This window comes from Crotalus tigris, unplaced genomic scaffold (assembly GCF_016545835.1).
Source record: "Crotalus tigris isolate CLP2741 ecotype Arizona unplaced genomic scaffold, ASM1654583v1 scf7180000023738.1706062, whole genome shotgun sequence".
NCBI classification, from domain to species: domain Eukaryota; kingdom Metazoa; phylum Chordata; class Lepidosauria; order Squamata; family Viperidae; genus Crotalus; species Crotalus tigris.
This window is the reverse complement of record NW_024100150.1, coordinates 983,003-1,055,091: the sequence shown is the minus strand read 5'-3', so window position 1 is coordinate 1,055,091 and position 72,089 is coordinate 983,003. Positions and strand designations below refer to the sequence as shown.

Sequence of the window (72,089 nt, the reverse complement as noted above, 5' to 3'; positions counted from 1 at the left end):
CCGCCACCCTGCTGTGTGTTTGTGGTCAAGATGCATTTGAAATTGCTGAAAATTTAGTAGCCCCTGCACCTCTTGAATCTGTTACCTACACAGATTTAAAGAAATTACTAAAAGAACATTTTCAGCCCAAGTTGTCTGTTATTGCTTGGAGACATACTTTTGAACAGAGGGATCAACAGGCTGGTGAATCAGCTAAAGAGTACATTGCTGCATTGAAAAGGGCAGCTAAGCCTTGCGAGTTTAAAGACTTAGAGGAAAGGCTGAGAGACAGATTTGTATGTGGGCTGAGGAACAGAGATGTGCAGCAAAGACTTTTTGCTAAAGAGGACATATCATTCCAAGATGCCTTGAGAGAGGTTACTGCAGAAGAGGCAGCAAGTGGGGCAATCAAGAATATGAGGCCTATCAGAAGTACTCCAGAAGCTGTTTCTGTGCACCATGAAGGAGTCAAAGGAAGCTTGGAAGAGGAACCTGATGAAGAAGTAGATCATCTCTACCCAACCAAAGAAGGAAAGCAGAAGGAAGGCAAAGAAAAGTCTTCAGCTGTACCCAAGTGCTTCGGGTGTGGAGGTCGCCACAAGAGGACCGACTGCAAGTTCCGTTCTGCAATCTGTAGAGCATGTGGGAAGCAAGGCCACATAGCAGCTGTGTGTCTGGGCTGTCAGAAGGTACAACCCCAAGAAGAATTGCGCCTGAAAGGTACCAGGGTCCCCAGCCAAAACAGGGTGGGTTTCTGTGCTTCACGAAGAAGCATTTATAGGACAGGCACACACAAGCCACTCAAAAAGAAACTGTCACTTAAGGTGAAGTTGCAAGGAGTTCCATTGGTCATGGAACTAGACACTGGGTCTGCACTTTCAATCATTTCCATTCACACATTCAGAAAGATTTGTTCTGGTAGTGGTTTCCAGGCCAAGCTGAAGCCTTCTAATATAGTGCTAACAGACTTTCAAAACTCCAGTGTGTGTTAAGGGGGAGGCCACCCTTAATGTACAGTATAAGGATTTTGAAGGTCCATTAGATGTATTGATAGTGAGGGGTGAGCGCATGAGTCTCATAGGACTTGATTGGTTTGAGGCCTTGGGAATACAAGTTACAGGGCTCAATAGCTTGCAAACAGTAGATCTACAGGAAGTCTGCAAAAAATTTGCAGATGTTTTCAGCCCACAGCTGGGCACATACAAAGGACCCCCAGTTTCTTTAAAGTTGGACCCCACTGTCACTCCTATCAGAGTAAAAGTAAGAAGGGTACCTTTTGCTTTAAAAGGGAAAATTGATGCTGAATTGGACAAATTGATTCAGCAAGGAATCTTAGAACCTGTTGACTCCAGTCCTTGGGAAACTCCCATAGTCACGCCTCTTAAGGCTAATGGGGACATTCGCATCTGTGCAGACTACAAATGCACTCTAAATAAGGCATTGCAACAACATGCCTATCCTGTACCTGTAGTCAGCCATATTCTGGCTTCCCTCAAGGGTGGGTGGGTGGGCGTGTTTTTGCAAAGCTTGACTTAGCACAGGCTTATCAAGAGTTACCTGTTGATGAAGCTGCTGATGTAGCACAGACCATTGTAACTCACAGGGGGGCATTCAAAGTCAAAAGACTAAAATTTGGAGTAAATGTGGCTTCTGGAATTTTCCAAAGTGTAATGGAAAATACCTTGAGGGGTATACCAGGGGTTTGCCCTTATTTTGATTATGTCTTAATTGCTGGGGATTCCACTCAAAATTTAGCTGAGAGATTGAGGGCTGTCCTGCTGCGGTTCTGGAAAACAGGACTCAAGCTTAAAAAGGACAAATGTAAAATTGGGGTGCCTTCTACAGATTTTCTGGGATTCAAAATTGATGCCAATGGGATTCATCCTGCTGAGTCCAAGTTAAATGCTATCATGCAAGCTCCTAGACCTAAGTCCAAAGCGGAACTACAAGCTTTTCTGGGCCTTTTGAATTTTTATAATTCATTCATTCCTAACAAGGCTAATATAGCTGAACCACTTCATAGGCTTCTGGACAAGCAGGCAGTGTGGCAGTGGTCACAAGCACACGAAGCAAGTTTCAATGAGGTTAAGGCCTTACTCACATCCAACAATGTGCTTGCACATTTTAATGAAACTCTCCCTGTGTGCATCGCTTGTGATGCTTCTCCTTATGGAGTGGGAGTAGTACTCAGCCACCTTAGACCAGATGGAACTCAGGTTCCTGTTGCGTATTACTCCAGAACCTTGTCTTCTGCTGAACGGAACTACGCCCAGATTGACAGGGAGGCCTTAGCTGTTGTTGCTGGAATTAAAAAATTCCATGATTTTTTATATGGCAGACATTTCACGGTCTACACTGACCATAAGCCTTTGTTGGGGCTGTTTACCACAAACAAACAAACTCCACACATCATATCCCCCAAGATGCTGAAATGGTCAATCTTTCTGTCAGCCTATGACTTTTCTTTGATTCACAAACCTGGGAAAGAAATGGGTCATGCTGATGGCCTCAATAGATTACCCTTACAAGAAGTAGAGGCTGATCCTGCCCCTGCCATAAACATCCTTTCCATTCAGGCGCTGCCTGAGTCACCTCTAAATGCCAGGGATATGGCTGCTGAATCAGCCACAGATCTCACACTCTCTCGTGTCTTATCCTGGGTTTTGTCTGGATGGCCAGAGAGTTGTCCAGGCACTGAGTTTCAGAGTTTCTGGCTGAAAAGGAACGAGTTATCCACTTTTCAGGGTTGTCTGCTGTGGGGCAGCAGAGTTGTCATTCCTACCTCAATGAGGTCTAGGGTCTTAGGTTACCTTCCCAAGGGTCATCCTGGCATTGTACAAATGAAGGCACTTGCGCGCAGCCATTTGTGGTGGTCTGGGTTAGACAAGGAAATTGAGGCTAAGGTGCATGCATGCCACCTTTGTCAGTGCTCACACCCAGAAATGCCCCAGGCTCCTGTGCATAGATGGGAGGAAACACAGTCTCCATGTCTAGGGTGCACATCGATTACGCTGGGCCCTTTCAGGGTCAATTCTTCTTGGTCCTGGTTGATAGCTATTCAAAATGGCTTGAGGTTGTACCTGTCTCTTCCACCACCAGTGCAAAGACCATTCAAGTACTGAGGGGGATTTTTGCTGCACATGGGCTCCCGGATGTTTTGGTGTCTGACAATGGCCCTCAAATCATTTCTTCCAATTCCAAGCTTTCTTACAGGCCAACACGATGCGTCATGCCACTTCTGCGTCTTTCCACCCTTCCACCAACGGTATGGCTGAACGGATGGTCCGCATCACCAAGGATGCTTTAAAGAAACTGACCTATGGGGACTGGCATCACAGGTTGGCTGATTTTCTCCTTGCTTACCGCACCACATCTTCAACTTCTACAGGGAGAAGCCCAGCTGAACTTCGCTGGGGGCGCAAACTGACTACTAAACTTGACCGGTTGCATCTGGACAGACTGCCTCCTAAGTTTACATAACCCAGGGCACCGAGGCAATTGCTAGTGTGTGCCCCAGTTTGGACCCATAACTACGGGCCTGGTCACTTGTGGGTTCCTGCTGTAGTATGTAAGGTTACAGGTCCCTTGTCATATGAGGTCTCCTTGGATGACAGTCGTATCCTGCGACGGCATATCAACCAGCTGCGTACAAGACTCGACTCACTTTCCGAGATTCCTGGGTCTTTTCCGGGGGGGAGGGGGACCTATATGGGCAAAGGGAAGGGTGTTGGCAGCAGCCAGGCACTGACAGAGAGGCCACAGACGGCCTATCACAAGATTCCGCGAGTGTTCCGAACAGAAATTCAGGGGAACCAGCTAGCACACAGGCTCCAGTGCCTACTCCAGCCAGGGAGTCACCCCGGGGGCATAATCATTACCCATTCACTCCATTCAGCACTCCAGTCAGGGAGAATAACCGGGAGCATCCTAATAATTCAAATATTGCAAGAGAGCTGGCACACAATCAACATAGTTGGCCCAACACTGCCACTGTCCCCAGAAAAGGACATTCACACAGGAAGGTGGTCGGAGGGCCAAATCCAAATTCTGACACTTCTGATACAACGGAGGGGGCAACTGAGTTTTGGGACAGTACTGAAATCACAGATAGTCCTACTATGGAACTGGGGAGTGGATGAAGACAGCCTCACGATAGGTCCAGTGTGGGCCTGAGAGGCTCTTCAGAGTTGCCCAACAGTGGCAGCCTTCTAGAGGGGCCAGAAAGCCTGCAACTAGGCAGGTCAACCAGGTTATGGAGAGAACAAAGTCCTGGTCTGACGAGCCCGGTGGGCAAGCAAGCAGGCCAGGCAAAGGGGCATGGTCCATGGGGACCACCAGGGTCTGAGGAAGGGGGCGAAACCATATCATCCTCTGGACAAGATGTACTTGAGAATTATCAGGGCCGACGAAGATCACAGAGAGCTAAGAGATCTCCCAAATATCTTGAAGATTTTGTAACTCTGCTGGCAAAACAGAAGCAGTAAGAGTGTGTTTCTGTGGAAGCTGGAAAGAGGGACACTGGGGAATTAATCCCCAGAATTATAGCATGGCACCATTGGAGCAGGGTTGACACACCACGCTCGTGTTGAGGTCGCGTGTATCTATTCATGTAGTTGTAGTCTTAGCTGGGGGGGGAGGGGTGTTGTGTCCTGAGCCTGCAAAGGCAGGCTCGGGATATTGCAATGGTCCCAGGCAGTTGCAAGCTGCCCGGGACCAGACTGGCTGGCGCCAGCGCTCACACGCATGCGCGAGGCGCGCAGCATGCCTAAATGTTGCTTTTTGGCCTGGGAATTGTCTTTAAGAGAGGCTGAGAGGTTTGCTCACCTCAGTGTTGTAACAGGGGCTACTGAAGACTAATAAAGAGTTCCTGAAACCACAGAATGCTTCGTGAAGTCATTGCCATTAACCGAGGACTCAACAGTTTTCATTTTCTCTTTTACTTTTGAAAGAACCTCCTATTATGCACTCTTGAGAAAGTTTATTGAAACTACAGCTGTACAGTCAGAATCATCAGTAGTATTTTTTTAAGTAATAAAAAATTAGTTACAATATAAAATTCTACCTGTATTCATTCATTTATTTAGATTTTGATCCTACTAGTTCCTAATGTCTTTCAGTAATATGCAATAAAAGGATAAACCCAATTAAAAATATAAATCCTGCATTTTAATTTAAATAAATTATAATGGTAAAAATAGAAAGCCCATGAAATGCACATTAAAAAAAAATTAGGTCTATTTGCTGGTATATTTTAAACCACTTTAGCAGCTTCAGAAACTTGAGCTAATTATAGGATGACCTTAAAAGAAGGGGAAGATATAGAAATAATTCTTCTGTGTAACATGGAACTAAGCATTAGAGTACCTTGAGCAGCATTTAATCTCTTTTCCCAAAAATAAAAGCATTCATATTATTTCAAAAATGGCATTCTGCATTAGAATCTTTCTTATAGCATTTTTTACTTCATGATTCCTTAAAGAATAGATCAGAGGATTTAAAATTGGTGTAAGAACACTGTATAAAAGAGAAATGATCAGGTCTTTATCAGAAGAACCACTGGCAGAAGCAAACATATAGTTAGACAATACTGGTATATAGAACATTGCCACAATAGTCAGGTGAGATGCACAGGTGGAGAAGGCTTTCCAACAGTTCTGCCATGACTGGACTTTAAGGAAGAGAAAGGAAAGGATGTAAAAATAGGAAAGAAGAGTGAAAGAGAAAGAACAAAAAGCAATTGAACCAGTAACAAGATTTAGCAGGACATAACTAAGTCTTGTACTACTGCAAGCTAATGTCAGGAGGGTTTGATGTCACAAAAAACATGCGGGATGAGATTGGGGCCACAGAAAACAAGTTGAGAGGTCACAGTTGTATGCATCAAGGCATAAAAAAATCCAGTGGCCCATGTGACTCCAGCTAGGGTAATACAAGCCCATTTATTCATGATGAGAGTATAACGCAATGGATTGCAGATAGCCACATAGCGGTCACATGCCATGATGCCCAGAAGCACAGCCTCATTACAGCCCAGGAAGTGGAAGAAGTGCAGTTGAGTGAGGCAGCCAATAAAAGAAATAGACTGGTGCTTTCTAAGGAATCTCCTTAGCATTTTTGGTACAGTCACTGTTGAGTAGCATATATCCAAACAAGAAAGATTTCCCAGAAAAAAATACATGGGGGTGTGAAGCCGAGGTTCAGCCAGAATGACTGTCAGAATGGCCCCATTTCCCAATAAACAGGCTATATAGAGCAGCAAGAAAAATATGAAGAGAACCTGTTGTAGCCTATGGTCCCCTGTTAGACCAAGGAGAATAAATTCAGATACTTCTGTCCAGTTCTTCATGTCTGTCAATAAGAAAAAAAGTGAGTGTTTTGAGAGAATCTCACAGTGCTGTGCAAATGACAACAAAAAAGCCACTTTTAATACATGCATTCAATCATGAATCTTGTAATTAAATTCAATCCATACAAATACTTCATGCATTTATTCAATATATTATCATTAGATTTTATTTTTCAAGACTTGTAAAACTATTTGGTGTCTTTACACCAGTTTGGATGTTGACAAACAAAATTGGAGACATGATGAAGGAGCAAAATAGTTGGAAATATTAGCAAATTTTTCATTATTTAGAAAAAACTTGTAAATTCTGAAAAATTAAACTCAACATAATAGAAATGATGAATCTATTCACATAATGGCAAATAAGGAAGGGTAAGGATGGATGATATGTTGGCTTTTTTCCATATCTTTTCTTGTGTGTTAAAGGGACATAAGTTATAAGGTTTCAGTCTATCGAGATGTGTTCATTCTCGGAACACATCACATTCTTTGATCAAATCAAAGAAAGCCCAAAGTGATAAAGACAAAGAGAGAGAAAAAGAAAACAATAGCATGGCAAGATAAAAAATAATAGAATTTTATTCCCAATGCAGAAATAAGCAACAAAATATAACAAATTTTCCAACTGAAGTGAAAACCATTGCAGAAAAAACAGAGAACAGCTATTGATATTTGAATAAATCAGGATTGTTATTTTATTAATACTGTTTAGCAACTTATCTACATCTATACTATAATAGAGAGGACTTAGCTGAATTTATTAACATTTACTAGTACAAATATGCTTCTGCAGAATATAGAGTTAATGTAAAATTGCTTTCATCTCTGAAGAAGAGAAATACAACTCTGATTTTTTTGCCATGAGTCCAAAGTTTCAGAATATGAGTTAAATTCAGCATACATTGAACTATTTTCTCCAAGTATAGGCTATGAGTGTTCATGACAATTCATTTTATTTCCTTTTATCAAAGTATTGTGCTTTATTTTTCAGGGCAACAAATGCTGCTATGTGAAATATTTGCTTCAAAGGTCATTCATTTCCAATATACTGACCCAGAGTTACTGGCAACATTTATGACTGGAGAATATTCACTAATTCTGGATTGTAATTGTGCTCAAATGCTTCCCTATAAACTATTGGATAGTTAATGGAATTTATTTGAGTCTTGGAAGTTATATAAACTCAGTTATTGCATAGAATATTGTCCAAACCCAGGAAGCCTACTACAGTTTCATAATGTCAGATAAAATTTTTTATTTAAAGTTTCCACTGCTCAATTTCAAGTCTTACTCTGAACCATTCTATTCACCCTGCTGGAAGCTCACACATTACTAATTATAGTTCTAAAAACTATTCTATGGATGATTACATGAAACTGGCCAGCACTGAGGAGATGAGCAATAGGCTGCCATTTGTTCAATATTTGAAGTTGATTCCATGCCTTCATACAGATTAATTGCATACTATATAGTACAGGAAACTGAAATGAATTAGGCAATGCATGTTTTAATCTCATTTTTTTTAATTCTCTCAAGAGGTAGATAAAGCATGAATCTTTTTTTTATTTTTATAGAAGTGTCTCCATCTGGGAAAATATAAAGTTTCCTTTTCCTTTTCTTCTGAAATGTTGTTTAGGCATATCTTCAGGTACATCATACTAAGTTTGTATAGTTTCCATTGCATTTCCATAATGGAAGGAATGTATAGATCAAATTGAGATCCTTGAAAAAATGCTAATATCTAACATTTGTTAGGTAAGTATCTAATATCTATCAGATATTAAGGCAGTTTTTACCTTATAGAAATTTCCTACTCAATTAAGTAAGAATGATTGTTGAAGAGTTGCCTAAGAGCTAGAAAATGAAGTAGGTACATTTAGACAGGATACAGAAAGCCAAACCTCACATCAGAATATGTCCTGAATGATTTGTGTGTTGCATTGTGTGCTTGGTATATAAAATATGGTTTGCTACCATTGGGGAAAAGTTAGAAATTAATGAAGTAGTGTGCTTATGTGGGAATAAATATTTTCAGTTAAGGCTGTAAGCAATTTGTTCATCTAATTAGCAACAAAGAAGGATATTTTGTTTGGTTTGATTTGGTCTGATTTGGTTTGGTTTGGTTTGGTTAAGGCTTAGAAATATTTTCCCCAAAGGATTATTTCAAAACAGGGGAACCTGCAATAATTTGTATGTTGTGTGGTTTCTATTTGTTAGTTGTAAAATGTTAGTTGTAAAATGTAAAAACAATACATTTTACTATTACCACATGACGATACCTCGATGTTATCATTGTGAATCTACTGCAGGGCTTGTCCATGGCTATTATACATGCCAGAAGAGAAATTTTGATGAAAACAAAGGCAAAAAAGAGTATTTTTTGTAAATCAGATAAACACATTTTTATCACTAATGTACTAGGCCTGAATAGTGTGCACCTTGTAGCATATTGTGCTTCTGGTCATTTGATTAAGGACAACATTTCTCAACTTTTGTTTCATTCCAAACTCCATGAAAATATACTGATCATTTCTGATATTCTGGCACTTTCAAGGCAGAGTTGAGGAAGCTTGGATGACAAGACACTTATGATTTCAAAATCAGATAGCACTGCTGTATTTATAAACCTTCCTAGTTGTATGCATATTTTCAAATGCACTTTACTGTGTTTTTTTTTAAAAAATGTATTTATAGTTTTAACTGCTTTAATTGCATTCTAATTGTTTATTAAATAAATAAATATAAAATAAATAATAAATAAACAAATAAATAAATACTAAATAAATAAATGTAATAACATCTATACTAAATTACATGGATTCATTACTCACCATAAACACACAGAAATAAAGTTAACAAAGACTTATATTTGGCAACAAAGTTTAAATATGTAACAGATTTTGGCTATTTATTTAAAAAGCAAGAATCTTTCTTTTTCTTTTTTTGGAATTGCTGATTTTATAAGAAGTGGTTTTAAATAGACAGAAAATGGCTTCAAAGCGTCTTGGAATCCCTGTGGTTCCTAAAGGTTCAATCTCCTCTCCGGTAACTCAGACAACTAAGCCTAAGTCACCCCCACCCTCTCCTCTACCACTGGCATTTACACTTAAAGATATACAAGATGCTTTGAAAAAAACAGCACAAGAGATTAAAACTGAGGTGGCAGAGCTTTTTGAGAATAAGAAGAGCGAGATGAGGGAAGCCATTGTGCTTGCATTCCAAGGGCTAGCCGCCTATATTGGACGTATAGATGACAGGGTAGATGAAGTTGTGGAAAATACTGCGAAATTAGAAAACAGACTTGGTAAAGTTGAAGATAAGATTGATACAACACAGGATGAAGTTATCATGTCACAATAGAGAGACATGAAATTTGCTTTGCGAATAAGAGGATTGAAGGAGAATTCATGAGAGGATCTGAGAGAGGAGGTGGCAAGAGATATTGCTCCTATTTTGGGATGTGAACCTGAGGAAATATTGAGTGAGATTGATAGAATATTTAGAGTCAATTCATGGATTGTGAGGCAGAGAAATTTACCTAGAGATGTGGTTATTTATTTTTCTAGGAGATCACTTTGTAATGAAATTATACAGGCTTTTTATAAGCAGAGATTTCAAATTTCATATTTTTTAGAGAATGTTTGTTGTGGGTATGTGTATGTATGTAGATGAATGGTGGCCCTGTTATGTATAAATTTTATTATTGTATTTAGGGCGTATGAATGTGGATTTGTTTTTATTTTTATGTATATTAATTGAGTGTGAATGTGTATTGAGTGTTTGGGGTATGAGAATGGTGGAGTTGGGGGCGGAGCCTTGTGCCCCATCTGCTGAGTGCAATAGCAAAAGTGGGGGGTGCAGGACTTAAACTTGGGCTTGGTCTGTATGGAAAGCTAGTCCGGTCAGGAAGGGAGAAGGTTGGTGAGGGTGGGGGTACTCCGGGGAGGGGAGAAGGTTGGAGCATCCCGGTTATGACTGGGATGGGCAGATATGGCAGGAGCCGAGGGACAGGCCATCTTTGGGGAACGAGGACTTGCTATATTAGAGCGATTCCTTGTTCTGGCCCCTCAAAAGGCCCAACCTGTAGTACTGGTGACAGGGGAGTACAGGGCCCTAGTTGTAGGCTGCTGTTGCTTAATGCCAGGTCCATTGTCAACAAAGCCCCCCTTGTCCCTGATTTAATATTGGACAGCGGGGCGGACCTGGCATGTATAACCGAAACCTGGATGGGCCCTGAGTGGGGTGTTTCCCTCTCAGAGATGTGCCTGGAATGTTTGTGGTGCTTCATCAGCCTCGACATCAGGGCAGGGGTGGGGGAGTGGCAGTCATCGCTCGGAGGTCCTTGAGTCCTTGTGGGATTCCTGCCCCAGAGGTTGTTGGGTGTGAGTCCCTCCTATTGAAGTTGGGTTCACGGGTTCAGTTGGGCTTGCTGCTGACGTACCTACCTCCCAGCTGCATTGCAACAGCCCTGCCTGCATTGCTGGAGTCAGTAGCCGGGTTGGTGGTGGAGTTCCCCAGACTTATGGTACTGGGGGACTTTAACCTGCCATCACTCAGCGATCGCTCAGAGGCGGCACAAGAGTTCATGGCTTCCATGGCAACCATGGACCTGACCCAGGTAATCCAGGATCCGACTCATAGGGGTGGTCACACACTCGACCTTGTGTTTCTCTCAGGGCAATGGAGACATGATCTGGAATTAAGGGGAATAGAGATCTCGCCCTTGTCATGGACAGATCATTTCCTATTGAGGCTGGACTTCAGAGCATCACTCCCCCATCGCAGGGAGAGGGAGCCGACTAAGTGGTTCCGCCCCAGGCACCTAATGGACCCAGATCAGTTCTAGGAGGAGCTTGGGGAAATACCTGACTCCCTTCTCCACAACTTGTCCGGGTCCCTGGTTGCGGCCTGGAATGAGGCAGCATCCGGGGCCCTGGATCGAATTGCGCCTTTGCGACCTCTCTGTGGTGGTGGTCCCCGGAGGGCGCCTTGGTTTACTGAGGAGCTCCGGGAGATGAAGCGCCACAAGAGATGTCTAGAGCGACATTGGAGGGCCAGTAACTCTGAATCTGACTGATCACTATTAAGAGCCTATCTTAGGACTTATTTAGTGGTGATAAGGGTAGCAAAGCGTGTTCACTTTTCCACACTTATTGTGTCCGCAGAATCCCGCCCGGCCTCCTTGTTTAGGGTGACCTGCTCCCTTCTTAAAGTGGAGGAGGCAGAGGAACCCTTGCAGGGGAGAGCTGAGGAGTTTGTTCATTTTCTTTCGGACAAAATTGCTCAGATTCAGAGAGACCTGGACTCCGACTGGGCAGTGCCAGCCGAGTTGCCAGGGGCTGGTCTTAGTCATATTATCTGGAGCGAGTTTGACCCCTGATGAAGTGGACAAGGTCGTGAGGGCAATGAATGCCGCCACCTGTTTATTGGACCCGTGCCCTTCCTGGCTGGTTTCTGCCAGTAGGGAGGTGACACGAGGCTGGCTCCAGGCGATAATCAACGCCTCCTTGATGGGGGGGTCTTTCCCACAACCTTTAAAGGAAGCGGTGGTGAGGCCCCTCCTCAAGAAGCCTTCCCTGGACCCAGCTGTTTTGAAGAACTTTCATCCTGTCTCCAAACTCCCCTTTGTGGAGAAGGTTGTAGAGAAGGTGGTGGCATCCCAACTCTTGTGATCCTTGGATGAAACTAATTATCTGGACCCTTTTCAATCTGGTTTCAGGCCCGGTTACACCACTGAGACTGCTTTGGTCGCACTGACCGATGACCTCTGGCGAGCCCGGGATAGGGGTCATTCCTCTATCCTGGTGCTTCTTGACCTCTCAGCGGCTTTCGATACCATTGACCATGGTATCCTTCTGCATCGTCTTGGAGAGGTGGGGGTGGGCGGCACTGTATTGCGGTGGTTCTCCTCCTACCTCTCTGACAGTCGCAGTTGGTGTTGGCGGGTGGACAGAGATCGACCCCTAGGTGCCACGATCATGGGGTGCCTCAGGGCTCGGTCCTGTCCCCCCTCCTTTTTAACATCTATATGAAACCGCTGGGTGAGATCATTCACAACACGGGGTGAGGTATCATCAGTATGCAGATGATACCCAATTGTATATCTCCACCCCGTGTCCTTTCAGTGAAGCAGTCGACGTGATGTGCCGGTGCCTGGAAGATGTGAGGGTCTGGATGGGGGTGAACAGGCTGAGACTCAACCCTGACAAGACCGAGTGGCTCTGGGTCTTGCCTCCCAAAGGCCAACTGGATGGCCCATCATTAGTCCTGGGGGGACCAAATTTACCTCCCTTAGTGCAGGCACACAACTTGGGTGTCCTCCTGGACTCACAGCTAAATTTGGAACAACATCTATCGGCTGTGGCCAGGGGGACCTTTGCACAGGTTCGCCTAGTGCACCAGTTGCGGCCTTATTTGGACTGGGAGGCTTTACTCACAGTCACTCATGCCCTTGTCACCTCAAGACTGGATTACTTTGGGGCTTCCAGTGGTTCCAGCGATGACGATGGCGGCGTTTTACAAAGCTGCCCATTCCCGGTCCATGTAAAAGCCGCGGGACTTTGACAATCAGCTGTCCTGCGACTTGAATCTCCTCCCTGGGCAAAAGGAAGGAGGAGAGCTCTCAGATAGAGGTAAGAGCTCCCCTGGATCCCTATAATTTTGGGGATTGGAGGGTAGAGCTCCCTTGGAGCCTGAGCATCTCCATGTTCCAGGGAGCCTTCGTCCCGAAGTTCTGGGATGAAGCAAGCTGCTGCTTCCACATCTGCTTTTTTTAGCTGCTTGTGAGTACTTAAAAGCAGATGGAGCAGACCAGGAGAAATTGTGCTTAAGTTTGATGGTGTCTTTAACTCCAGCAAGTATCCTCTTCTTTTTTTTTTATTGTTCACTTTCCCTTTTGAAGAAAGGGAAAGTGAAAGGCAAAATGGCGATTGTCTTTCTTGTTTGATTTGCATCATAAAGCTAAAATCTGGATACAGATTAATGCTTTAAATATAGAAGCAAGAATTTTTTTTTAATTCTTTTTCTTTCTTTTTTCTCTGTAATTTTTTTTAAAGAATATTCAAAAGAACTGTGACTTTTTTTTTTCAAACAAGAATCTTTCTTCTTAGAACTTAAGAAAATGGCTTCAAAACACTTGCCTCCTCCTCTTAAAGCCACTATCTCTTCCCCAATGACCCAGCCTGTTTCTCAGAAACCAAAATCATCTCCACCCTCTCCTCCTCCTGCAATTTCTCTTAAAGATTTACAAGAAGCTTTAAAAAAACATGCTTTGGACATTAAGGAGGAAGTAAAAGATCTTATAATTGCAGAGAGGGATGTCACAGAGGAACTATTGGAGACAAAAAATAAGCAAATAAGGGAAGACATACTTTTTGCTTTCCAGGGCCTTGCTCTGCATATAGAGAGAATTGACGACAGAATTGAGGAGATTACTGAAAATGCAACAAGAATGGAATCTAGGATGGAGGAGGTAGAGAATAAGATAGAAATTACACAGGATGAACAAATCATTTCACAATATAGAGAGATGGAATATGCATTGCATATCAGGGGGTTGAGAGAGAACCTTCAGGAGGACTTAAAGATGCTTATTGTGAAAGATATTGCTCTTAATCTGGGCTGGAGGCCTGAAATAATTGGGAATGAGATAGAAAAATTTTTTAGAGTCAACTCATGGGTTGCTAGATAGAGAAACTTACCAAGAGACGTGGTCATCTATTTCTCCAGAAGATTTACTCGTAATGAAATTATACAGGCTTTTTATAAACAAAAGTTTCAAATTGCAGATCAAGATATGATAATTTTAAAAGAAATAGCTCCCAAAATTTTAAGAGGCAGAAAAGATTTTGCTTTTCTTTCTGATGAGTTAAAGCATCATCAAATTCAGTTTAGATGGGAGATCCCAAGAGGAATAATAGTGAATTATGAAGGGATACGCCACAGATTAACTACAGTCTCGAAGGCAAGAGATTTTTATCACTCTATCTTAAAGGCAAGATCATCCTCACCCCCACAAACAAGGATAATGGAAGAGCCTGTTATGGCAGGAGCCTCATCAATGATGGTCATGGAACAAGCTGTACAGAATCTTGAGATAAAAGAGCAAAGGATTACACGAGCTGCCCATAAATGTAAAGAAAAAGAGCAGCAGCAGAAGAGTGGTGATAAAGTTGAAGGCATGGTTATCACAGAGCCTGTGGGAGGGGCAAGACCAAAAAGATCATCGACAGTGGATCTGCAGGCCATGCTCCAGAGGCTTCAGGCCAGTGGAGATGGCCAGGTTCCTGACCTGGAATGTTAATGGCTTAAATGTGCCACGGAAACGAAGAAAGGTCTTTCACTATTTGAAACAACATAACAATGATTTGATATGTTTGCAAGAGACCCATATAACTTTAAAGGACTCCAAACTTTTGATGAATCCTCGTTTGGGTTCACATTTTATTGCTCCAGCTCCAGGGAAAAAAGGGGGAGTGGTAATTTACATGAAGAAAAAATTTTCATCTAAATTAATTGAAACTGACTCTGAAGGAAGATATCTTTTTGTGGAATTATCATTACAAGGTAAAAAAGTTCTTATTGTTGGATTATATGCTCCTAATCAGCAACAGAAACAATTTTATAAGTTTTTGCATGGGAAGATATCTCAGTTGGATTATAAATCTGTAATTTTGATGGGTGATTGGAATGGGGTTTTAGATTCAACTATAGACAAAAGGAGCTCCTCTAAAACTTTTACCCAAACTAGGTTACCTAAAACTTTTTTTGATTTGAAAGAAGAATTGGAGCTCATTGATATTTGGCGAGAAAGGAATATAAGCGATAGAGATTTCATTTTTTATTCGGATAGACATCAGTCATTTTCAAGAATTGACTTTTTTTGATTACTAGTGACTTTCTCTCTAGAGTGAGGAAGGTGAAAATTTTCCCCAGAACTTTGTCAGATCACAGTCCGGTGTGGATTTGGAAGATGGGAATAGAACACCCTGGAGATTGAATGAGAATTTGTTTATTCAGGAAGAGTTTGTACAAAAATGTAAAGAGCATTTAAAGGACTTTTTTGCTATAAATATGAATAAGGGAACATCGATGTCCATGGTTTGGGACACCAGAAAGGCATATATGAGGGGAATTTTGATTCAATTGAATAAAGTTTTTAAGGAAAAAGGGTTATAAAGATGTAGAGAAATAGAAGAAGAGATTAAATTAAAAGAACAAGAGTTTGTTTTTAATCCAACTGATAATAATTTAAAGGTATCTATAAAGATGCTTAAGGAACAATTCAATATGTTGATGGCAGATCAGGTGGCTACCAATCTGTCATATATGAGACATAATACTTTCTGTAATGCGAATAAGCCTGGGAGGTGGTTGGCTTACCAGTTACGAAAGAAACAGTAAGCTAGAATTATAGAGAAAGTAAAATATAAAGGTATTGAGGTTTTTCAGCAAAATTTGATTAAAAAGAGTTTTTTAGACTTTTATACAAAATTATATTCAAGTGATAACATAAAGGGTGTGGATATAGATAAATATCTACAATCAGTGTATTTTCCTAAACTTTCAGAGGAACAATAAAATGGGATGAATAGATCAATCACTGTGGAGGAAATTGGTTTAGCTATTAAGCAGTTAAAGGTTGGAAAGTCTCCGGGAACAGATGGACTGACCTCCAGGTATTATAAGACTATATCTGAAGAAATGATGGAGCCATTAAAGGAACTTTTTAAAAGTATTTTGTTGGGTACACAAATTCCTCCTTCTTGGAAAAGAGCTTTTACATCACTGATTCCAAAGGAAGATCAGGATCTTACAGAGCCTAAGAATTATAGGCCAATGTCATTATTAAATGTTGATTATAAGATTTTTACAAAAAATTTGGCAAACAGATTAATGCAGGTTATGAAGGACTTGATTCATAATGACCAAGAAGGATTTATAACAAGGCGATTTATGAAATATAATGTTAGACAAATTATAAATTTAATTGAGTATTTGGATAACAATAATCAGATTCCTGTGGCTTTTATTTTTTTTGGACGCTGAAAAAGCCTTTGATCAATTAGATTGGAAATTTTTATTTTCATTGGTAGAGAAAATGAATTTTGGGGATAATTTTCTACATGCACTTAAAGCTATATATCAGCAACAATCTGTACACATTGTTGTAAATGGGGGATTGACTGAGAATTTTAATATTGAAAAAGGGACAAGACAAGGATGCCCATTATCCCCTTGTTATTTGTTTTAATGTTGGAAATTTTATTGATTCAGATTCGAGAATCAAAGGTAGTCAAGGGCGTAAAGATAAGGAAGAATGAGTATAAATTGCGGGCTTTTGCAGACGATTTGGTTTTAATTTTGGAACAACAGAATCAAGCGATTGATTGTTTATTAGAACTTATAACACAGTATGGGAATGTCTCTGGTTTTAAAGTCAACAATTATAAGACTAAGATATTATCTAAGAATATGTCAGTTAAGGATAGGGAAAGTTTGGTCAAAGCTACAGGTTTCCAGATGGTAAAAAAGGTTAAATACTTGGGAGTATATTAAACTGCTTCAAATGGAAAATTGTATAAAAATAATTATGAACCATTATGGGTAAAAGTACAAAAGGACTTAAAAGACTGGAAAAAATTGCAATTGTCATTGTTGGGGAGAATTTCAGCTGTAAAAATGAATGTTCTACCAAAGTTCCTTTTTTTGTTTCAGATGATACCTATTTTAAAAAAGGAGGCAAATTTGGATGAATGGCAAAAGGGTATCAACAATTTTATATGGGCCGGAAAGAAACCAAGGGTCAAGTTTAAGATTTTACAGGATGATCGAGAAAGAGGAGGACTTAAGGCACCTAACTTGAAATTATATTATGATGCAGCCGCTTTAACTTGGTTAAGTGATTGGCTTAATTTAACAAATAAGGATATTTTTTCTTTGGAAGGTTGGGACTTAATATATGGTTGGCATGCAAACCTGATTTTCAATAAGAAAGTTGATCGGACTTTTAAATTACATATTTTGAGGAATGCCCTACTTCGTGTTTGGAAAAAGTATTATTACAGATTGTATTATAAAATACCTATCTGGGGGATTCCCAGACATGCAATTGAGGGAACTTCTAAGGGGACAAATTTTGATAAAATCTCGTATAAAGAATTGTTAATTTGGTCTGGTTCGAATTGGCATTTGAAATCCCTAGATGTATTAAGGCAAGGAAAATATCCTACAGTCATGGTTTCAATATTTACAAATAGTGGATAGATGGACTGTAGATAAGAAAGAGGGAATAACATTAGAAGACAAACAATTGGTTATCCAGATTAAAAATCAGAGTCAGGCTCATATAAAAAGAATTTATAATGTTTTATTAGAGTTAGACTCGGAAACAGAATTGGTTAAAGATTGTATGATTAAATGGGCTCAAAATATACAGGAACCGATTTCATTGGATTTATGGGAGATAATTTGGACTAGAAATGTTAAATTTACACAAGCTCAAAATTTGAGAGAAAATTGTTATAAAATGTTTTATAGATGGCATTTAGATCCTAAAAAATTATCTCATATGTATTCTAATATACAGCCCAAATGTTGGAGATGTGGCAATAAAGACGCGACATATTTCCATATTTGGTGGAATTGTAAAAAGGTAAAGGCTTTTTGGATTATGATTTGGTGGAACATTCAAAAGATTTTTAGAAGGAAGATAAAGTTTACTCCTCAACTATTTTTATTGGGTATTTTATGGATTTAAATGATAAAGAAACTATTTTGATGTTGAATTTATTAACTGCTGCAAGGTTATTAATAGGTTTATATTGGAAGAAAGATTCTTTGCCTACTTTAGAAGAATGAGTATTTAAAGTATCTAGTTTTGCAGAAATGGCAAAAATTTATGCTTATTTAAAGGATCATACACAAGAAAGATATATTACTGTATGGAGAAGATGGATAGATTATATTCAGAAAAAGTATGGAACTAAAAAGTTTAATTTATTTTATGAATGAATATTATAGTAAATATTATAGAGAATTGTCTTATAGGTTATTGGAGTTAAAGGTTAAGTATGATATTTTCTTTCTTTTTCTTTTTTTTCTTTTTTCTTTTTCTTTTCTTTTTTCTTATTATTATATTTTTTATTATTAACCCTGTATTCTGCTCTGGGAAGTGAAGGGAGGGGGGTTGGGGGAGGGAGGAAATGTGGGGGGGTAAGTGTAATATAGATAATGGTTGCTTATAGGGGTGCTGCCTGGGCACTCCCCTTATGCTGCGTTCATGGGTTTGATAGGGATGAGAGGTGAGAAAGTGTAGAGAGGAAGTAGGGTAGTGAGAGGAGAGGGGGAGGGGAAGAGAGTAGGATGGGAGGTGAGAAAGAGGGGGGAAGTAGGGAATGTTTTAAGAGAGGGTGGACGCGGCCCGGGGAGAGTGGGCAGGTCATACCAATGGTTATGAATTTATTTCATTTTAAAATTGTATTGTACTTTTTTATATATATAATGTTTATATGGAAAAAATAAAAAAAAAACTTTTAATAAAAAACAAGACTGGATTACTGTAACACGCTCTACATGGGGCTACCCTTGAAGAGCGTTCGGAGGCTGCAGTTGGTTCAGAATGCAGCCGTGAGAGCGATTGTGGGCACACCAAGGTACGCCCACGTGTCACCTATCCTCCGCGAGCTGCACTGGCTTCCTGTGGGTCTCCGGACACAATTCAAGGTGTTGGTTATCACCTTTAAAGCCCTTCATGGCATAGGGCCAGGTTACTTACAGGACCGCATACTGCTGCACAGTTCCCAGAGACCGGTGAGGTCCCATAGATTGGGCCTCCTTCAGGTCCCGTCGACCAGACAATGTCGACTGGCAGGCCCTCGGGGAAGGGCCTTTTCTGTGATGGCTCCGACCTGGTGGAATCAACTTCCACCCAAGGTTCGAACTACTCCCAGCCTGCCAGCCTTTAAGAAAGCCATTAAAACTCTCCTGTTCCGGTAGGCCTGGGCTGATGTCCCCGGGGGGGCGGGATATGATTGGACATGCTGTATGAATGTATTTATTTTATTGTTTTATTGTCAGATTATTGTTTTAATTTTGTACGCCGCCCTGAGTCCCTTGGGATTGGGCGGCATATAAATTTTAGAAATAAATAAATAAATAAATAAATAAATAAATAAATAAATAAATTGCAGCCCAAGATGTTATAATTTTAAAAGAAATATTTCCAAAAATCCTTAGAAAAAGAAAGGATTTTGCTTTTCTGGCTGAGGAGCTTAAAAATCAACAGGTTTAGTTCAGATGGGAGATACCTGTTGGAATAGTGGTGAACTATGCTAGGACACGTTATAGACTCAATACAATTTTAAAAGCAAAAGATTTTTATACTTCTGTCCTGAAAGCAGGTTCACCACCATCTCCATGGTCTAAGAAAACAGAAGAAAGGCCGGAAGAACAAGCTGAAGGTGCAATGTTATTGGCTGCAGCTGATTTACAGGCTGGACCTAGGGAACAGTGTTTGGAGGTAAAAGTTGATTCAAAGGAACAGAGGATGACTCGTGCTGCACATAGACGTAAAGAAAAGGAGCAGCAGAAGGCTGATGTTGGATCCATAATACAAGGTTCGATTACTACAGAGCCCGTGGGAGGGACAAGACAGAACAGATCATCTACAGCTGATCTTCAAGCAGTGTTCCAGAGGCTTCAAGCCATTAAGAATGGCAAAGTTTCTGACATGGAATGTTAATGGCTTGAATTCATCACAGAAAAGAAAGAAAGTATTTCATTATTTGAAACAACATAAGAATGATGTTGTTTGCTTGCAGGAGACTCATATCGCTTTAAAGGATCAAAAGTATTTGATTAATTCACAGTTGGGATCACATTTTATAGCTTCTGCTCCGGAAAAAAAAGGGGGTATAGTTATTTATGTAAGAAAAGACTTATTGGCTAAATTAATTGATTCTGATACACAAGGAAGATATGTTATTATTGAATTAGTATTACAAGGCAAGAAATTTCTTATTATTGGATTATACGCCCCCAATCAACAACAAAAACAGTTTTATAAGTTGTTACATCAGAAGCTAACTCAATTGGATTATAAATTTGTTATTATGATGGGTGATTGGAATGGTGTTTTAGATTCAAGTAAGGATAAGAAGGGTTTTTTAAAATCTTCTAATTACGCTAAATTACCTAAAGCTTTCTTTGATTTGAAGGACGATTTAGAACTTAGAGATATTTGGTGAGAACGGAGCATCAAAGACAGAGACTTTACTTTTTTTTCAGATAGGCATCAATCGTATTCCAGAATTAACTTTTTTAAAAAAATCACTACTGATCTTTTTTCTAGGGTCAAGAATGCCAAGATTTTCCCTAGAATATTATCAGACCATAGTCCTGTATGGTTGGAGTTATCTGTTGAAGACGGGAACAGAAGGACTTGGAGATTGAATGAAAATTTATTTAGATATGAGGGGATTTCACAGAAATGCAGAGAATATTTGAAGGAATTTTTTATTTTGAATATGTATAAGGGTACCTCGATGGCAATGGTTTGGGATGCTAGTAAAGCTTACATGAGAGGGGTTCTGATTCATTTGAATAATGCACATAGGCATAAACAGATGCAAAAATGTAAAGAGTTGGAAGAAGAGATTAAACTGAAAGAGAAGGTTTTTATTTTAAATCCATTGGACAACAGTTTAAAGGCTTCTAAAACTATGCTTAGGGAGCAATTTAATATCTTAATGGCTGATCAGATTGCAATTAACTTGTGTTATATGAAACATAACATGTTTTGTAATGCAAATAAGCCTGGTAGGTGGTTGGCTTATCAATTATGGAAGAAACAGAAGTTAAGGATTATAGAGAAAATAGATTATAAAGGTAAAGAGGTATATCAACAAAATTTGATTAAAATGAGTTTTTTAGATTTTTATTCAAAGTTATATGCTAGTGAAAGCATACAAGTTTCAGATATAGAAAAGTATCTACAGGCAGCACATTTTCCTAGACTTTCAAATGATCAACGAGATGAGATGAATTGTTTAATTACTTCTGAGGAAATTATTTGGGCAATTAAACAGTTAAAGATTGGTAAGGCTCCTGGTACAGATGGATTAAAAGCAATCTATTATAAAATGTTATCTGAAGAAATGATAGAACCATTAAAGGAACTTTTTAATAGTATTTTATTGGGAGCAGAGGTACCTCCGTCTTGGAGAAGGGCTTTTATATCGTTGATCCCAAAAGGAGGATCAAGATCTTACCCAGCCTAAGAATTATAGTCCTATTTCTCTTTTGAAAACAGATTATAAGATTTTTTTGAAAATATTAGCAAATAGATTAATGCATGTTTTGAAGCAATTGATCCATAGTGATCAATTTGGATTTATAATTGGGAGATATATGAAATATAATGTAAGACAAATTGTTAATTTAATTGAATATTTGGATAAGAACAATCAAATCCCTGTGCCTTTGATATTTTTGGATGCTGAAAAAGCTTTTGATCAGTTCAATTGGCAATTTTTATTGAAAGTTGTAGAAAAATGAATTTTGGGGATAAATTTTTATATGCTCTTAAGGCTATATATCAACAACAATCGGCACAAATTATAATTAATGGGGGATCAACAGAAGCATTTAAAATTGAAAAGGGTACAAGACAGGGATGTCCATTATCCCCATTGTTATTTGTTTTAACAATGGAGATTTTACTAATTAAAATTCGTGAATCAACTACAATAAAGGGAATAAAAATAAAAAAGAATGATTATAGGATGAGAGCTTTTGCTGATGCTTTGGTTGTGGACATTATCTCAACCAACAGATTCGGTAAGGGATTTGGTGGAAATCATAACCCAGTATGGGAAAGTCTCTGGTTTTAAGGTAAATAACAATAAGACTAAAATATTATCTAAAAATATGATTATGAAGGAAAAGGATATGTTAGTTAAATTAACAGGTTTTGAAATAGTGAAAAAGGTTAAATATTTGGGAGTATATATTACAGCTTCTAATGTTAAATTGTACAAAAATAATTATGAGACATTATGGGTAAAAGTGCAAAAGGATTTAAATGATTGGAAAAAATTACAGTTATCTTTGCTGGGGAGAATTTCAGTGGTTAAAATGAATGCTCTTCCAAAGTTTCTTTTTTTGTTTCAAATTATATCTATTTTGAAAAAAGATATCATTTGGATGAATGGCAGAAGGGTATTAATAAATTTATTTGGGCGGGCAAAAAACCAAGAGTTAAGTTTAAGATTATACAAGATATACAGGAAAGAGGTGGACTTAAGGTGCCCAATCTGAAATTATATTATAATGCGGTGGCTTTAACATTGATTAGTGACTGGCTTAATTGAACAAATAAAAATATACTTTTTCTTGAGGGATAGGATTTACTATATGGATGGCATGCATATTTAATTTATGATAAAAAAGTGGATCAGGTTTTTAAATCCCATATTTTATTGCGTGTCTGGAAGAAGTATTATTATAGGTTAAATTATAAAATACCAATTTGGGGAATTCCTGGACACGCGATAGAAGGGGTATCTAGAGGTGTGAATTTGGATAGGATTTCTTATAAGGAATTACTTAGATTGGTAAGGAATGATTGGCATTTAAAATTGTTAGTTGAGTTAAAGCAAGAAAATATTATACAGTCTTGGTTTCAGTATAATCAATTGTTGGTTAGGTGGAAGTTAGATCAAAAGGTTGGTATTACTTTAATGGATGAGAATTTGGTAAAACAGTTTAAAGATCAAAACCAAGGGCATATAAAGAGAATTTATAATGTTTTAATAGAAATGGATTTGGAAATGGAATTAGTTAAAGATTGTATGGTAAAGTGAGCTCAAAATATTCAAGAACCGATTCTATTGGATACATGGGAGGTAATGTGGGTTAGAAATGTAAAATTTACCCAGGCACAAAATTTAAGAGAAGATTTTTATAAAATGTTTTATAGATGGCATCTGGATCCTAAAAAGTTGTCTTGTATGTATCCTAATTTACAGCCCAAATGTTGGAGATATGGTAGTTTGGATGCCATTATTTTCATATATGGTGGACATAGAAATATAAAAGCCTTTTGGATTAAGATTTGGTGGAACATTCAACAGGTTTTCAAGAGAAAGATAAAGTCTACCCCACAATTATTTTTATTGGGTATTATTACAGATTGTGATGCTAAAGAAATTAATTTGATGTTGAGTTTGATAACAGCTGCAAGATTACTAGTAGGGCAATATTGGAAGAAGGATTGCTTGCCTACTATAGAAGAATGGACGCTTAAAGTGTCAAACTTAGCAGAAATGGCTAAGATTTCTGCTTACTTGAAGGATCACTCACAAGAAAGATACACTTCGGTTTGGAGAAGATGGATAAATTATATTCAGGATAAATATGGGACTAAAAAGTTTCATTTAGCCTATGAGTGAATTTTAGAGTATTATTATGATATTATTATTATTTTTAGTATTAGTATTGTTTAACAATTTGGAGATTGTATTGTTTAATAATTAGGATATTAACTTGTTTATGTTTTCATTATTATTATGTTTATATTTATGTTAAAGGGGAGTTAAAGTGCGTTAGGGACTTGATTATTTATATAGTTGGTCAATGTTAGTTAGATTATGATTATCATATTTGTAACCCTGTACTCAGCTCTGGGAAGTTGGGGAGGGAGAGGGGGTGTTTGGGTGGGTTATATTGTAATTTTTATAAAACTTTTTAATGCAAAAAGAAGTAATAATAAATAAACAAATAAATAAATACTAAATAAATAAATGCAATAATGTCTATACTAAATTACATGGATCCATTACTCACCATAAACACAGAGAAATAAATTCACAATTATTTTTCACTATTTGTTTCTTAAATATACATTCTTTAAAAATAAACACTGGTTTGGACTGGAGTTTGAAGAGAATTGCAGAATACAAAAAATAAATTTTCTTCAATTTTGCATTAATTTGAGAAGTAACAATAGGTCATTTTGATTTATACTTTCAAACACAATGTTTTCCATCTTCCCCTTATAGGCAATCACACTCTTCATATATATATATATATATATATATCAAGGAAGAATCTGTGTTTTTTAAAGATTCTTAAAATGGTATAGTGCATAAATCTACACTGTATTTCTTTTTCTCATCTTTCTAAATTTAGTAGCCTAATTATATAATGCTTCCACATTATTATTTTTTTAAAAGTGGAATGATATAATGTTAGTGACTGATTGATTTATTGATTGATTGATTTTGCACTTGTTATGGTTCATTCAAAGATTAGAAGTGATTAAAGGCATTGGGATAGAAATTGATAGAGTTTTAGTCTTGCTTTAAGTATGAAGAAAATTGGGTGACCTTGAACCAGTTATTCTTTCTCAGCCCTATGTCATATTAAACATTTTGCTAATAAATCTGCAGCAACTTTTTTCAGGTAGTTTGAGAGGGAGGGAGGGAGGGAAGGAGGGAGGGAGGGAGGGAGGGAGGGAGGAAGGAAGGAAGGAAGGAAGGAAGGAAGGAAGGAAGGAAGGAAGGAAGGAAGGAAGGATCTATACAGTTCTCTTGTCAGGAGGCAAGTACTTAAAAGTTTAAATGCAATGGCAGATTAAAATTAAATAAGAAATCCACAACACAGTTAAAATGTTATGGAAAAAGAATGTATCTGTACTGATTTCTTGTCATTAGCTGTTCTTTCCGTAATGTCACTGTTTGAGAAAAATAATTAAAAGGATTATTATGAGGATCAGAATCATTTCTGATTTCAGAGACAAAGAAGAAAAAGAGTCAACATTACAGCAATTAGAAAACCAAAATCATATTCTGGGTGCCTATAGAATATATGTTACAAAGTTAATAGGAATTTACAGAAGTTTGATTTTTTTCCTCCTTTTTCATTGCTTATAGATTGTCCCAATCTTGCAGAGCTTCCAAGCAGTGTACAATACAGAACAAAGTAAGTAAAATCAATATTACATTAAATAAATATGAATCTTTATTCAGGCCCTAAAGTGTTCAGACAAAAAAATGTCCATAATATCTTCCCTAATTGTAGAACAGGGCTTTTCAACCTTTTCATCGATTTTACCACTTTTAGGATATGGCAATATTTGAGTACCACCTGGCAAGGTGTCAACCCCACCATATTTTCCCTCTTCCATATATTCATCAAACAAGGAAAAGCCTCCAGTGACAGAAAAGACAAGCCGCTGAGGAAACTAGCTTAAAAAGGTGCATTCCCTTTTAAGAATTAGTTACTGGCTAGAAAGGAAAGTTAAGGAGCCGGCAGCCAGCACTTAAGGAAGAAAAAAAAATGTAGTAATTACTGGCTACTGGCTAAGGCAGCCTCCCCAAATGGCTCTATTCATAAGTAAAGGAATGCTGCAGGCAAAATCCATTCAAGAGAAAAATAGTTCAGAATCCCTTGCAGCAAAACTTACAGTTAACAATAGCAGAACAATAGAATCTTAACACGAGACATCAGCCAAATAGAAATTGCCAAACACTCCTTAAGAACACAAAGCCCACATTGCACAAATCCCAAAACTTCAAAGTCACAAAAGCACATAAGAATCCTTCCACTCTCCATCTCCCTCCCTCCCTCCCTCCGTGCCCCACCTCCAGCCTATGCTGCCTTTCTTCGTTGCTGCCTTTCTTCATTCCTTGTGGAGGGCGATTCCTCCCTGGCTGCATTTCTTCCCTGTTTGTTGCTGCCAGCACAGATGGCTGCCACAGAAGTTGTAGATCGGTTCATGGCCAATATCCTCTCCTCTCCCCCCACCCTCCTCCTTCTTCTTTCCCTTCGGTGCAGCTAGAGCTGACTCCGCCTCCTCCCAAGGCTGTTTCTTTTTCTCTCTCTCCCTCTCTCTCCCAAACTGCCTCCTTTTATAGTCTGTCCTGTCTCCACCCCACTCCTCCTTTCTCTTCTGGGTGAACCAGAAGTGCCAATCCTGAGGCCTTTGCCTCACCCCAGCCACTCTGCAGCTCTGGAGGACTCTCTCACAGTAAGTCCTGCACTGCTGGCTCATTCCCTCCCCCACTACACTTGGCTGGGCAGGGCCACATACCATCTGCCACATGCTAATGTACTACAGGTGGTACGTGTACCACTGGTTGAAAAGACCTGTTGTAGAAGATTAAGGAACATCTTTATCTATGGATGCCCTTTAATGCACAGGGAAGATTCTCCAAATGCCTCCTGGCCCATGCCCTTTGAATTCTGGTGAGGCTAGAAACCTAGGTAAGTGCTTGGAGTGTAACAAACCTCAATGCTAAGTCATATATGACAGTAATTTCAGGAGGACCGCTCTTTCACCACAGACTAGAATTTAAACATATTGAGATAAACTTCAGTAGATGAAAGTATCCTTGTTTCAGGACCTATATTCTTGTAGAAACAAGAACAACCCACAAAACAGCAGCAGCAAAATATTTTAATCTTTAATATTAAAGCCTATAAGGAATAAAATCTTTACCTGGATTGTTTTACTGCCTCTTTGACTTCTGATAGCAACTTAGGTTGTTCTACACTGTCCAGAATTACCTTTCTTGTGTTATGCAGATTTATAAAGGTAATAAATAAATAAACAGAATCTAGGAGACTGAGTTCTAGTTCCACTTTGTAACTCTAAAAAATAAATTAATAACCACTTTAGTTGGTTATGGTATCAAGCTAGAACCTGGAATATTGTGAGTTTTAATCCATCTTTAGGCACAAAAAAGCAGCTTTGTGAACTTGGGCCAGTTATTCTCTCTCAGTCCTAAGAAGCAGGCAATGGAAAACCACTTCTGAAATCTTGTTTCAAAAACTGCAGAGTTTAATCCGGGCTGTCATCAGGAGTCAACAATTATTTGAAGGATGACACACATCAACAAAAATATGGATGGAACAATTTCTCACAATAATTGCATGTGTGTCTAAAGTAGAAAGTAGGTGAAATGAAAATTCATTTCCAAGCATGCAGGAGAGAAGCATATTTAGTTACATGAAAGTAGATTTAGATAAAAAAGAAAAAAAACCTACTTTGGTTTCTATTGTACATTTGTGAATATTTTGTTAGGAAGATGCTATTTTAAAATTGGAATAAAGCAACATTCAATTATTTACCCACATTTAAAAGAACTGAACTGAGAAACATGCACACATAAAAAACCTTTTCATATATTGCACAAGGAAATATATATATATATATATATATATATATATATATATATATATATATATATAATATTTCCTTGTGCAATTATTAAAGCCAAGCTCCCACCCAATCAGTTCATACCCCCACTGGCAGTTAAAAGGAAGAAACAGCTAAGACCACACATTGATCCTCGAAGCATGAAGCTGAAAACACCAGCCTGAAGATGACGAATGGGACTTCGTCGAAATGTTGCCAAGACACTTCCAATTTTACGCGGGAGAAAACCTGAATAACCAAAGACCTACATATATATATATTTGCACAAGGAAATAGCTGTATATTTCTTTAAACTTTTAGTGAAAGCTTAGACTTTTTTCATACATGACATTATCTGAAATAGATTTTCCATTCCATTTCCCTTTTTTTCTCCTGAAGGAGAAAGCTGCATTAATATGGAATTTCACTTCAAACAAAGTTGAAATTTTACATCACCTTTATATTTTCTCAGCATGAATTTCAAAGGAACTAAAAAAAGTGACACTAGTTTTAATCTTCTTGTTACTGTATGAAATAAAAGAACATTAGTAAAGAATAATAACAGTTTTTCCATATTGATTCATTTATATTACTGTAATACTTTATAATACTGCATTCAAATATATAGATAAATGGCTGAAAACATCTACCATTTAAATAAACAAAAAATTAATATGGTCAGCCTGATTGGAAAATGCCAGTTTTTGGCTAACTGTATATTCCATTTTTGGAAGTGAACAATCATGCATGAAATTTAAATACACAATTTTGTAGCTCTAAAATGTGAAAAATGCTGTCACGAACCTTTTGCAATGCTTTTTATCACCTCTTTTTTTCTCAGTTTTTAAACATGTAGGTCTAGAATTGGGGGTAGTTTGAAATGCAAAGTTTCTTGACAGAACAACTGTTTATTTTAATTTATTTGCACATAGTTTTAAATATTTATATTTATATCCCTCATGTTGGACTTTGAGTCACTATAAAGTGACATCAGTGCAGGAATAGTATATAAAGAATTTTAATGGATCCAACCCATAATAATACTTTGAAAATATTTATCACCACTTCCTTTATTTTCAAATGCACCAACCTTTAATCCCTTTCAAAATGAACTTTTTTGTTTAGAATCTTTTTTATAGCTAATTTGACTTCTTGATTCCTCAGTGTGTAGATCAGGGGATTTAAAACTGGTGTGATTACACTATATAACACAGAAATGATCATATCATTCTCAGAAGAATCACTAGCAGAAGCAACCATATAGTTGGAAAGTACTGGAATATAGAAAATGGCCACCACACTCAGATGGGATGCACAGGTAGAGAAGGCTTTCCAACGGTTCCGCCATGATTGAACTTTGAAGAAGAGGAAGGAGATGATGTAAAAATAGGACAGAAGTGTGAAAAAAAAGGGACTCAGAGCAATAGAACCTGTGACAAGTTTAAGCAGGATGAGGTTGAGGGTTGTGCTACTGCAAGCTAATTTGAGGAGGGGTTTGATGTCACAGAAAAAGTGTGCAATGAGATTAGGGCCACAGAACCACAGCTTAGAGGTCACCACTGTATGCATCAAGGCATGAAAAAAGCCAGCAGCCCACGTGGCCCCAGCCAGTGTAATACAAGCCCATTTACTCATGATGAGAGTATAACGCAGAGGATGACAGATAGCTACATATCTATCATATGCCATGACACCCAGCAGCACAGCCTCACTACTGCCCAAGAAGTGGAAGAAGTGCAGCTGAGTGAGGCAGCCAATCAAGGAGATGGACTGATGATTTCTAAGGAAGCCACTTAGCATTTTTGGCACAGTCACAGTAGAGTAGCATATATCCAAACCAGAAAGGTTTCCTAGAAAAAAATACATGGGGGTGTGAAGCTGAAAATCAGCCAGGATGACTCCCAGGATGGCCCCATTTCCTAATAAACAGGTTACATAGAACAGCAAGAAAAATGTGAAGAAGACCTGTTGTAGCCTGTAGTCCTTTGTTAGACCCAGAAGAATGAATTCAGTCACTTCTGTCCTGTTCTTCATCTCTGCAAATAGGAAAAAAAAGTTAGTGATTTAAGAAAGCATTACAGTACCTGATATGGCAATGTTAATAATTTTCTTAAAAACATTTGCATTCAATCACGAATTGCCTCTTTAAATTCACTCTGTAGAAAAAGATATCTCATATACTACCATTAAATTTGTTTTGTGTTTGAGTCTCTGTGTGTGCATTTTCATAGAATAGACATGTAGCTCAGTTTGGAGTCCCTATACTTGGCAAAACAAAGTTCTAAACAAGTATTCAATTCAGGATTTATTGCATATATTTTTTTTCCTCTCTAAATTTAGTCTATCAAATCCATAGCACTCTTTTTCATTTGCTCTTGTTCATAGTATAAGATTTCTCCTTCTGGGCAACACATACCCAGACTATATCTACTTATATACAATGCCTGCTTTAGAGAACATTTGTTTCCAGTGAATAGTGTCACAGAAATAAATGCATTTGTACTCACATAATTCCATTTGATTCAAGCTATCAGGCTGTGACCTGGTGTTCTCAGTCTTCCCAAACACAATGTGTCTTCACAAAATGTGCTATTGTATAAAATATTAAACTTGTTTAAAATTGGGTAGGAACATTTTTAATTCAATATTTTGCAATATAAGCATTTTCTTATCGTGGTATATGAACTAGGATAGTAAATGTGATTTATCTGAGCCTTGCATGTTCCATAAACCCAATTAATGCAAAGAATATTGTCAATAGAAAATGAAATTGCACATTTATAATCTCAAATGAAATGGTTTATCTGCATTTATTTACCATTGTTCAATCTGAAGTCCTATTCTGAGCCATTCTATTGACTCTAAACTGGGGGGGGGGAAGAGTTGCTTTTCTCATCTCCTGTTTACCATTACATTTTTTATATTCATTCTTGTATCTTATCATATTTAAGAAATACTTGTTTTTGCATTTTCACAATGGAAGGAAAATATACAATAGGTCAAACTGAGATCCTTTGATAAAATGTCAATAATAAAATAGATAATATCTATCAGATAGACAATTCTTAGCTTTTAATAAAATGTCAATGTTGAAAATCTATATGTTGAGATAATTCTTACCTTGAGAAAATTTTCCATCCAATTATGTAAAATTGAAAAGTTGCCTAAGAGCTATGAAATCAGCAAGTTAGATTTGGGAAGGAAATAAAACTCATATCAGAATATGTTCTGAATGATTTGTGAATTGCATCATGCATTTGGTTTATAAAATATTTTTGCCACCATTAAAAGAAAATTAGAAATTGATGAAGCAATATGCTCATGTGGGGATAAATCTGTTCTATTTGAAGCTCTAAACAATTTAGTCACCTAATTAATAATGCAGAGGGGTGTCTGGTTTGACTTTGCTTTAGTTTGGTAAAGGCTAAGAATTTTCTCCCAGAGCATTATACTGTAATAGTACTCAATCACTTCTCTTTTAACAATAAAATCAAGAGAGTCTTCTGTACATTATTCCTGAAGTGGACTCATTAATGCCTTTTGTAGTTTTAAGGAAAATTAACACCAGATGCAAAATGAATATTACTCATTTTGCATCTGGTGTAGCACTTGCCCATGGCCATTATACAATTCATGGAAATTATAGTTAAAACAGAAAAAAGCAAAACAAACAAACAAACAAAAAATCCTCCATTCTTTTTATGTATTGGATAATCACATACCTTCACTTTCATCCTAGGCCTGTATAGAATGCAACTTCTAGTATTTTGTTCTATATAACAAAATGAAATTCAGTGTAGAGAAAAGTAAGATTTTATACTTAGGCAAGAAAACCAAATTGTTTAGGTACAGATTAGGTGAAACCTGACTCAGTACCCATAGCTGTGAGAGGGATCTTGGAATCCTAGTAAACAACCACTTAAATATGAGACAATAGTGTGTGGCAGCAGCCAAGAAGTCAATGCAATCCTAGGCTGCATTAATAGAGGGATAGAATCATGATCATGTGAAGTATTAGTACCATCTCATAAAGCCTGAATAAGACCACACTTGAAATACTGCACCCAGTTTTGGTCATCACAATATAAAAAATATGTTGAGATTTTGGAAAGAGTACAGAGAATAGCGACAAAGATGATTAGGGAGCTATAGACTAATGCATTTGAAAAGTTGTAGGACTTGGGTATGGCTAGTTGAATGAAAAGCAGGACTAGGACAGAGATGAGAGCAGTGTTTCAATATTTGAAGGGCTACTACAAAAAAGTATTTTCAAAACAACAGAAGACAATACAAGAAAAAAATGGATGGAAACTAAGCAAGAAGAAAAGCAAAAAATTCCTGATAGTGAGAACAATCAACCAGTGGAACAGCTTGTTTTCAGAGGTTGTGAGTATTCCATCACTGGAGGCTTTTACAAAGAGACTGGACAACCATTTGTCTGAAATTGAACAGGGGGTTGGACCAGAAGACCTCCAATGCTTTTTCCAACTCTGTTATTCTATTTTTTTAAGGTTAAGGAAAATGTTGTCCAACTTTCATTTCATTCCAAAGGCTGTGGGAAAATAATGAAGATCTTTAAGAGTCCAATATTATGAACTGAATATTAGAAAAAATTGCCCTGAATTATAAGACATTTTGTTCATGACTTCAACATCTGACAGATAGTGATATGGCACTGCTGTATTTCTAAACCTTACCAATTGTGTGTACATATTTAACCATGTCTATTTTATTAATTTCGTGTATCCATTAAACACATTCAAAAGCACATGAAATTCCATATATGGATCTACTATAGTGGTTTCTACTAAAATATTCAAATAATTGCAGAGTGCAAAAATAATTACTTTCCCATACTTAAATTGATTGAGAAATGGCAACTATTTTATTTGCTTTACAACATCAACTAAAATGTTCTCCATCTTCCCATTATAGATTATGCTACACACAATAAATGATGATGCCCTCAGAACAAAAGACAGCATTTTAAAAATGTTCCTTGAAGTCTCAGAACAGTAGTTGAAATGTACTTTGTCCTTCTTTTCTTGATTATTCCAAAATTAATAGCTCAACCTGTGAAAGACTAATTCCATATTTGCATTTTTTGAAAAAGGGGAAATAGAGATTTATTTATTTATTGTTTATTTAACACTGTAATTGCTACTTGTTGATTCATTCATTGATTCTATGTTTTTTTTTATAATTTATACAGAAATCCTGTTTGGTTTAGTGGTTAAAGGAACTGGTCTAGAAACTGGAAGACTGTGGGTGTTAGTCATAATTAGGCACAAAACCAGCTGGATGATTTTGGGCCCTTCATTTTCTCTCAGTCCCAGGAAGAAGTCCATGGCATACTAAATGATTGCTAAGAAAATTGCAGGATCTTGTTCAGACAGTTGCAGGAATTGGAACTGACTAGAACACACACACACACACACACACACACACACACAAACAGCCAATTCAAAGGCTCGCCAGGAAGCAAGAAATTAAAATTACAAATGTAATGATAAAATAAATAAAAATTATTTAAAAAATATAAGGAATTCATAATAAAACTTATAGTAATGTGCTCTGCTGGAGCTGCCCTTGAAGAGTACTCTGAAGCTTCAGCTGGTACAAAATGTGGTGGCACAGGCACAGGCTCATGTGGGCTCTGAGAATGAAACATGTTACATCTCTGCTCAGTGAATTGGTTTCAGTTTTCTTCCTGGTGTTATTTTGGACTTTTAGAGAGCATTTGTGTTTTCCCAACAACGTCTGTCTCTCCCATCAGATACAGTTGAAGTAGTATATTTTGGGGACTAGGACTGGGGACATGGGCCTTTTCTATCATGGTGGACCTCAACACCCACCCTCACTGAACATAATTTTTCCAAATATGACTGGCCCTACTCCTGGTAGGTTTGCAGAAATTCCCCAAAACATAGCTTTACAACAGGCTTGGGAATCTCAAGAAAATGGAGAATTGCTGAGATGGCTACTTGTTTGTAATACAAAAATGCTGTTTTTTAGTCTTTTTAAAATCAGTATTAATGCCTTTTATTCTGGAATGTTTAAATGTTTGTGGTCTTTTTGTAGCTGTTTTTTTATTGCACTTTGCCTGGAGTCATGTTTGAGAGATGGACAGCTATATAAATGTGAGGGATAAATAAACAAACAAACAAACAAACAAACAAACAAACAAACAAATAAATATTAAGCCACCCAGAGTTACTTGGTAGTGATATGGGAGGCAAATAAATCTAATTAATACATTTGTTTTTTTAAAAAAAAACATTTATGTCTGCTTGATTCCTTGTTATTAGGGATGCTTCTGGTTTGTCTGATTCCACTCTTGACAGAAAAGGAAAGCTTTGATAGGATCAGAAATGGAGCAGCAATTCAGCAATCAGAAAATGGTAATTGTAAACCAGTAAACCAGAATCATATGTACATAAGTATTTATACAGAATATGTAAGTTACAGGTAGCCTTCAACTTACAACCATTTGTTTAGCGACTGTTCAAAGTTACAATGAAAACGTGAGTTATAACTGGTCCACACAATTGTTGCTGTGTTCCAGACAAGCATAGTCAATGTACTAAGCTAGATTTACTTAACAACTATGGTGATTCATAACAAAGATCATAAAATTGGGAGCAAATCACTTAACAAATATTTTACTTAGTAATGAAAATATGGTTCTAATTGTGGTCATGGATCAAGGACTAACTGCACAGGAACAAAGTTGAAATTCATTTACAGAAGTTTGATTTTTTCCTCCTATTCAAAAATGTACAGGATGTCCCAGCTGAAGTTATTCCAAGCAGTTTACAATACAGTACAAAGTAAGGAAAATGAATAGAATATTAATTCAAGGCCCAAAGAGTTCAAGAAAAGACTATCCTCAATGTCTTTCCTAATGGAAAAGGGTTAAGGGATATTTACATGGAAGGGATTGTCTTTAGTGCATAGGGAAGAGTCTCCAATTGAAAATGTCTGTTTCATGGTCTTATTTTCTGTGAGATTGTGAGTTCTAGTCCCACTTTAGGCATAAAGAGCCAGCTGTGTGACCTTGGTCCAGTCACTCTCTCTTAGCCCTAGTAAATAGGGCAATAGGGCCATAGCAAACCACTTCTGAAATCTTGTCAAGAAAATTGCAGAGACTTGTTCAGGTAGTCACCATGAATCAACAGTTACTTGAAGACTTGTACAAATAAACATAAATTCTACTCAAATTTAGTATGGAAGAAGTTCTCACAATAATTGCATATGTGTCTAGAATAAGGAAAACAAACATACATTTCTAGGCATGCAGGAGAGAAATATGACAGCAGATTTAGACACATTTCATTGGAAAGATAAGAAATTAGTTGGTTTCTGATTTACATTTAATAGTTTTTTTAAGGATACTTGAAAATTGTAGTAAAGTAAAATGCAGTTATCTATCTATACTTAAAGAAATAAACTGAGAACAGTATTTATATATATGAAATTTATTATTATCTATTATATTTTCTCTTCTAACAAAGATGGATGAAGTTAGAATGAATATGGAATTTCACAACAACCAAAGCTGAAAATGCTTCTCCACTATTCCTCACAGGAAAGAGCTGAATTTTTTACAAGACTAATTTAACTTATTCTTCAATAAGAATAATGGTTAATCCATTACTCCATATCAAACTTTTAATATATCACTGCTATATTTTATAAAGTTGCATCCAAATTTATAAAGAAATAGAGGATTATATATAATGTTTGAATAAAATTAATCAGTATAGTCAATGCAAGTGAAAAATACCAATTTAGGAATAAGCATAAATTCCACATTTGGAAATGAATTAACTTGCTTGGAGTATAGGTCTAGTATTTTGTTTTTCCAAAAAGTGACATCCATAACATTCAAAAACCTTTGCAGTGCTTTTTAAAATTTCTTTTTTTTTTCTAGGTTTATAAACATGTAGGTCTACAATGGGAATAATGGTCATATATATCTTTGGAACTAAGTAAAAATGAATTAAAACAAATGGAGACACACATTTGTCAAAAGATATCTGAGTAAATATAGAAAGCTCCTACAGAAATAAGAAAGAATAGGAGATGAAATCTGAATCATTATAACATAACATCAAAGGAAGGAGAGCACATAATGCAGTGGTTCTCAACCTGTGGGTCGGGACCCCATTTGGGGTCGAACAACCATTTCACGGGGGTTGCCAAACAACGCAGTCCGCCATTTTTTCCCCCTTTTCCTTAGCTGTGCTACTCCCTTTTATTCTATTGGCTTTTGAAAGCCAATAGAATAGACTCTCTTGAATAGAGTCTAATTCTGTTGGCTTTCAAAAGCCAATAGGAATGGTCCAGGCTGTCTCTGCCTGCTGAGCCCACCAAAAGTCCCATTCTGCAAACGGTGCTGCACCAGTTGAGTAGTCCTCAAGTTACGACCGGTTGAGTAGTCCTCAACTTACAACCGGTTGGGGGTCGCGGCATTAAAAAGGTTGAGAACCACTGATATAATGAGTTTTCTTAATAAATTCAACCTGAAAAATGCTTTCAAGACATTCATAATTATTATTTTATTTTTCACACATAAAGATATTTAGGCCCTTTCCAAAAGAAGATTTTTGTTTAAAATCTTTCTTATAGCAAATTTCACTTCTTGATTCCTCAGTGTGTAGATTAGGAGATTTAAAGCTGGTGTGATTGTGCTGTATAACACGGTAATGATCATATTCTTCTTAGAAGAATCACTAGCAGAGGCAACCATATAATTGGAAATTACTGGAATATAGAAGATGGCCACCACACTCAGATGGGATGCACAGGTGGAGCAGGCTTTCCAACAGTTCCGCCATGACTATACCTTGAAGAAGAGGAAGGAGATGATGTAAAAATAGGAGAGAAGCGTAAAAAAGAAGGGACTCAGAGCAATAAAGCTACTCAGAAGATTCAATAGGATGAAGTTGAGTGCTGTGCTACTGCAAGCTAACTTCAGGAGAGGCTTGATATCACAAAAAAAGTGTTCAATGAGATTAGGACCACAGAACCACAGCTTAGAGGTCGCTATTGCATGCACCAAGGCATGAAAGAAGCCAGCTAAAATCGCTCCAGTCAATGTAATACAAGCTCATTTACTCATGAGAAGAGTATAACACAGAGGATGACAGATAGCTACATATCTATCGTATGCCATGACGCCCAGCAGCACAGCCTCACTACTGCCCAGGAAGTGAAAGAAGTGCAGCTGAGTGAGGCAGCCAATCAAGGAGATAGACTGATGCTTTCTAAGGAAGCACCAACCTTTAATCCCTTTCAAAATGAACTTTTTTGTTTAGAATCTTTTTTATAGCTAATTTGACTTCTTGATTCCTCAGTGTGTAGATCAGGGGATTTAAAACTGGTGTGATTACACTATATAACACAGAAATGATCATATCATTCTCAGAAGAATCACTAGCAGAAGCAACCATATAGCTGGAAAGTACTGGAATATAGAAGAGGGCCACCACACTCAGATGGGATGCACAAGTAGAGAAGGCTTTCCATCGGTTCCGTCATGATTGAACTTTGAAGAAGAGGAGGAGATGATGTAAATATAGGAGAGAAGTGTGACAAAGAAGGGACTCACAGCAAAAGGACCAGTGACAAATTTAAGAAGACAGAAGTTGAGAGTTGTGCTACTGCAAGCTAATTTGAGGAGGGGTTTGATGTCACAGAAAAAGTGTGCAATGAGATTAGAACCACAAAACCACAGCTGAGAGGTCACCATTCTATGCATCAAGGCATGAAAGAAGCCAGCAGTCCTTGCTGCCCAGGCCAGTGTAATACAAGCCCATTTACTCATGACGAGAGTATAACGCAGAGGATGACAGAGAGCTACATATCTATCATATGCCATGACGCCCAGCAGCACAGCCTCATTACTGCCTAGGAAGTGGAAGAAGTGCAGCTGAGTGAGGCAGCCAATCAAGGAGATAGACTGATGCTTTCTAAGGAAGCTGCTTAGCATTTTGGGCACAGTCACTGTAGAGTAGAACATATCCAAGCAGGAAAGGTTTCCCAGAAAAAATAATAATGGGGGTATGGAGCGGAGGTTCAGCCAGGATGACTCCCAGGATGGACCCATTTCCTAATAAACAGACTATATAGAACAGCAGGAAGAGTGTGAAGATAATCTGTTGTAAGCTGTGGTCCTTTTTTAGACCCAAAAGAATGAATTCAGAGACTTCTGTCCAGTTTTTCATCTCTGAAAACAAAACAAAACAAAACAAAAAAAGCAAATGTGGTTAACTATTCTGTAAGGAAACAAAGATTCAATGCTAGGTAGTAAGATGGAGACTCATGAATGTTGTTTGTTTATTTCTTTGTTTGTTTGTTTTGCATTCATGCATTCAATCTTTAAAAACAATTGGTGTTTCAATATCATTGCCAAATGGTTATGGCAAGGGATGCACATATAAAATATTTGGTTTTCTAATGATTTTGGACATTTAGACATTAATTGGCAAAAAATACTGTTAGATATTATACTCTTGGTTTTTTTTTTTTTAGAGTGACAGAAGCAAGGGTGAAAACTGAACTGATTTTTAACATTTTCTTTTTCTTCCTGTGGTTTTCAGGATTGGAATTTAAATCTTTTTTTTTTTTGTACTAGATCCTGACTTAGACTTACAGAGAATGAATATACTGTATACTAGTAATATCCAGTGCTTTTTTTGTAAAAAAAAAAAAAAAGTGCCGGAACTCACACACATTATACAACCCGCCTTGCCTACCCTACAAGGTTCCATCCAAAAAAGGTGCCAGAACTCCGTTCTGGGTGTTCTATGACAAAAAAAGCCCTGGTAATATCAATTATTCTTTATTAATTGAAAACTTTAATTTATATACAGAAATTATGCCATAATTTTACTCATTCTCCTTCTTTCCGTGGCAAATAAAACAATATAATGATGATGATGATGATGATGATGATGATGATGGAAGGGACCTTGGAGGTCATCTAGTCCAACCCCCTGCTCAGGCAGGAAACCCTATACCATTTCGGACAAATGGCTGTCCAGTCTCTTCTTAAAAACTTTCAGTGTTGGAGTAGTCACCGCTTCTGGAGTCAGGTTGTTCCACTGGTTAATTGTTTTAACTGTCAGGAAGTTTCTCTTTAGTTCTAGGTTGCTTCTCTCCTTGATTAGTTTCCATATTTTATTTATTTATTTCAATTTTATAAACTATAAAACTGTAAATTGCTGGCAAGATACTGGCCCAACCACAAAAGAAAGTATATATTTGTAAGAGGGCAATATTTAGAGAAAGCCATTGTTTGCTTCACTTTTTATTTTATTTGTTTTTCAAATTTGCATTTCTGATTTGCTAAGGCTATATATAAGTATGTCATTCCTTATCCATAGCATACACGGGAAACCAAAAGCACTTTTAAAGTGAATTTTCAATGAATGATGAAATGTTGTAACACAAAATAATTATTTTTGTAGACCATTTCAAGGATCAGAAATTCAACTGTGAATGGGACACTGAGATGCAAATACCAATGTCTTATTATTTCTCGATTACCTAATGAATGCCAATGGGTGCATTAGAAACCATTAAAAAAAAGTTTGGTTAACTTAGACAGATGTAATACCTCAAATATTTTTGCAACTGTTCTTCACAACTTATGTGTCACCTCTGGTTGTTCAGGAATAAAAAGTATGATGCTCAATTTTCAGTAGATGGATGAATTATCAGACGAAATTAAAAAAAACAGTATTCATGTATTTATTTCTTTTATAATATGCAAATGCATCTTTCTCTCAGAGACACAAGGCAATGTAAATTATTCTGCAGCTATTATCTTTCTTAGCAGTTCCAGACAGTCTGCATAATGGGAATGGGGGGTAAATCATGCTAAAGGCAATTACGATTCTATGCATATGAAGAATAGATAGAATTTTGAAAATAATCCATGTTCTCTTCATGTATTATCTAGATAGTGGAAGATATTATATGTTGCATGAGTTACCAACAGAATATTTTTACTGTAAAATGGGAATTCTGAAGAAATGTATTATATTTAAAAGTATTTGTTTATTAAATGTTAATGCTGCCCATCTCCCTTATAAAGCTTGCAGAGTATAAAAAACTAAATAGAAAAAAATATTAAAACTATGCAAATTAAAATTTTAAAATTATACAAAAATCAAGAGTGAGATATGGATGGCATGAAGATGAGATCCCATCAACTACCTCCAACAGTGTGTGCCCCTTAGGGCCCCAAGGCAACTGATAAAACCATATTAATACCCTATTAAAACTGTATTAATAACCATATTAATACCAGAAAGTGTGTGCAAGGTTTTGACCTCTAGTGATAGAATGTTCCTGAGGGTCAGTGTCCCAGCAGAAAATTTATAAATGGTATATGTCAACTTACTTTCCAAAACACCAGAAGGCAAGACAAGAAACAATGGATGGAAACTAATCAAGGAGAGAAGCAACCTGGAATTAAGGAAAAACTTCCTAACAATGAGAACAATTAAAAAGTGTAACAGCTTGTCTTTAGAAGTTGTGCGTGCTTCATCACTGGAAGTTTTTAAGAAGAGATTGGACAACTACTTGACTGATATAGTATAGGGTCTCCTGCTTGAGGGTTGGACTAAAAGTCCTCCAAGGTCCATTCCAGCTATATTCTGAATTGGAATTGAATAGGAGTTGTGGATCTAGTTATATATTGGGTCTTGCATCACTGTCTTTCCAGGTGCAAGCTTAAGCCTGTTGTTCCCCATAAAGAGCCTTACAGCCCTCCAGGCACTGAGAAAGGGGAGCCGCAGCATTGTTAGGTTCACTAGGGTGGAGATGTAAAGCTGTATGTCATCGTACCATAGTGTCAGATGATCTCACCCAGTAGTTTCATATAGATGTTAAAAAGGAGCAGTGAGAATACAGAGCTGGAATTATCACTCCTTAATAATGCTGATTGGAATTGGTCTTATAGAAAGGAGTCACGCAAAGCAATTAAACTGCTCTGAAGGTGCTCATCACAATTTCTTATGTTCTCCAAAAGCAGAAATATTCATGTCCTTTTAAATAGGATGTTTTGAGTTAGAATCTTCCTTATAGCAGATTTGACTTCTTGATTCCTCAAACAGTAAATCAGAGGATTTAAAACTGGTGTAAATACAGTATATAACAAAGAGATGATAAGGTCTTTCTCAGAAGAACCACTGGTGGAAGCAAGCATGTAGTTGGACAACACTGGAATGTAGAACATTGCCACAACAGTCAGGTGAGATGCACAGGTAGAGAAGGCTTTCCAACGATTCTTCCATGATTGGACTTTGAGAAAGAGGAAGGAGATGATGTAAAAATAGGAGAGAAGAGTGAAAAAGAGCAAACAGAAAGCAAAAGAACCAGTGACAGCATTCAGCAAAATAAAACTGAGTGCTGTACTACTGCAGGCTAACTTGAGGAGGGGTTTGATGTCACAGAAAAGATGTGGGACTAGTTTAGGTCCACAGAAACATAGCTGAGAGGTCACCACTGTATGCATCAAGGCATAAGAGAAGCCAGTTGCCCACATGGTCCCAATTAGTGTAAGACAAGTCCATTTATTCATTAGGAGAGTATAACGCAATGGACTACAGATAGCCACATAACGGTCACATGCCATGATGCCTAGAAGCATACCCTCGCTAGAGCCCAGGAAGTGGAAGAAGTGCAGCTGAGTGAGGCAGCCAGTAAAGGAGATCGACTGATTCTTTCTAAGAAAGCCACTTAGTATTGTTGGCACAGTCACTGTTGAGTAGCATATATCCAAACCAGAAAGGTTCCCCAGAAAAAAATACATGGGGGTGTGGAGCTGAGGCTCAGCTAGGGTGATTCCCAGGATAACCCCATTTCCTAATAAACAGGCTATATAGAGAAGCAGGAAAAAGGTGAAGAGAACCTGTTGCAGCCTGTGATCCTTTATTAGACCCAGGAGAATAAATTCAGACACCTCTGTCCAGTTCTTCATCTCTATAAATAGGAAAAAAATAGTTATTTGAGAAAGCATCACAATGCTAGATATAGCAATGTAAAATCATTTTCTAAGCAGTATTTGACATTCAGTCGTGGCACCTTATTAAAATTCACTCACTTCCAAAACTTTACATTTTCATATATTAGATTTGTTTTGTTTTGGGGTTAGGTTCTTGTTTGCTTGTTTGTCTATACTGTAAAATGAAATTGAAGGAAGTGACCTGCTTGCTTTCTACTTTTTTGTCTTTTTTCTTATGAGTGCATGGTACAGATCATGGAAGATTTCATTTTATCCAGATTTGTTTCATTGTCAAAATTAAGATTGTGAAATAAAAGAAAGTAAAGATAAAGGGAGAGTAAAGACAGAGAAAGAGATTCAAATTCACTCTGTACAAAAGTTTATGACTTCCTACATTTACTGTTAGATTTGTTGTGTTTGTTTGTATATGTATTTGTTTAATGCAATAGATTTGTAGATGTTGTGTCCCTCTACTGTACATCAACTAATGACATTGAATTGGGTCACCTGCTTGCTTTCTACTTTTGGTCACTGCTCATGTGAGTGCAACAATCAGAAAATGAAATACTTCGTTTTATCCAGATTTACTTCATGCCCAAAATTGAGATTGTGAAATAAAATGAAATATAGGCAAAGAGAGAGTAAAGAAAGACAATAATTGTATTTGAAGGTAAGAAAGGAAAACAATGGGTATGATAAAAGAAAAAAAGCAAAATTTTATTCATAACATAGAACTAAGTAATATATATATATATATATATATATATATATATATATATATATATATATGTTCATATTAGTAAAGTTGGAAGGGACCTTGGAGGTCATCTAGTCCAACCCCCTGCTCGGGCAGGAAACCCTACACCATTTCGGACAAATGGCTGTCCAGTCTCTTCTTAAAAACTTCCAGTGTTGGAGCATTTACTGCTTCTGGAGGCAAGCTGTTCCACTGATTAATTGTTCTCACTGTCAGGAAGTTTCTCCTTAGTTCTAGGTTGCTTCTCTCCTTGATTAGTTTCCACCCGTTGCTTCTTGTCCTGCCTTCAGGTGCTTTGGAAAATAGCTTAATTCCCTCTTCTTTATGGCAGCCCCTGAGATATTGGAATACTGCTATCATGTCCCCCCTTGTCCTTCTCTTCGTTAAACTAGACATACCCAATTCTAGCAACCGTTCCTTATATGTTTTAGCCTCCAGTCCCCTAATCATCTTTGTTGCTCTTCTCTGTACTCTTTCTAGAGTCTCAACATCTTTTTTACATCGTGGTGACCAAAACTGGATGCAGTATTCCAAGTGTGGCCTTACCAAGGCATTGAAGAGTGGTATTAATACTTCACGTGATCTTGATTCTATCCCTCTGTTAATGCAGCCTAGCACTGTGTTGGCCTTTTTGGCAGCTGCAGCACACTGCTGGCTCATATTTAGGTGATTGTCTACTAGGACTCCGAGGTCCTCTCACAGTTACTACTATTGAGCATAGTGCCACTTATGCTGTACTTGTGCATTTGGTTTTTCTTGCCTAAATGTAGAACCTTGCTTTTTTCACCATTGAATTTCATTTTGTTAGTTAGTGCCCAGTGTTCAAGTCTGTCCAGATCCTTCTGTATCTCTTAAGCCTGTCTTCTGGAGTGTTGGCTATTCCTGCCAGCTTGGTGTCGTCTGCAAATTTGATGAGTTCCCCATCTATCCCTTCATCCAAATCGTTGATGAAGATGTTGAAGAGTACTGGGCCCAGAACAGAGCCCTGGGGCACCCCACTACACACTTCCCTCCATATAGATGCAGTTCCATTGAGGACCACTCGCTGAGTACGGCCGGTCAGCCAGCTACGGATCCATCTGGTGGTGGTTCTGTCTACCCCACATTTTTCTATCTTGTCAAGTAGTAGGTTGTGATCTACTTTATCAAATGCCTTACTGAAGTCCAAGTAAATTATGTCCACAGCATTCCTCTGATCCACTAATTTTGTCACTTGGTCAAAGAATGCAATAAGATTTGTCTGGCATGATCTATTTTTGACAAACCCATGTTGGCTTTTAGTAATGACTTTGTTTGCCTCTAGGTGTTCGTTGATTCGTTGTTTGATTATCTTTTCCAGGATCTTCCCAGGTATTGAGGTCAGGCTGATAGGTCTGTAATTTCCTGGATCCATTTTTTTTCCTTTTTTGAGGATGGGAACTACATCAGCTCTTTTCCAGTCCTCTGGTAGTTCCCCTGTGTTCCAGGATCTTTGAAAAATATAGTTCAGTGGCTCCGATATCACATCTGCCAGTTCCTTGAGAACTCTGGGATGTAATTCATCTGGTCCGGGCGATTTGAACTCATCTAGGCTGACAGGTGCTCATATATATATATATATATATTATATATATATATATATATATATATATGTAGGTCTTTGGTTGTTCGGGTTTTCTCCCGCGTAAAATTGGAAGTGTCTTGGCGACGTTTCGACGAAGTCCCATTCGTCATCTTCAGGCTGGTGTTTTCAGCTTCGTGCTTCGAGCAGCAATGTGTGGTCTTAGCTGTTTCTTCCTTTTAACTGCCAGTGGGGGTATGAACTGATTGGGTGGGAGCTTGGCTGTGTTCTGATTGGGTGGAGGTGTGTTCTGATTGGTTAGGGGCTTGGCTGTGCTCTGATTGGCTGGGGGGTTGGCTGTGCTCTGATTGGCTGGGGGGTTGGCTGTGCTCTGATTGGCTGGGGGAGTGTTCTGTTTGGTTGTGCTCAGGTTAGTCTGAGTTGCAGAGGGATTCAAGATTTTGGGCTGCCCTGCCATTCCTTGGCTTCGCGTTCGTGGTCGTGCTTCCTCTTCATGGAGGGTGTCAGTTTGCTTCATGTATGGATTGGGGGGGTTTAAAGTGGCTAATGATGCAGCTGTGGTCTGGCTTCTGGTTTGTGGTCGTGCCTCATAGTCAGTGTGGCTTTGGGTTTGTTTTTTGCGTGGATGTTTGGTGGTGACCTCCTGTGTGGTTTTTGTGAGTGTGGGTCTGGTATCATTTTTGTGTTAGGGAGTCGTTTGTCAATGAGGGCGGGTTTCCAAATGGCTGGTAGGCGGGAGGTATCATCTCGCTTGTTCATGCTGTGTGGGCGTTTTTCTATCTCGATGGCTTCTCTGATTATTCTGTTATTAAAATGTTCACTTTTGGCAATGGTTCTGGTATTTTTAAAGTCAATTTCGTGTCCTGTGGCTTTAAGGTGTTGGACCAGGGAAGATGTTGGTTCCTCTTTTTTGACTGAGTTCTTATGTTCTTCAATGCGTGCACTTATTCTTCTGTTGGTTTGTCCGATGTATGTGGTGGGACAAGTGGTGCATGGGATTTCGTATACTCCTTGATTTTCTAATTCAATTTTATCTTTGGGGTTTCTAAGGATGGTGGATATTTTTCTGTTTGTGCAGAATGCTGTTTTGATGTTGTGTTTATGGAGGATCTTACTGATTCTGTCTGTGATGCCTTTTATGTATGGGAGGATGCTTTGCCGTTTTCTTGTTCTTGTCTTGGATTTTAGTGGGGGTTTCTTTTTGGATTAGGTTTGTAATCTTATTTCTATGGAATCCATTGGATGTTAGTACATTGGTGAGAGTGTGTAGTTCGGGTTTTAGGTGTTGTTCGTCAGCTAAGCGTTTTGTTCTGGAGATGAGTGTCTTGGCTACAGAGTTGATCTGTGCTGGGTGGTGGTGTGAGAGAGCGTGCAGATAGCGGTTTGTGTGTGTTTTCTTCTGGTAGATGGTGTGTCCTAGGGAGCCATTGGATTTCTTGTAGACTAAGACATCCAGGAAGGGAAGTTGGTTGTTAGCTTCTGTTTCCATGGTGAACTGTATTTTGGGGTGTAGGCTGTTGAGGTGTGTGAGGAAGTTGTCCAGTTTTTCTTTCCCATGTGGCCAGCCTGAAGATGACGAATGTGACTTCGTCGAAACGTTGCCAAGACACTTCCAATTTTACGCGGGAGAAAACCCGAACAACCAAAGACCTATATACAAATACCCGCGAACACCTCAGAAAACAAATATATATATATATATATATATATATATATATATATATATATATATATATATATATATATTTCAAGTGGATTTACAATGAATGATGAAATGTAGTAATACCAATTATTTTTATAGTCCATTTCAAGGATTTGAAGATTACATTGTAAATGGGACACCGAGGTGCAAATATCAAGGGCTATATCTTACTATTTAGAAACCTTTAAAATACAGGAGTTAAGTTCACCTAGATAGATATAATAAACTCAACTTTTTGTGCAATCTTTCTTCATATCTATCAGTAATTGTGGTTCAGGGATAGAAAGGGTAACACTCAGTTTGCTGGTAACAGCTTTGTATGTTATGCATGAAGATATATTCTTCCAACCATTTTCAGCAGATGTTATACTATGGATGAATTATTAGATAAAACTTAAAAGAAAGAGTATTTATCTATTACTTTATAATATTCATATCCCATCTTTCCCTTGGGGACACATGGCAACATGAATGATTCTACAGATATTCTCTTTCTTAGCAATTCCAAACAATCTGCATATTGGTCACGCTCAAGGCAACTACAATTCTGTGAACATGAAGAATAGATAGAATTTTCAGCTCCTACCAGGATAGGTCATGGTCCTCCTCATGTAGCCATTCCCACATATGCAGATAAACACAATCAAAAATTTTTCCTCTGTTTATATACATTCTCTATAATACCTTTTAACAACACTAATTTAGCAGAGTTTTTTGAGTCTTGGGACATATATATGCTATAATAGATTTGGAAAATATAACTGATTAAAACTCAGGGGAGATAATAATGATTAAAGTACTCCAATATGAAAAATAAAGGAAAATTACCAAGGATCTGAATAGAAGCAAATTCCTCTATCCTCCAGAATGGGCATTGGTAAAATTCTCTGCTCAAACTTTTGAAAAATAATTGAAGGGACACAGCAAAATAGGATGAGTTATATACAAAATTTATTTCAGAGTGTACAATAGAGCACAGGTGTCAAACTTGCCACATCATGTGACATGTTGCGATGTATTGCAACTTTTTTCGCATTGTTGGAGCTGGGGTGGGCATGGCCTCTGCATGATACATTACCCAGCCTCTTCTCCTTTCCTGACATATTGAATTCTGGAGATCTTTGAAAGGTAAGTGAGCAATTGGTGATAGGAGATTGGTTTGAGAAGGCCCAACCAGCTTCAGGGACTGAAGGTGAACTTACTTTTCATGTTTCCAATGAGACTTCCAAAAAATCAAGTTTTCCCATTCAAAGAAATTCTAATGTTATATCTATATCATTCCTCTATGTGTTTATGTTCCTCTAGAAGGAGATTTTCTGCATAGGATTTTTCTTAGAGCAGATTTGACCTCTTGATTTCTCAAAGTGTAAATCAAAGGATTTAAAACTGGAGTGCAGACACTATACAGCAGAGTCATGCTCATCTCCCTTTCAGCAGATTCAGCAGCAGAGCTAAGAATATAATTAAAAATAACAGGGATGTACAAAAGAGCCACAACTGTCAGGTGGGAAGCACAGGTGGAGAAAGCTTTCCAACGGTTCTGCCACAAGCTGGCTTTGAAAAACAGGAATGTGACAATGTAAAGATAGGACAAGAGAGTAAGGAAAAAAGAGGTCAGAGCAATACCACTAGTGACAACATTAAGAAGTGTGAGGTTTAGGACTATGCTGCTGCAGGCCAACATGAGGAGAGGTTTGATGTCACAAAAAAAGTGCTGGATAAGATTAGGACCACAAAACCATGCCTGGGAGGTCACCACTGTATGCATCAGGGCATGAAAGAAACCAATGACCCAGGTGACCCCAACTAGCATAACACAAGTCAATTTATTCATGATAATGGTATAATGCAAAGGATTACATATGGCTACATAACGGTCAAATGCCATGACAGCCAAAAGCATGCCCTCACTGCTGCCCAGGAAGTGAAAGAAATGCAGCTGAGTGAGGCAGCCAACAAAGGAAATAGTTTGTTGCTCTGTTATGAACCCAGTCAACATTTTTGGCACAATTACTGTAGAACAACATATATCCAAAAATGACAGATGCCCTAGGAAAAAATACATGGGGGTGTGTAATCGTGGTTCAACAAAGGTAACTACTAAGATGGCTCCATTTCCAAATAAGCAAGTCTGGTATAGCAGTAGAAAAACTGTGAAGAGAACACGTTGCTGTGTGTGGTCATTTGTTAAGCCTAGGAGAATGAATTCGGACACCTCTGTCCAATTTTCCATTTCTGTATGAATGAAAAAACAACAACACATGAATGTTGGAAAATAGTTCCATAGCAGAATGAGACACTTTAATGGAAAATGGCTGTGCTGTGATGGGTATAAATCGTGAAACTCTTTCCCTTACCTTAATTATAATTAATAATAAATATTAATCATTCTATAAGAATATTAGTGTATTATAGTATTCATATACTATTATAAACAGAATACTCTCATTAGACAGAATTAAAATCATAGCTAAGGAAGATAGCTGATATATAAGCAGGATGAATGTTTGTAATGTTCCATATGTTTTAATTTTAATTTTAATTACTTTTAATTTTGTTTTACTTATTTTAATTTTAATAATTTTAATTTTAATTATCGCACAGTCAGCCAGATATTCAGACTGGTTATTATTATTATTGTCGTTGTAGTTGTAGTTGTTGTTGTTGTTATTATTATTATTATTATTGTTGTTGTTGTTGTTATATTGTCTTCAAATAATTTCTGGCAAGTGCCTGGATTAATCTCTGCAGTTTTCTTGGTTAGATTTCAGAAGTGGAAACCTCCCGTTACTACTTTTGCTACTGCATTCTGAACCAGCTACAACTTCCAGATTGTCTTCAAGAGAGGCCCAATGTACAATGTGTTACAATAATTCAGTCATAAAGCTAAGGCAGGATTAGAGTTCACAATCTCCTAGTTTCTAATCTAATCTAATGCTTTAATACTACACCAAATGGCTCTGTACAAATAATTATCTACTTTAATTCTGCTCATTTGAAACACATCAGTATAACTATAATAATTTCATTAAATGTTTATAAAATGTCCATCATTTTCTGTATTTTTTGAATAAAATATTTACACCTTCCTTTCTTATTAAAATCTAGAGAGAAGAAGAGAAAGACAGATACAGAAAGATGTGTTAGCAGATAAATGTCTTTTGATTTTTTAGTATAGAACCAAAAGAGAGTTCTCGGTCCAATGTCCCCTGTGTGTTTCTCCTCTTTGTACTCAGCCACACTAGGTTTAAATATGTGAAATAATACTAAAAAGATCCATTCCAGATGACATACTGATCATAACTTCCCTGTGCAATTTTCAAACCACAGCTCTTAGTATGCTCTTCAAACGTGCAGCAAAAGGAATTGAAAATGTTCCCTACAATTTACCTATGTTAAATATGATTTCCATCATTTATTTTTAACCTTAAAACTATGTCAGAGTTTTGATTTATTAAATCTCTTTTATTTCTCTCTCACACACACATATCCCCAAAAGTGGACAACTGATGTGTCTGCAGTGGGAGCTACAGAACATCCTCTAATCAACATTTTTCTATTGACCTTAAGTGGCGGCATTCAGAGTGATGTGTCTCCTGATTTTTGCCTTCTTCTTGCACTGGCTAAGATCTTCTCTGCCTAAATGAATGAGATATAATGGTAATAATCCATGCCCAGTATCTCAAGCAAGCTTAACAAGGAAGCTAAATTTGTTGAGCTTTCAACACTGTATCTTGGTTTACAGTTTTATATATTAATCTATGGTTATGGGTGCATGTTGACATTTTTGTCTAATCTTATCCAGTGAATGATCCCATAGTTAAAGAAAACACCTGTTTTCCAAATCATTCCTCTAGCACAGGAGTATCAAACTGCCAGCCCACAGGCTGGATGCGTCATAGCAAAACAGCACCCACCCCATTGCCAGCAATGGAAAAAAAGTTGTGATATATCATGACATGTCACATGACGTCACCCCTGCTCTAGCAGTATAAACACATTTTTTAATGCAAATAGCTGCTCAGGAAAAGTTTTTAACAAAGTGGAATTCAATGTTATACTCCACTAACTTCTATGAACTAATCTGCAGTTTAAGATCTAAATAAGGTTACTGAACAGTTGGAAGATTTATTCTTTACTATGGGCTCTTCTCTTAGGGGGATCCTGGAACCCCACAGAGCGCATCCCCAGGTGGCAGATTGGAGGGCTCTACCCATTATACTATAATGGTGGGTTGGAGGGAATCAAATACCTCCCGTGGACCAACAGGCCTGGTGAGTGGCAGCTGGCTCCCCAGTATCGACTGAAGGCAGAAACCATATTGGTTGGAACAGATTCAGAAGAACAGCACATGGTGTGGTGGCAGCCAGTTAAACAGCATGTCCACAGCGTGTGCACATTCTCATCTAAGATAATTTCCCCCTCTTTGTCAACTAAGTTATTGTTTTTCTTTTTGTAGAGGCCTGCTGCTTCTTTTGCTTTTTTCTGTAAATGAGATCCAGGCAGAAAAAGAACATTGTGGCTTCAAAATCTAAGGGACTGATTTGGACAAAACTCAGCAGCACTTTTTCGTGCGGCTGCTGATAAAAACAGGATCGCCAACATAATCGCCAACATCCGATAACAGATATGGCACAAGAAGAAGAAGAATGGGCTCTTGGTAAAGAGCACATCAGAAAGTGGTGAACTTCATCAGTTCACATTCTTTCTACTGTATATTCACAAGCTTATGCTTATCATATCTGTTTTTCTGATTCTCCACCATAAAACTTGCAGTTTTATGCAAGTTTATGAAGTGAAATTACACACATACACATATCCATACATATATTTCCGAACACCCTCAGTTACTTGTAGTCTACAAAACCTAAACTGAGGTTTCTACTCTTACATTGTTTTCTTCCTCTAAATGGCAATACAAGCTTTTAGCTTACGATTCCTTTCTTTCTACAATATGAGATAAAAGAAAAAACATCAATGAACATGTGAATCATATGAAATGAAATGTGTAAACCTTCACAATGAGAAAAAAAAAATCAAGGATTTGTAAGCAGCCTTAAGTAAGAAATGATTTGCTCCTAAAGTTCATACCTGGATAGATTGCATTTTTTGTTCATTCATACAATCAATGCATTCAGACAATTACAATGAGACATTGATGTTTCTCCGCTATTGCTGAAGTTAAAAGAAATTGTATTGTCTCTGTTCTGTTTAAAAGCACCATATTATCAGTACTGCTGACACTTAAAACATAAAATATATTAGGAGAAAGGAATATCTGTGGAGGTAATTTAAATCTTGGAATATTTTCTAATTCAGGAGTCATGAGAGAATTTATTCACTTAGAAAACAAATGGCTAATTGGCTCTCTGGAGAAATGATTGTATTTATCTTGTTTACTTTTTGACTATAATTTAACTTCTGACTTGAAATCCTATTTCTTCATTTCATTAGACATTTTGGATATCAATCAGAGTAAGTGTATTTTTTAAAAAGGAAATAATTCTTATATAATTATAATTGTTCAAAACACATTCAGATATAACCCAGGAACAATCTGGAATTAGGATAAGTATCCATAATTCTCAGTTTTCATAACTAAAATTATTATTTTTTGTTATTTTTCCCTTATATCAGCAACAGCAAGTTATTACTGTGCCACTGTTAACAGATCTTATAGATTCAGAGGATGTGGATATAAACTTAAGTTAAGATGCAAAGGACTTACTTTTTATTAAAGTCCAGGAGTGCATCCTGGCTATGGAATCTTGTAGATACACAGTAAGGTTACCAAAAAAGGAGAATATTTGTAGTTCAGGGTTGAAATGAGGGGTCTTGGGTACCCTCTGACCTTGGTTGTTGTTTTTTTGTTGCAAAGTTTTCATTCTCCAAACTAGGTAACATCATCAATGCACTGATGATGTTACCTAGTTTGGGGAATGAAACTTCTGCAAAAAAACAACCAATCTCAGAGAACACCAAAGACTCCACAATAAGATTGTTGTATGAAAATAGATCTCAGAATTCACTTTTGAATGTCTGTCATCAGATACTTTTGCAGAATACACTTGTAATTAGGAATAAATTTGTCCCTTGTGGAAAGAAGTTCTATTAAACTGATAAATTCAATTCTCACCAAGGTGGCTGTTATTGATCTGGAAGTCAAGAGAAATATTTCATAAAATTTCAAACTTTTTCTGATTTCTAGGACATGCTGATGGTTGTGAGGTAATACTCTGAAATAAAAATGCCATGCATTATCTATTTCAGAACAATATGGTATATATATAGTATATTTAGAGAAAGAAATGGAGAAAGAGAGAAAAGGAGGAGATAGAAAAACAACATAAATTTCATCAACATTATAAATAATTTATTTAGGGAGTAGTAAAGTCTTTCTAAAATCCTTAGTTGGCTTTCCTTTCCTCTTTACTTCCATTTAAGTCAGTGGTTCTCAACCTTCCTAATGCCGCGACCTTTTAATACAGTTTCTCATGTTGTGGTGACCCCCAACCATAAAATTATTTTTGTTGCTACTTTATAACTGTAATTTTGCTACTGTTATGAATAGTAATGTAAATATCTGATATGCAGGGTGCATTTTCATTGTTACAAATTGAACATAATTAAAGCATACTGATTAATCACAAAAACAATATAGCAATGTTCGCTGGAGAAACTTACTCTTCCTTGCTCAAAAATGTTGGGAGGGAGGGAAGGGGAAGGAAGGAAAGAAGAATGAAGGGGAAAGAAGGAGAAAGAGATTGAAGTGGAAGGGATGGAGATGGAGATTGAAGGAAGGAAGATTGAAGGGGAAAGGAAGGGGATGGAGAAGGAAGGAGATTGAAGGGGAAGGAAGGAAGGAAGGAAGGAAGGAAGGAAGGAAGGAAGGAAGGAAGGAAGGAAGAGAGAGATTGAAGAGGAAGAAATGGAGAAGGAGATGGAAGGAAGGAAAGAAGGAAGGAAGGAAGATTGAAGGGGAAAGGAAGGAGATGGAGAAGGAAGGAGATTGAAGGGGGAAGGAAGGAAGGAAGGAGAGAGAGATTGAAGGGGAAGGGATGGAGATGGAGATGGAAGGAAGGAAGGAAGGAAGATTGAAGGGGAAAGGAAGGAGCTGGAGAAGGAAGGAGATTGAAGGGGAAAGGAAGAAAGGAAGGAAGGAAGGAAGGAAGGAAGGAAGGAAGGAAGGAAGGAAGGAAGGAAAGATTGAAAGGGAAGGGAAGGAGATGGATGGATGGAAGGAAGGAAGGATTGATCTTTGGAGAATCATGTTTTTTCAGATGGTGAATAACTGCAACTCCCAGCATTCCCCACTCTTCCAAAGTGCTTTTTAGGGCTGCTGAGGATGGTAGTTCAGTAAGGTCTGGAGACACACACAGATGTCCTCCAATGGTGAAGGAAGTGGGCTGGGCAGTGTGGGGGAGGCTCCGGCATGGCGCAGAGGGTGGCCGGGGGTGGAGTGCGGCCGGGCAACCAGGAGGTGTGGGGACCAGCTCGGCACCGCAGTTCAGCTCAGCTCAGCCAGAAGCAGCAGCAGCAGCAGCAGTGTGTTGCTAGAGCAGGGCAGGAAGAGGGGGGGTAGTGGCAAATCATGAAAGCAGTGTCCACACATTCAGGGTGCAAACGCCTTGGATGGTTTGGCTCCCCCACCCCTTTATTTACTTATCTGCCACAAGCTCGTGCAAACAAGCCCCAAGGAGTTCTGAACAAGTGGTCATTAAAAAAAAAAAAAGCTTTAAGCAATGAGGCAGAAAGGGAACTTGCTCACAGCTCTTTTTTTTTCCCCTTTCTTGGTGACTGGGAAGGCAGCAGCCAGAGACGCTGCTGCACAAAGGAAGGCAGAGAGAGTGGTGAGGGGTAAAACCTCACTCAACTTTTGCTCTTATCAGACCCTGTTCCCTTCTGGTCAAGCCCCACCCACCCATCAACCCCCTTCACCTCCTGCTACAGATCAATGCTACCCCTTGGGAGTATTTTGCCAGGCTTTTTTTTTTAACCTTGGCCCTGCGCTTCTCCCAGACAGAAGCCAGGCAAGACGACCTGAAAGATGCCGAGCAGGAGGTTCATAGCTGTGGCAATGCGGCAGTAGCTGCTCTGCAATGGGTAGCGCAGCTCTGCCATACTGCTGAGGCAGCTGCTTTCCTGTCTGCCTGAGCTGGCTGGAGGAACTAGCCTTGAGCAGAAATTCTCACTAGTGTCTCGGTTCCTAAGACCATCGGAAATATGTGTTTTCCGATGGTCTTAGGCAGCACCTGTGAAAGTGTTGTTTGACCCCCAAAAGGGTTGCGATCCACAGGTTGGGAATCACTGATTTAAATATTTAAAATTGAAACACTATAGGTTTATATGTAAAGAAGTTTGCACTGGGAAAGAGAAAGCACATTTTTCTGGAAGAAGGAGAAAAAGAAGCTTTATTCATGCAAACATATTGTCATATAGATATATGCATATAGATATAACTTTAAATTCCAGTTCCCTAAACAATATCAGCTAATTTAAATGATTTTTTTAAATAAAATAATGTACCATTGTTATCTAATACTGGATAAATTGTCAAAAATGAATAAAGATATTTCAAATATATTTTGGAAATGTAAATGTAAAAAAGGAACTTTTTACCATTTATGATGAACCTGTGACAAAGCAAAGAAATATTTGAGTAGGATTCACATCTTAATATAGGTGAGTCTTAAAGCAAATAAGAAGATAAAACCAGATACTTTCTTTTAGTCTTAATGGACAAATATACATATATTTTAAAAAAGTGATATATATACTGACAGCAGCAAGAATGTTTTATGCATAAAAATGGAAAAAATACCTTAATTCTCTCAGTGGATGATTAGCTGCAAAAGCTGATGGAGTTAGCAGACATGGCTAAATTGTCTGCTTTAATTAGAGAAAAGAATACAACTAACTTTTTTTCTACTTGGAAACAACTTCAGGACTTTGTTCTTGAGGTGGAAAAAAATTAAACTTTGATTTTGAGTTTTGCTGATTAGATATGTTTGTTGTTACAGAAATGGTTAGTATATATGTAATTCCTGGTGCAGGATTCTGACCATAAGACTCTGTTCATCATCTTCAGGATCCTTCTTTTTTTTTCTCCTATAGTCTTGTAACCAACTTAAAAAAACCTAAAATGAATCTATCAATCAATCAAACAATCAATCAATAAATAAACAAATCAAAGAAGCAAATAAAAATAGATTGTGTGTAACAAGTGACACTTATTTAGAATAGTTTTCTTCTCTTCTCTTTCTTTATATAGACTATAAAACCTGACTACCAGATTCAGAGGCATTGGAACTTGGTATCCTTATTTAACTTCACCCTGTATCCAATCTACTGTGTCTTTTTAATGGCAAGGGAGAGAGAAAGGGGAAGGTTAAAAGTAATTTAGTGAAATTAGAATAGTAAAGTTTGTATCAAGAGCATAAAGTGTCAGCTGGGACAGAAGTATCAAAAGGTTCAAGGTAACAAATAATAAGGACAAATCCACCAGCTTCACTATGGTACTGCAGCCACCCAGATGTCTTTCAACATGTGAATCCTAAATCCTAAAGGAATCCAGAATCTTAAAAGTGGCACCAAATTCAACTGTAGAGATGGACTGTCAATTGAGGAAAAAAAGATTTTTTCAAGGACTTCTTAAAGAAACAGAAGGAGTGATAAGCCAATAAATAGGAAATAGCAAGGGACCAAGAGATTTCCTTAACAATGGATGAAAGAAGGTATGTTATGGGAACCTGGAAAACTACTAGGTGGACAAATTTCAAGTGGAAGGGAAATACAATATAAAGTAGGGAAAATGGGGAAAAGATAAACGGATAAGAAGAAAGGAAGAAATAATCCCTGCCATTGCTTCTTACTGATTCTATGTAATCTGAATTCAACAAAAAGACTCAGAAAGGAAAGGAATAGCTTAGTGTTATATGGAAAGCCTTATTTGTCAACATTTTACCTAAAATTTCACCTATGTCTTTTTGAAAATAGTTCGTCTTGAATGCATAGAACTACATAGATCAGGAGAGAATATTTGTGAAAGAAAAACGAGATTATGAAAATAGAAAAACCCCAAAATCTTTATTTAATATTTTCCACATAATATAAATGCATAGGCAATCTTTTGCTTTTGTAATTCCAAGTGATGAACACTTCCTTGTTTATATCTGATGAAAAAAGTCCCAACGATTGCCTAGGAAGATGATATGGGAACATTCCTTCAAAACAATGGGTTAAATTTCCAAAATGTTTTAATATCCCCAAAATTAATCTCTTTCTTTATGTATCATCAAATAAACCGGGATTCATAACTGCTTGCATGAAGTTTAAGAGTTCAAAAGTTCAACCCACAGCAATATGTAGATATATAATAACTTCAGTGAGTACTACAATTGTCATCAGATGAAAGAATGCTTTAAAAAATTACCCTTCCTAGTATTCAACAAACACATCAGCATTAAATATATATATATCAGATATTTGTATCAATTGTATTAATTTATATGTTTGGTCCTTTTTGATGCTTTAGTCATAGGACAATAATCAGTTTACAACAATATTTTTAAACAATACTACTAAAATCAAGTATCTATCTAAGTATCAAACAATGTCAAACATCTGCTAAAAATATTATAATAAAATCCATACTTATATGGAATACCAAATGACATTGTCACAGTAATAAAAACTGTGGCCTGAAGAGCTACAATATGGAATCCACAAAGTTTGAACTTCTGGGGTAAAGGATGGGGGTGGGGAGAACAAAGCATGAAAACCCCATTATGCAAATGTCATGACATGTGTTTCTATCAGGTGTTGTGGCACAAATACATAACTGCAGTATTATAATTATGATGACATAATTATATATTTCTTAATTTTGAACTTGTAGCAGTTTTCATGGATTTGTTGGCCAAATATATGGACTATAGAAATCTAGAAAAAAAAATGTCCTATTATATTAAAATAAAATATATCCTCCCATAATTTCTTTAACAATAAAGATGATTTCTTCAATTCATATGTAATATCTCAATGTTTGACACTGTTTTTTTAATAACAGCTCTTACTTCTTTGTTCCTTAGAGTGTAAATCAGAGGATTCATGACTGGAGTAACAATAGTGTACATAAGAGTTACCATTATTTCCTGCTGCAGTGATTGTCCAGAAGAGGGAGGAACATAAGTCAAAATGGCCCCTGCATAGAAAAGAGTCACAACTGTGAGATGTGATGCACATGTAGAAAAGGCTTTTGTTCTACTTTCCTTGGTTTTAACTTTTAAAAAGAGAAAGGAGATTATATAGATATATGACAGAAATGTCAGGATGAAAGGGAGCAAAACAATTAAACCAGTGATGATATTGAGAAGGTTGAGATTCAGTGTGATACTACAGCATGCCAGCTTCAAGAGGGGCTTAATATCACAGAAGAAATGTTGTACAGTGTTGGGGCCACAGAAATGTATCTGGGAAGTCATAACTGTATGCATTAGAGCATGTAAGAATCCAGTGGTCCAGGTAGTTATCACTCCTCTAATGCAGGCTGTCTTATTCATGATAGTGGTATAACGGAGTGGATTACATATTGCTACACAGCGGTCATATGCCATGACACCCAGCAATAAAGCTTCGCTGCTTCCTAGGAAGTGGAAAAAATGGAGCTGAGTAAGACATCCAATAAAAGAGATCCTCCAATATCCCACAAGAAAGCCAGTCAACATCTTGGGTACAGAGACTGTAGAGTAACAAATATCTAGGCAAGAGAGGTTTACAAGAAAGAAGTACATAGGTGTATGAAGACGTGGTTCACTCAGCGTTATGACTAAAATGATGGTATTTCCTAAGAGGCTGGCAAAATAGAGTAGCAAAAAAAGAAAGAAGAAAAAGATCTGAAGTTCAGGGATGTTAGTCAGGCCTATAAGGATGAACTCATTCACATTTGTCTTGTTTTCCAACACTGAAAAATATAAAAAGAAATGTTGCCACTACTATTACTCTATTATTACTGATAATTCTAAACAATATTTGATAATTCTATATTCACAGAAAGTAAGGATGGATGGAGGGAGAGAGGGAGGGGGAGGTGGGATGGAACGAATGTGAGTTAAGACTAGAACATCTAAAAAGAGACTGAATTTCTAGAGTTCTATACATTTCTTGAGAAATTTTAAATACTGTTTGGTTTGTTAAAAAGCTTCTTGTGAGAAGCATGTCAGAAATGGAAAAATACTTTAATTCAGGACAAATGTTTTCACTTTGATTTCTCACTGCAATAACAAAATTATATGTGAGCCCATACACAAATGTGTATTTATGTTTATGTATTTGTATGTGGTTTTGTGTGTATGAGAGAGAGGTGGAGGAAGAGTAAAGAAAGAAACAGAAATCAGAGGGACTGAGTTGTTAGTGATTGAGCAGAAAAGCAATTTTGGAGTGATAGTGAACAGCTCAGTCAAAATCTGAAACCAGTTTGCCATTACTACTTAAAAGATAAGTTCCATTCTTGAAATTACTAGAAAGAAAACTCACAATATTGTGATGTTTTTACAAAATCTGTAGTGATACTATATTTGGAATGTTGCAGATAGTTCTTATCACAATACCCTAAATAGGATAGTAAAGATAAGAAAAGTTACAAAAAGAACAATCAAAACCTTTAAAGGAATATATAAAATATTAAAAAAAATATTCTGCCTACGTTTTTTCTCTTATCAGAGATTTAGTTACAAGTATATTCTGCATATTTCATCAAGCACATTTTGCATTCCAATTCTTTTTTTCCCTTTCAACAATTTTTACCGATTTCAATATGTATAGATAATCTATTTTTGATGACAGATGTGAGCACATTAAACTTAATATAATCACCTTATATTCTAAGTATAAAAATGCTCAGAAACCAACTACTTGTTTTGAACTAATTGAAAAATAACAAATGGAAAAACTGTTGTATTCATGACTGAAGAAAAGCCTGGTTACCATACTAGTTAGGAAAAGTTATTAACACACTTTTATGCTTTCATACTTGCAGTTATACAGTTCTCTCCGAATTCTTGGCAACCTTCTAGGTGACATTCTAAAGGAGCCAAGATATTCTCCTTTATTTATCTTAATCCCTCTGCATAGAGTCATTTCAAAGGGGAAAATAAAAAAAAGATGTTAATTGCTCTCCTTGGAATAATACATGTGTTCGATGTAGTGCTAAAAAACAAAAATCAGCCCATGTCCATCTAGAATGGGAATAGGAATATGATGGGGGGTTTTCTTCCAGTGCCCAAATAAAAATAAGCCATAAATGTTTTAAAAAATGTCCCTTAGAAATAATATTATTAAGACACTTATGTTATTGCTGCCCCTTTTTTTCTTGTGAGTTAAGTTTCTTTCTCTTCTACAGTAATTGATTAGGAAATGGGATCATCCCTAAATTCTCTGGGATCATCCCTAAATGTCTTTGCTTATTGGTGTGAGCAGCAGGTGTCTTTACAATTTCTGTTATTTTATGTGGCATACTCTCAGTTTATGTTACAAAGATCTCCTTTTAATAGGTAAACTTGTTTTTGAAGTTAAAGTTTTGAAGATCAAGATCATTGAGCTGTGAACAGGCATTGCTTAATTATGAAGTCAGTTCAGTGGTGGGATTCAGCCGGTTCGCACAACTTCGGCAGAACCGGTAGCTAATTTTTTGTTGCCCAGGCCCAGAATGGACTTCTAGATGCGGCATTCACACAGAGAACTAGTTGTTCATGTATTTGAATCACACCAGTGAGTCAGTTGTATGCTCCTTTTTCCAATTCAGATCATTCCCCATCTTGCATAAGCAACACACTTGCTGAACAAATAGATGTGGGAGGCATTTTCTATCAGAAAAATATATAAACTGTTGACTTTCATTTTCTGCTGTAAATCCCATTCCAAAGAGTTATAAAAAGTTATATGTGTCATGTCCATCTAGAGAGTAAGTAGGATCAGAGTTATTTACTGAAGTTTTCTATTTATTTTACATTTATCCATTTTCTGCTGCTTCAAAGGCTTGGGTGAAGTGTATGTTGTGGAGTGTATGCACTCTCTATTACATTTTCCCCATTTTTGAGGCCTGTTTAATATTTTCTTAAGTTGCAACTGTAGCAGATAGATGACCTCCCATACATTACAGTGCATAGAAAGTAAACTAAAAGTATATCAAAATGAAACTAGCAAGACAAAAGAACATCCAACATCCATTTTGAGGCCACTTCCAATTATTAAGACTGCGGGAGAAGGGCCTAATGCTAATGCTGGGAAAGATTGAGGGCAATAGAAGAAGGGAACGACAGAGAATGAGGTGGCTGGATAGAGTCACTGAAGCAGTAAGAGTGAGCTTAAATGGACTCCAGAAGAGGGTAGAGGATGGGAAGACCTGGAGGAACATTGTCCATAGGGTCACAATGGGTCAGACATGACTTCACAATTAATAACAACAATTGCACAAAAGCATTATCTGCTACAGTTGCAGATATTTTATAAGATTAGACCTGAGAGACTGTATAATGAGAGAGACTCTTCTGTACATACTGAGATTGGTAGATTCCTTGAGGTTATTCAACAAGTGGCCTCAAGATAATGATGGATGAGCAGTCTGAATCTATGTTACATTTTATGTTCTTTTAGCTTATAGTGCAGACTTGTCAAATTCGCAACATCATGTGACGTTGCGCGACACATTGGGACTGTTTTTCCATTGCTGGCAGTGAGTGGGCACAGCTTCCACATGACACGTAAGGCCCACGGGCCAGCAGTTTGACACCCCTGTTGTAATGCCAGATGGATTTACCCTCTCTGTTTTCCTGATAGAAAGTAATGAAAACTTTCTCTGCTCCCATGAATTTGTACATCTGGGACACTAATTTTGGATTAGCATTTGGATCACTACAATTATTGAAACCACAGTGATTTATTTTAATGTTTGCTATGTCCCTATGGATTAACAAACATTGCTTGCAAATGAGAATTGTTAAATGATCTGGATTCACTACAGTAAACAGCTTTTGCCTATAACTTAAGAGATTCATAATTAGGACTACAGCAATAGAACTGAAGCATGTTATAAGTCTGATAAGATTTATAGAGACACAGGCCAATTTGCCTAGAATGACAATTACATTAAATATTGCTCCTACTGAATAATGCTACCACTAAAAAAATTGTGATGTGTGAAAGCCAAAGTGCTGCCAAACATCTGTACAACAATAATATCATTATTTTCAGGTTAAATCGCTGGAGCAATCAAAAATTTTGAAATTAACTATAACTGTCTAATATATCTTGCTTGTTCACATAATGAATTAGCTTCTCTTTCTATTGTACTGTTACCATCTGAAACTATGTCCATATACCTAAGATCAATAAAACCATTATGTTTTTCCCTGAATATTATTTGATCGGTGACTATATTTTTGGTGGGATTTTTTTCTACATGTTCTGCTTTTTCTAATGATGTAGCTTTTGAAAAACACCCCTTGTTCTTTTATGTGCATGGCTGGAGGTAAGGCTTAATATCATTGTTTTTCCTTTTATAAAATATGAAAGTTTTCTCTTTCTGCAAGTCATTTTTTTAAAAAATCCAATCTGTCACAAATACAAAAGTCTCTATTCTCAAACATTTTCATAAGCCTGACATTTTTCCAAACAATACTTTCCAGTGAACATTGTAGAATTAGATGATTGTATATCACCCAGATTAGTCTAAAATATACCTTCATCATAAAGGATGAGGGGTTTTTGGATTTAGATTAAACCTGACATCTCTAGACAATTTAGCACAGAATTTATATGATAGCAGAATTTAGTCTTCAAAATAACTCTCAAATGGACTCTCATTTTAAAGCTTTAAAGATCTTGGTTTTATGTTGCAAGATTAATTTCTAAAATTAATCAGAGTGAATTGAAAAAGATGTAGCTTATTTACTGAGAGTTTTCTCTATGGAATCCATGCACCATTCTGAATTCAGAACCCCAAAATGCCAGTCCTTACATTTTCAGAGCTCTGACATAATTCAGTGATAACAAGTATATTTATGTTATGCCTGCTCAAAATGATTTCTAACAATGAAAGACCTAGAGGTCTATGATGTGGATTGCTTCATTTTTAACAAAATTAGAACAAAACTGTACACAAATATACATATATACACTTAGATTCAGAACAAAATTTCCACAATAGAAGGAGATGTTTTTAAAAATATATTGTTTGTAAAACTTATATGGAAACTTTGAGACTCATAATGCTATTAAAGTTTATTGTATTCTAGCAGGGCTACCCGATTCTGTAATAGCTTTGTTCTCTATGCCATCCATCTGGTAATCTCGCAAGATTTGTTTTTTCTCACTATGCACATCTATACATAAACCGAACTAACTGTTGTTTTTCTGTGTCATATAATATATGTGGGTATATGCATAATTCTGTATTTATTTATTTATTTAGTGTTATTTATGTAGTGTATATCAGAGATGGTGACCCTTTGAGAGCTGAATGCAATAAAAATTCATTTTAATGTATGTTAATTAGTGTACATTCAAAGTGACAATAAAGTTTCTATTCTATTCTATTCTATTGCATTAAATCTTTTGTGTCTTTCTCCTTTTTTACTGATTTTTTTTCTTTGCTATTGATTTTCATAATGGTTTGGCAAGTACTCATTATTTTTCAGAGCCTACAAGGTTTTTAGTAAACCCATTAGATAACAAACTGTTGTCTTTTTATTACATTTCTTAGCCATTTCCCAACATTTGTGAAATAAATAATGAAGACATTTTCATATATTTGAGTGAAACTAAATCAAATATATACTGATTGTCACTGAAAAATTGTATCACTTAGGGATAAAAAATAGAAATATTGTTATTTCTAAATTTCTTATTAATAAAAACACTACTTTCCACAATATTTAAGATCTCAATTCAATTTTTAGAATTCAGCCAAAGAATTACCAACATATTTTGGCTGCTGTGTTTGCTGTTCATGAAATCAACAAGAATCCTATTCTTCTTTCAAACATAACTCTGGATTTCCACATAGTTGACAACCATTGCATGAGAATTCTAATTTATTTTAAAAGATTGCATATTTCCTAAGAAGCTGGCCAAATAGAGTAGCAAGAAGAAAAAGCATTTTAAGTTAAGTCTAACTTCCATGAATTGGAATGCATAGCTTGAGAATTAAGCAGGAGAAGATTCACTCTGTAATGATAAGTCTAGCAACATCTAGTAATGGTCCTGTGATAATTGGGACATCTTTAAGATAATATTTTCCATTGACCCAATAGTTTCCTGTTGAGCTACTCAGTCCTTCAACTAGTAAGACAAAATCTGTTTAGAACATATAATGTATTGCCCTATCTAGTTTTATACATCAAATGCCAAATAATATAATTCTGTTAATTCTAATATCATGGATTAGTCAGTAGACAATCTGCCAGACATCACTAGTTAAAGCTTTTGAAAACTCTTAAATTATACAAATCTCATGTATGCTATATTACAATAGTCAATCAGTAGTGTCATCTGGATTTACTCTGTAATAAATCTTTCTAATTTTCCTGATAAAAAGTTATGAAGACTTTCCCCTTCCCTCACAAAGTTGATACCCCTGGACAATCTGGTATTTGGATGACTACAATTATTGAAATCACATTGATTTATTTTAATGTTTGCTATGTCCCTGTAGATTAATAAACATTACTTGCAAATGACATTGGTTGAATTATGTGGATTCGCTACAGTAATTATTTAGCTTTTGCATATAACTTAAAAGATTTAAAATTACAATTGCAGCAATAGAACTGTTAGATTGATTTATAGAAATGCAAACCACTTTGCATGGGATAATAATTAAACATTACTTCTACTGAAAACTAAAATATAATGCATGAAAGCCAAAGTACTGTAAAATATCGGTACAATAATACCTTTATATTGCCTTGTTAAATCTCTTAGGCAGTTAAAAAAATGGATATTAACTATATATATTGTTAAAATAAATTGCTTGCTCACATAATGAATATGCTTCTCTTTCCGTTGGTACTGTTACCATCTGATATTACTTCTAGGAATCTAACAATTAGTTATGGTGCAGACAAACACCTGCCTGAATATTACTTGAAGGGGGACTATATTTTTGGTGGGATTTTTTCTATTCATACTGTTTTTTTTATGGTGAGGGAACTTTTGAAAAGCCTCCTTTGTTCTTTAATGTGATTAGAAAGAGGCAAGGGTTATTATCATTGCTTTTCCTTTTGTAAAATTTGAAAGTTTTCCTATAAGCAAGCAATTTTAAATAGTTAGAAAGTTATAATAATTTTCATATGCATGGCATTTTTTAAAACCATATTTTCCAGTGATAAGTTGTACAATTAGTTGACCGTATGTCTGTCAGATTGATCTAAAATATAATTTCAGCATGAAGAATAAACAGATCTTTTGATTCATACTAAACTGAGCAATGTTCAGGCAACTGAGCACAAAGCTATTATAGTAGAAGAGTTAATCTTCAAATTCTCAAATAGACTTTTATTGTAAAGCTTTTAGGATCTTGGATTTAGCTCACAAGATTAATAATTAGAATTAGAATATTGTTATTCTAATAATGATCAAAACAAAGCAACAGTGAGAGTATTTATCCGGACAATTTTCTAAGTATACTACATGCATTATTGTGATCTTAGATACTTAATCTCAAACCACCAATCCTTACATTTCTAGACCCTGGCATAACTCAGTTATAATGAATACATAGATGTTGAGTCTTCCCAAAATGATTTCCGACAATGCAAGGTTTAAAAGGCTATGATGTGGAATGCTTCATTTCTCAGAAAGTCAGAATAATAGCAAATATATAATTACCAAATGATAACTTAAGGTTCAATTTCAGTAAAAAGGTTGAGTAGACATTCAAATTCAAGACAAAATGTCTGCAATAGAATAAGATCATGATTCTTGAACATATTGTTTGTGATTCTTACCCTGAAACATTAAGGGGCATAACACAATTGGAGTTTACTGCATTACACTGTGTCTTTTCACCTTTCCACATTGATTTTTTTTCTCTGCTACTTATTTTTGTAATGAATTCACAAGAAATCATTACTTTCCAAGGCCTTTCTGCTTTTCAAAAAAAAAAAAAAAAAATCCTTTAGAAAAGAAGCTGTTGTCCTTTTATTTCATTTCTTAGATGTTTCCCAACAGTTGTGAACTAAATAATTAAGGTATTTGCTTACATCTGAATCCAAATCAAAGATAAACTGATTATTACTAAGGAATTCTACCACTAAGTAATATAAAATAGCAATATTGTCATCTGTCGGTTTTTATTAATAAAATTGTCACTTTCCAGATCATAAGATCATAATGTGATTCCACTTTCAGAATACAACCAAAGAATTATCAGCATATCTTGGCCACTGTATCTGTTGTTCATGAGATCAAAAAGGATCCTATTTTTCTATCAAACATCACTCTGGGTTTCCACATAGTTGACAACTATTACATGGGAATTATGACTTATTTGTATACATTGCAGCTGCTTATTACACAAGAAAAAGGAAAGTATAATTATAGATGTGATGCACAACTCTTGGCCATTGTTGGGGGACTTGGCTTTGAAAATTCTATCCAAATTTCAAAAATTGTAGGCATTTACAAGATATCACAGGTATGAATATTCTGAAAGTTAAGTTATGTCACCTTCCATGGATATTCAGCTGACAGTTAATACTACATGAAATTCTAATTAGATTAGTATATGAGGTGTGTATGTCTTTGGTACTCTCTCAATTTGGTAGACATTTTACTTGTAGACATTTAATTACCCAATTAGGTAACTTCATCAGTGTTAGTAGATTAAGCAGTACTTTCTTCTCACACTTCCTCTTCTCTAATCCTTATATTGCTATAAATCTCACAAAGATATAAACAACAGATGCAAAATATATAAATTTATTTTGCCAATGTTAAAAGTGATCATTAACCAAGATGTTATAGATTAATGTCTTGACTGGTTTTAATAATGTCCATAATGTTATCCATGAACAATTAAATGGATTTTTATTTTTATTGTGACAACATATTTCACAATGTATCATACAAATATAGAAACAATGTTGATGAAATGCTAATCATTTTATTCTACAAATGCTTGTATTTAATAATTTAATTTAACACTTTTATTTTATAATTTTATTTTATTTTATTTTAATTACATTTTATAGTGAAGAAAATACTTAGAACTTTCACTATGACTCCTTAGGTTTCTCATGTGTTTTCCTCTAGATCAGTTATGGTTCTTTTGATCCTGTGCTAAGTAATAAAATCCAGTTTCCATTCTTCTGTCGGATGATCCCTAGTGAATCATTACAATTTCAAGGAATAATTCAGTTAGTTCTTCATTTCTCATGGAAGTGGACAGGTATAACGGCACCAGATAATAATGGGGGAGAAATGTTTTTGAGGTTGCTAATCACAATGCTGTCAAAGCATAATATTTGTGTATCATTCACTCAGACTTTGGCAACAAAAACTGCTTCTGAAACAGAAATTAAAATTGAATTAGACAAAATAGAGAATACATATTCCCAAACCAGTGCCAATGTGGTAGTTGTAAATGGGGATTCCCAGGACCTCCTCATGTTCACAATATGGATGGATTGTAATGCCTATTATATAAAAAATTCCTTTTGTAACAAAAGTTTTGATCATGACTGCTCAATGGGATTTCACTGCTGTCAATTCCAGAGGGCTCTGGTTTCTGAGAGCTTTCCATGGTGCTTTGTCTTTCACAATTCACACAAACAATGTGCCAGGTTTCCAGGATTATCTTGATTCACTGGATTGTCTTTATCCTAAAGATGATATCATCTTTCAGGAATTTTATCACTTTGCATTTAAACAAGGATACTATAATCATTACAGAAATTCTGTCAAATATGAAATAAATTGCAGAGGAAAAGAAAAAAATGGAGTCCTTGCCAGGAGCTGGTTTTGAAAGGATCGTGTCAGGCCAAAGTTACAATACCTATAATTCTGTACATATACTAGCCCAAGCTTTCCATATAATCTATTCCTGTAGTTCAAAGTACAGACAACTTAAAAAATGGGATGGATCAAGTTTTCCGAATACACAACAGGTATTTTCTCCAATACTGAAATTGTTATTATGAAATCAGAAAGCCAATGAAATTATGTACCCCCACAAAAATATTGTGTATTCTAAGGAACAACATATGAAATAAGTGCATTTTTGGAAAAGATGAGCAGAATAGGTAAGTTGTACTTTGATTAATTTTTCATTGTTTTAAATACTGAAATTCTATAGTTGTTACAAAAGCAATTATCCTCTCCAAACAAAAAACAAAAACAAAAACAAAATATCTTTAAATACCAGTGTTTTTGTATATTTCAAAGGCAATTTTGGAAAATATGTCCAGAGAAGGCAAGATCATATTTAACTAAAATAATCCTTGTGTTTTAATTATTTTATGTTTGCTTGCTGCCCAGAGTCACTTGTTTGAGCTAGGCAGATATACAGTTTAAATAAAAATAACTAAAGGAATTCAGTATAATGTTTAAATATTCCCTTCCAAATGTTCTGGGTTCCTTTTCCAATTTTGATTTTTACAGGTGAGCATTATTAATAATAGTATGTACAAAAAATTGTTTTAATGTGGAGGAAATTATTTCCAGATTGAGTCTCCTTCTGACAAGCTGCCCACCATTGTTTCTTGTCCTTCTCTTAGGTTCTATGGAGAATAAATCAATGCTCTCTTCCCTGTGACAACTTTTCAAGTATTTTAAGATTACAGTTGTCAGGCACAAAGGACCAGGACCATATATTCAAATCTACACCCAACAATCTAGTCAATCAAGTTCAATGAGTGCCAGATATGGAGCAATATAATTCAAGAAGAATTGGATTTAGATTGTTTGCAGGAACATAGAAACTCCAAGCTGATAATACAATTAGCTCTGCCCCCCTGCTCTGCCTGCTCCTCCCACATAATCATTTCATCCCTAAGCCTTTTCTTAGACTAAATATACCCAGTTTCCTTAACTGTTCATCAAATAATTTAGCCTCCTGACCTCCTTTTTGTTGCTCTTCTCTGCACTCTTTCCAAAGCCTCAGCATCTTTTTTGTATCATGGCAATTTTATATTGTGGTGATTTTTCTGAATCTCTTCCAAGTCTGCATTCCTGAATATCTTATTTGTGGTAATTAATCTTTTTTATCAGCTAGTCATTATTCAATGATAGTTGAGTCTGGATAAAATATTTTCCAATGTTCAAATACTAACTTTAAGTATTCCCACTTTGTTGGTTCTGATTTATAATAGCAGGCCATAATGGTTGAATGATTCAATGATTCAATAGTTCTATGATTTTGAAACACAATATAGTTTAGACTTTTTTGTTCTTCCAATATTCTTACAGAGTCCACAGTTCTGGTTACCTACAGTAGCCATGGTCCTGAATCCCACTGTCTACCTGTTGACAGATGTCCAGGAACTCTAACATCTGACTCAGTTCTCATTGGCCTGAGCAATGATTGATCCAATGTAGGATTCTTTTTCTCTTTTGTCATCACATTAATGGTTTATAGATATGCTTAATCTGTCTCTTTTGCTAAAATATATCTGGCATAATAAACCTTTGGTAGAATAAACTACCACCAGTATACTGTAGCTCTCAATCTCATTGGGAATTTCCAAGCTTCTGCCCCACAACAGAGGAGTATCAATGGAGTGGATGTTGTTGTTATTTTTCAGAGTATTAATTTGCAGATCTTGCTAAGAATATACTTCATATTTAACTATATCTAACTCAATCTGTATTCATCTAGCTTCATCATGTTTTGAAAACTATTGAATTTAACAATAGTGCTGGGGATAAAAATTATTTTTTTTTATTTAAAAGTTTTATAAATTTGTTACAATACATTTTACATTTCTAACCCAAATTGTCTCCCACGTATCCAATAAAATCGGCTTTGAATATTTTGCGCCCATTTGATCATACAGTCTTTAACTAATTCTGTTTCAGAATCCAATTCTATTAAAACATTATAAATTCTTTTTATATGAGTTTGACCTTGATCTTTAATCTGTTTTACCAAATTCACATCCTCTAAGGTAATACCAACCTTTTGATCTAAACTCCACCTCACTAACAATTGATTATAATGAAACCAAGAGTGTACAATATTTTCTTGCTTCAACTCAATCAATGATTTTAATTGCCAATCTTGTCCAACCAAACTAAGTAATTCCTTATAAGAAATCTTATCCAAATTCACTCCCCTGGATACTCCCTCTATCACATGTCCAGGAATCCCCAAATTGGAATTTTATAATTTAACCTATAATAATATTTCTTCCAGACATGCAACAAGGCACTTCTCAAAATATGGGTTTTAAAAACCTGATCAACTTTTTTATCATAAATTAAATAAGCATGCTATCCATATAATAAATCCCATCCCTCAAGAGAAAGAATATTTTTTATTTGTTAAGTTGAGCCAATCACTGATCAAAGTTAAAACCGCCGCATCATAATACAATTTTAAATTAGGTGCTTTAAGTCCTCCTCTTTCCCGTATATCTTGTATAATCTTGAATTTAACTCTTGGCTTTTTCGCTGCCCAAATGAATTTATTAATCCCTTTCTGCCATTCCCCCAAATTAACATCTTTCCTCAAAATAGGTATCATTTGAAACAAGAAAAGAAACTTTGGAAGTATATTCATTTTAACTGCTGAAATTCTCCCCAACAAAGATAATTGTAATTTTTTCCAATCATTTAAGACCTTTTGCACTTTTGCCCATAGTATCTCATAATTATTTTTATACAATTTAACGTTAGAAACTGTGATAGTTAGTTTAATCAAAACATCCTTTTCCTTCATAGACATATTTTTCGATACTATTTTAGTCTTATTACTATTTACCTTAAAACCAGAAACCTTCCCATACTGAATTAATTTTTTTTACCAAATCCCTAACCGAGTCTGTCGGTTGAGATAGTCACAATCAAATCATCAGCAAAAGCTCTCAACCTATAATCATTCTTATTTATTTTTATTCCCTTTATTCTAGGTGACTCCCAAATTTTAATAAGTAAAATCTCCATTGTTAAAACAAATAACAATGGGGATAAAGGACATCCCTGTCTTGTATCCTTTTCAATTTTAAATGCTTCTGTTAAACCCCCATTAACTATGATTTGTGCAGATTGTTGTTGATAAATTGCCTTAAGGGCAACTAAAAATTTATCCCCAAAATTCATTTCCTCTACTACTTTATATAAAAATTATCAATCTAATTGATCAAAAGCTTTTTCAGCATCTAAAAAAATCAACGCCACAGGGATTTGATTGTTCTTATCCAAATACTCAATTAAGTTAATAATTTGTCTAACATTATATTTCATATATTTTCCAGATATAAATCCAGATTGGTCACTATGAACCAATTGTTTCAAAATTCGCATTAATCTATTTGCCAATATTTTTGAAAAAAAAATTATAATCTGTATTCAAAAGAGATATAGGCCTATAATTTTTGGGCTGAGTCAAATCTTGATCCTCCTTCAGAATCAATGATATAAAAGCCCTTCTCCATGATGGAGGTACCTCTGCTCCCAATAAAATATTATTAAAAAGTTCCTTCAATGGTTCTATCATTTCTTCAGATAACATTTTATAATAAATTGCTGTTAATCCATCTGTACCTGGAGCCTTACCAACTTTCAATTGTTTAATAGCCCAAATAACATCATCCGAAGTAATTAAACCATTAATCTCATCTCTTTGATCAGTAGTAAGTTTAAGAAAATGTGATTCCTGTAAATACTTTTCTATGTCTGAGACTTGTATATTTTCACTAGCATATAACTTTGAGTAAAAATCTAAAAAAACTCTTTTTAATCAAATTTTGTTGGTAAACTTCTTTACTTTTATAATTTATTTTTTCTATAATCCTTGATTTCTGTTTCTTTCATAGCTGGTAAACCAGCCACCTACCAGGTTTATTTGCATTGCAAAATGTATTATGTTGCATATACCTCAAATTAATTGCAATCTGATCAGCTATCAACATATTAAATTGCTCCTTAAGCAAACTAATAGAAGCCTTTAAGTTTTTATCCAATGGATTTAATGTCAGAGCCTTTTCCTTAGTTTTAATCTCTATTTCCAACTCTTTACGTTTCTGCATCTGTTTACGTCTATGCATATTATTCATATAAATCAAAACCCCTCTCATATATGCTTTACTGGCGTCCCATACCATTGGCATCAAAATACCCTTATGCATATTCAAAAGAAAAAAATCCTTTAAATAATCTCTACATCTCTGTAAATTGCCTTCATGTCTAAATAAATTTTCATTCAATCTCCAAGTCCTTCTATTCCCATCTTCAATAGATAACTCCATCCATACAGGACTATGGTCTGATAATATTCTTGGGAATATCTTGGCATTCTTCATCGTAGAAAAGAGATCATTAGTAATTAAGAAAAAGTCAATTCTGGAGTACGACTGATGCCTGTCCGAAAAGAAGGTAAAGTCTCTTTCTTCCATATTCCGTTCATGCTAAATGTCTCTAAATTCCAAATCATCTTTCAAATCAAAAAAGGCTTTAGGTAGTTTTGAATGATTAGGAGATTTAGAAGAACCCTTCTTATCTTTAATTGAATCTAAAACATCATTCCAATCTCCCATTCTAATTACTGATTTATAATCCAGTTGAGTTATTTTCTGATGTATCATCTTATAAAAATATTTTTGTTATTAATTAGGAGCATATAGTCCAATGACAAGACTTCTCTTGCCATTTAATAATAAATCAATAATAACATATCTTCCTTGTGGATCAGAATCAATTAACTTTGGTAGTAAATCTTTCCTCACATAAATAACTACTCCTACTTTCTTTCTTTTCTGTGGTGAATTCAATCCATTAACATTCCATATCAGGAACTTTGCCATACTTCATGGCTTGAAATCTGCAGTTGACGACCTCTTGGGTCTTGTTCCTCCCACTGGCTCAGAAGTAACTGCCTGTGTTGTAACTCCAGCATCAAACTTTTGTTGTTGTTTTTCTCTACATTTATGAGCTGCATGAGTCATTCTCTGTTCCCTTGGATCTTCTCTTATCTCTAAACACTGTTGCATTGATTCAACCAACAACTCTTCTCCTGTTGGTGAATTTGCTCCTGCAGCCAGCTGTTCTTCATTTCTTCTAGATCTTGGAGATGGTGGTGCACCTGCTTTCAAAACAGAAATGTAAAAATCTCTTGCTTTTAAAATTGTATTTAGTCTATAACATGTTCCAAGATAATTCACCACTATGCCAACAGGTACATCTCATCTAAATTGAATCTGATGCTTCTTAAGCTCCTCAGCCAAAAAGGCAAAGTCCTTTCTTCTTCTCAGAATTTTTGAGGGTATTTCCTTTAAAATTATTACGTCTTGAACTGCAATTTGAAATCTTTGTTT

The 72,089-nt window shown here is 36.4% G+C and overlaps 4 protein-coding genes and 3 pseudogenes across 4 annotated transcripts; all 7 read right to left on the bottom strand.

The window, feature by feature from the left end:
- Window positions 1-5,384: 5,384 nt before the first annotated feature.
- On the bottom strand, window positions 5,385-6,325 carry LOC120298081 (annotated as a pseudogene).
- A 22,291-nt stretch (window positions 6,326-28,616) lies between these two features.
- On the bottom strand, window positions 28,617-30,744 carry LOC120298080 (olfactory receptor 12D2-like). The gene is made up of 3 exons (XM_039321415.1): window positions 30,645-30,744; window positions 30,032-30,113; window positions 28,617-29,560 (listed from the first exon to the last, which is right to left on the bottom strand). The coding sequence occupies exon 3, from the start codon at window positions 29,556-29,558 to the stop codon at window positions 28,617-28,619; it is 942 nt and encodes a 313-aa protein (XP_039177349.1). The 5' UTR covers window positions 29,559-29,560; window positions 30,032-30,113; window positions 30,645-30,744.
- Window positions 30,745-36,108: 5,364 nt separating this feature from the next.
- Window positions 36,109-36,795, bottom strand: LOC120298079 (annotated as a pseudogene).
- A 16-nt stretch (window positions 36,796-36,811) lies between these two features.
- On the bottom strand, window positions 36,812-37,753 carry LOC120298078 (annotated as a pseudogene).
- A 2,822-nt stretch (window positions 37,754-40,575) lies between these two features.
- LOC120298076 (olfactory receptor 12D2-like) lies at window positions 40,576-41,517 on the bottom strand. The gene has a single exon (XM_039321414.1). The coding sequence runs from the start codon at window positions 41,515-41,517 to the stop codon at window positions 40,576-40,578; it is 942 nt and encodes a 313-aa protein (XP_039177348.1).
- Window positions 41,518-46,548: 5,031 nt separating this feature from the next.
- Window positions 46,549-50,797, bottom strand: LOC120298038 (olfactory receptor 12D2-like). The gene is made up of 2 exons (XM_039321377.1): window positions 50,653-50,797; window positions 46,549-47,796 (listed from the first exon to the last, which is right to left on the bottom strand). The coding sequence occupies exon 2, from the start codon at window positions 47,792-47,794 to the stop codon at window positions 46,853-46,855; it is 942 nt and encodes a 313-aa protein (XP_039177311.1). The 5' UTR covers window positions 47,795-47,796; window positions 50,653-50,797; the 3' UTR covers window positions 46,549-46,852.
- A 5,777-nt stretch (window positions 50,798-56,574) lies between these two features.
- On the bottom strand, window positions 56,575-58,616 carry LOC120298052 (olfactory receptor 12D2-like). Its single transcript, XM_039321401.1, has 2 exons — window positions 58,592-58,616; window positions 56,575-57,523 (listed from the first exon to the last, which is right to left on the bottom strand). Coding segments are annotated over exons 1-2 (945 nt in total). The 5' UTR covers window positions 58,593-58,616; the 3' UTR covers window positions 56,575-56,579.
- Between the last annotated feature and the right edge of the window lie 13,473 nt (window positions 58,617-72,089).

What these genes read in the sequence shown, in the direction of transcription:
- LOC120298080 (XM_039321415.1), bottom strand. Translation starts at nt 29,558, where the DNA reads ATGAAGAACAGGACAGAAGTGACTGAATTCATTCTTCTGGGTCTAACA.
- LOC120298038 (XM_039321377.1), bottom strand. Translation starts at nt 47,794, where the DNA reads ATGGAAAATTGGACAGAGGTGTCCGAATTCATTCTCCTAGGCTTAACA.
- LOC120298076 (XM_039321414.1), bottom strand. Translation starts at nt 41,517, where the DNA reads ATGAAGAACTGGACAGAGGTGTCTGAATTTATTCTCCTGGGTCTAATA.